We start from the raw sequence: 72089 nt of genomic DNA on the forward strand, positions 1-72089 counted from the left end.
AACCAATGCAGTACATGACTATCAATTCTGAAAAGACAGAGCATTAAAATTCCCAGGGTAATCACTGCAGAAACTCGGCAGGCCTGACAGAAATTTTTGAAAAGAGAAACAAAGTTAACATTTTGAGTTCTATATGTCTCACACTGGTCTCAAAACATTAACTCTGTTTCTCCATCCACAGAGGATGCCAGACCTGCTGAGTTTCTCAAGCATTTTCTCTCTCAGGTTTCCAAAATTCACAATATTTTGTCTTTATTATGAAAACTTTTATGCCTCTCTCTCTCACACTTCCTTTCATGTGAATATACCAGAAAATCTCTAGAAACAGCTAGCTGCCTCTCATTCACTTTCCTCTGGAAAATGCTTGTTGGAGGAGAAACAAGATTCCCTAGATGCACTGAAAAGATGAATTGTCAACAACTGAGTAAACCTCTCAACATTGGTTCTGAAACAAACCAGAGTCAACAGCAAATAACTGGAAGGAATTTCAAGAAACCAAAAGAAAAGTGCTATCAAACTGTGTTTCACTCATTTTTCCTTCTTTTTCAGTACTTGATGCCCATTTCATGTCTGTCTGTTTCAAGAAGGGATATTCTTCTATTATTTCAGGGGATGTCGGCATTGCTGACAGGATAAGCATTTATAGCACATCCCTAGTTGCCCTTGAGAAGGTGGTGCTGAGCTGCTTTCTTGAGCTGCTGTACACCATGTGGTGTAGATAGACCCATAATATCATCAGGGAGGGAGTTCCAGGATTTTTACCCAGCAACGGTGAAGGAATGAAGACACGTTTCCAAATCAGGATGAAGTCAGAAATCACACGGCAACAGGTTATAGTCCAACTTTGCCCATCCTAGTCCAACATCAGCGCCCCCACATCAAGTCAAGAGTAGTTTGGAGGGGAACTTGCAGAGTAGGGTGCTCCCATGTATCCGCTGCCCTTGTCCTTCTGGATGGAAGTGATCGTGGGTTTGGAAAGTATTATGAAGGGAGCCATGGTGATTTTCTGCAATGCAACACATAAGTGGCACATACTGCTGTTTCAGAGTGCGGTGGTGGAGGCAGGAAATGTTTGTGAATGTCACCCCAATAAAAACAGTCTTCTTCAGAAGGGGAATCATAGAAGACTTGAAACCTTAGCTCTTTTTCCCTCTCCACAGATACTCCCAGACTTGCTGAGTTTCCCCAGCACTTTCTGTGGCTGGGCCACGCGATAAGATCCGTCTTAAGTCAGACCTTTGAAGCATCAAATTGCCAAGCACCTGAATAAACTGGGCTTGTTCTCCTCTGAGCAGCGAAGAAGAGAAATTCAAGAAGGTGTACAAAATTAGAAACAATCTTTTTTTATTTATTCACAAGATGAGGGCATCGCTTGCTAGGCCAGCATTTATGGCCCATCAGTAATTGCCCAGAGGGCAGTTAAATGTCAACCACATTGCTGTGGGAGTCACATGTAGGTTAGGCAAGGATGGGAGTTTCCTTCCCTAAAGGACATTAGTGAAGCAGATGTTTTTTTTCCCAACAATCGAGTGGATTCACAGTCATCGTGAGGCTTTTAGTTCCACATTGTTATTGAAATGAAATTCCACCATCTGCCATGATGGGATTTGTACCCAGATCTCCAGAACATTACCTGGGTATCCAGTTTAACTGCCGACTGATAATACCACTAGGTTACTACTTCCCTGTTAATACAGTACATAAGGAGAACAGGTCTTCCATTGCTATGGATAGTGTCTCAGTCTCTGAGCTAGGAGTTCCTGGTTTGAGTCATGCTTTCAATGGCCAGGCAAGTATGGCCATAAAGCAGCCAAACTGCATCAACCTACAATCCTTCCAGTACAGTAAGAGCAAGAGTGTCCCATGCGTGAACTCATTTCATGCAGTGGCAGCACTCGACCTACATCCTCCAGCTTTGAGTGAGTGACCTGTCCCAGGAGAAACAGAAGCTAAAAGAAACAGCTACAAGTGTCTACCTACACTGTGACTCAAGTCAGGAGAACAAAATAAAGGGAATCAGTTTCCAGGGGCAGACAGTTTAATAACCAAGGGACACAGATTTCAAATGATTGGCAAAAGAACTAGAAGTGACATAAGGAAACACATTTTGTTTTACACGGTTTCTATTCTGAAAGGTTGTGCCAAATGAATCTTGGAAACAAATTCAATAGTAACAGCCAAAAGAGAATGGCGATGACAATCTGTATTCAGAGAGCAGCTTTAACATAGCAAAATGGCTGAAGGCATTTTACAGGAACACAGTTGAACAGAATTTAACACTGAATCATACATGAAGATACTTGGATACAGGTATGGTCCAAGAAAAAGGTTTCTGAAGTGTTTTAAAGCTGGGAAGACTGAGGCTCAGGTAGAGAATTCTAAATCTTAGGGGCCAAGCAACTAACAATATGAGCTGTAGTGGTGCAGAGAGTCAATACGGAACATCAGGAGACCAAGTTTGGAGGAGCACACATGGGAAAAGAAGGACAAAGGGCATGAAGGATTTGAAAACAAGGATGAAAATTTCCAAATCTGTATGTTGCTTAATCAGGGCACAATGAAAGTCACTGAGCAGAGTGGCAGTGTGAGTTAGGGAAGAGGTAGCAGAGGTTTGGGTGAGCTCACATTTATGGAGTGTGAAAGATGGGAGCTCAGCCAGGAGTGTGATGGAATCACCAGCCAAATAGCAAAATCGGAATGGAATGTGCGAATGTTTCTGTAGCTGATGAGCTCTGTCATGGTCAACAGCATGGTTGTGCAAATAGGACATCTTACAGAAGGCATGGATATTATCAGATATTTACCTCAAGCTCAGGTAGGACCCAAGAACACAAACAGCCTTGTTCAATGTCAGCCAAGTGCCAAGGGAAGGGATGAAGTTTAAAACTGGGGAACAAATCTTGTTTCAGTGACAGATAGCATTAGCCACCATCTCAGGAGTACATAAGAGATAGGACCGGAGTAAGCCATTCAGGTGGTCAATTATGGTCTGCTGTTCAATGATATTCTAGATGATCTACTTCTGCCTCATTTCCCTGCATGATCCCCACATCCTTTCATGTGTCCTCCGTGGAGAAATCCTCCATATGTCTTAAACATATGATTGATCCTCCACAGCTCTCTGGGTAGAGTATTCCAAAGATTCACACCCTTTGAATGAAAAACATCCTACTCATGTCAGCCCCAAATTGTCTGCCCCTTTTCCTGACAGTGTGCCCCAGGAGTTCTAGACTTCCGATCCAACAGAGTCATTACTCCTCCATCCACCCTGTTTATCCCTGTAAGAATTGTATAGGTTTGAATGAGGAGACTGGACAAAACCCGCGCAGAAGCAGAGAGAATGTGCAAACTCCACACAAACAGTCTCCCAAGGTTGGGATCAAACCCAAGCCCCTGACGCTCAGAGGCAGCAGTGCTAACCACTGAGCCACCGTGCCACCCACTCATTCTAATAAATTTTAAAATATATAAGCCCTGTCTATTTAATGTTCAGAAGCCCTCTAGCTCAGGAATCAGTCTTATGAACCACGTTTACACTCCCTCTATGGCAAGTATATCCTTTGTTAGATAAGGAGATCAAAACTGCACACAATACTCCATGTGTAATCTCATAAAGCCCTTATATAATTGTAGCAAGACACCGTGCTCCTATGCTCACATCATCTTGTAACAAATGCTAATACAGTATTCACCCAGTTTATTGCTTGCTTTATACGCCTGGTAATGTTCAGTGACTTATGAACAAGGACAAACAGGTCCCTTTGAAGTTTAACACTTGCCAACCTCTCAGTATTTGAGAAGTACTCTGAATTTCTATTTTACTTACCAACATCAATATCCATATGATGGGTAAATAATACAAAAGTGGAACCAGTCAGAAAGATCTGGAAAGGGTTAATTGAATCGATAATGTGACAATAGCTTCAGAACATGTGTGTTCGAGGCTATCTCCTGACCCTGTCTAACTCAAGGAGCTAAGAATAATAGAATGAGTTGTTATCCTCACCCTGCTCCCTCTTTCTCCAGTTATTCCTTGTACATTAAAAACACCATTGAGCATTCCTGTGAATTATGCGCCTGAGTTTTCTCCTGCACTGTCTTAGCTTTCCTAATTTCCTTTTTTTAAGTTTTCTTCTGCACATTTTATACTCCTGCAAGGGCTCTGCCATATTGAGTGCTCAGTATCTGCCATAAAGTTCCCTATTTTTCTTAATTCAAACCACAGTGTTCTCCAACCTCCGTCTTAAACCTTGCCTTTACTCTTGTTTTTCCCTCCCCGAATACCTGCCACTGCTCATACGCAGTTTTTATCTGCAAATAGCTGCTCCCCGTTCACTTAGGCTAAATCATATCTCATTTCAATATAATTAACTTCTCCTCAGTTTAAAACTTTCATTCCAAACCCATCATTATCCTTTTCCATAACTACCTGAAATCTAATTAAGTTATGATCATTATCTCTAAAAGGCTCCCCTGTCTAGTTTCAGAACTGCCATCTTCTCTCATGAAAACCAGAATTCCTTCACAGATGCTGTCACATCTGTTGAGCTTTCCCAGCAACTTTGTTTTTGTGCCATCTTCTTTTGTTGGGATTTCTACGTACTGACCACACAGCCAACAGGGTAATGCTTCTTTTAAGATGTTATGCCTAACCCCAGGGTATTATTTGATGATCTTTCCATCCAATGCAACTCTAAGCCTAACCTTAACTCTGACCTTAACGCTCAACCTAAGTGTAACCCTAATCCTAACCTTAAACCTAACTTTAACTCGAACTCTAACATTAACCTTAAACTTAAACTTAAAGCTAATCCTAACCTTAATCCTAATCTTAACCTTAATCCAAAACCTAACATTAACCTTAACATCAACCCTAACTTTAACCCTAACCTTAAACCTAACCCTAACCTTATCCCTAACTTCAACCCTTATCTTAACCCTAGATCTAACCCCAATCTTAACCATAACCCCAGCACTAACTTTAACCCTAATCCTAACCCTAACCCTAACCTTAACTCTAGCACAAGCCCTAATCTTAATTCTAAACCTAACCCCAACTTTCACCATAACATTAACAGTAAACATATCCTTAACCAGAACCTTAACCCTAAGCTTAACCCAAAGCTAGCCTTAACTCTAATGCTAGCCCTAACCCATACTGTGGCCCTAACCTTAACCCTAAAGTTAACTTTAACCCTAACCCAAAGCCTAACCCAAATCCTAACCCTAACTCTAATCCTAACCCTAAACCAAACTCTAGCCATAATCCTAATCATAATCCTAACTCTAATCCTAACCCTAAACCAAACTCTAGCCATAATCCTAATCATAATCCTAACACTAACCCTAACGCTGACCCTAACCCTAACCCTAATGCTGACCTTAATTCCAAGTAGCAGAGACGACATGCTTTGAAGATATATTATGCCAGCTGATGTTCCAGTGTGTTACTGAAGGGCTGCAGTATTGTTGAATTTTTCCACCTTTGATATTGAATATTACAGCTCGTCCTATCTACATGGACAGATTTCATTTTAATAATTCTCAGGACACGACTGACACTGATGCTACAGTCGCCTTCCAAAAGTGGGAGTACCATCTCCTCAAACTGCTACAGTGCCTTGTGGTGACCATGCTCCCCGAGTAATGGTAGGACGTTCCGGGACATTGACCAAACGATGATAAAGGCACAGTAATAAACAATCCCTACCACTAATTGCTCAGTGCCTGTGGCTAATATTGGAGTGAAAATGTATCTGTTAAATAAAAGCCTACTAATAAATTGGGTCCCATCTGTTTGAAGGAAAAGTACTCGAAATAGATTGTTTGAAAACCTGCAATGGAACATTTATATGCAATGGACTCACTGCAAGAGATCACAAGGCAGATAAACCACCAGAATAACAGGAATGAATCAGGACCAGCTGGAAATTAGCTTGGAGACTTGCACATACTACATTGCTGATACTGAGAGGAAACAAGTAAAGTTTGCTCAGACTGTAGAAACAGTAATACTTGTAAATGACACAATTTGGTCAGAGCTAGTAAGAACTGCAGACGCTGGATTCAGAGTTTCTCTGGCTCCAGCATCTATCCTTTGTTCTATCTCTGAGTGATTTATAACCCCACTGCAAAGCCTCTTCAAAGGATGCCCACCTTGAAGAAGTTTTGGAAAAGGGGTCCTGACCCAATACATAAAATTTCCTGTTCCTCTGATGCTGCCTGGCTTGCTGTGATTCTACAAACCGGTCGGATTCATCTTGAGAATAACAAGGTGTAGAGCTGGATGAACACAACAGGCCAAGCAGCATCTTAGGAGCAGGAAAGTCTGCTCCTCTGATGCTGCTTGGCCTGCTGTGTTCATCCAGCTCTACACCTTGTTATCTCAGATTCTCCAGCATCTGCAATTCCTACTATCTCGGATTCAACTTGAGCTTAATCAAGACTGCTTTCTGGTATGACCAGTACATTTTTCCTCGAGGATGTTAATCAGCAGTGGATTGCATGTCTGGGGATCTGTTATGATTAAACTATAGCCATAGAGCAGTGATTCCACATGGGGAATACAAAAATACAGAAACCCTCTCCACAAACCCCAGCCTCTTTGACAGAAACGTAACACTAGCTTCCAATTTCTCCTTGGAGAGAATCCTGGCTGGAGGGTCTCTGTGAATACACTATTAAACAACAAGTTGCAGAACACTGGCAATGGGAGAAACGCAGAGCAGAGGGAATGTTGCTTGTCTGTACTTGGTGTGGTCAGTACTTGTACATATTTTGAATATTGATGTGTTTGTATGCCAGGAATGGCAATTTGAACTTTGTGTGCTGTTTTCTACAGGACTCAGGAGAAGCCACTGCCTTTATCTAAAAATACTTTCTGATGAAGCTGTACTTTTCTCTGTTATGCGAGGCACATTTTTCTCCTGTGGAGTATGGGTGTTTTGTAAAAGAAACATTTACCAGGTATTTTGTTCTCAGGAATTGAGAGCAGGAACAAAATGTTCTCAGGAACAAAATGTTATTTATTTCACATTGAATTGAGCTACAAAGAACAAAAGAAAACTGGAAGCCACTTATAAATAAAGACCACTTTCAAATTCCGCTCATAGCGGTGGGTCAGCGGCAGATACAACATGGTCCAAAAGTTCCAATTGCACATGATTGGAACGAAAGGAAACAGGAAAAGCTCAGCCAGTGCCGATGCCTGGTAAGTTAGCCTAGATGATTCACAAGCCGTTCCTCTCATTCATTTAAATCGAATCGGTTTTGTTAAAACAAATGTGAACTTGCATATTTATTTTTCACAACCACTGAAGGTCTCAAAGCATATTACATCTAACTTCTTCTGTTGCAACGTATGAGGGGAAACTTTCCACAACAGGATTTAGTAGGAAGCAGAATAGTCACTAACACTGTTAAAATGTGAATTTCTTTATTCTCATTCTAGATTCCCACTGCTGGCATGTGTGAATGGTAAATGTAAGTGGACAAAGTGCCCAGTGCAATTTTAAATATATAATGTTTTAGAAAATGAATGCGATAACATGTTTCAAATGTTTGTTTCAAAATGTGTAAGCAAAATATTTTGGCAGAAGTTGAACATCCAACTTCACCACTAATGCTTTTATACAATGTGCTAACTTTTCAATTCATTTAATAAAACACTGTCATGCCTGATGAAATGATGTATCTGCCAATTGAAAACATTTCACTTCTTAGTGTAATCAGTTATGTGTGACAAACATTTTCTCTCCCAGTTAGGATATCATAAAGTTGGGTCACGTTCTCTCACTGAAATTTCAATATCAGAATCACATCAAATGGTGCTTTCAATGCTTTGAAGAATGGCAACTGCTTAACTGTGATCATTGATCAATTTGCGTTGTTCACGAGAAATGGTTGCATATCACTGGGAGCTGTTTGCTTTCTTTCCCATTTTACAGTTAATCCACCTCCTGGTTTTGGTTGGAAAGATTTATGTTCATTCAATCCTTCTGTTTGTATGCATGGAGATCATTAAGATGTGTGTGCATAGGATGTGCACAGTTGAGTGTAGCTGGAGACTTCACAGAAGTCAAGTGATCAGTCAACATGTAACTGTGGGAATAATGATACAGATCCAACTGCACCAATCACTGTTCTTCATGTGAAATATCTCAACTTTTCCGTTAGCTCTTGGTCTGTTGGTCCTGATGTTTTGATTGGCAACGCCCAGGTAATTTGTAGATTTGCTGAACTCATTGCTTTTATATGGGGTTCCATTGACATTTTTAACCACTGGAGAGGTTCTGAGCAAAGTCTGATCAAAGTTTGGGATGCCAGCACAATCCTTCCATGGTTTTATGCAAGGACTGTGAGAAACACTACATAGACCAGACCAGAAGAAAACTGACAATACGGATACACGAACACTGACCAGCCACCAAGAGACCCGACCAATTCTCACTTGTCTCAATACACACAGACAATGGGGGACACTAATTTGACTGGGACAACACATCCATAATCACACAAGCAAACAGAGACACACCAGAGAATTCCTGGAGGCCTGGCATTCCACCCGGAACTCCATCAACAAACACATTGTATTAGACCCTGTGTATAAGCCACTGAGAAACAGAACCAGAAGTGATACCAACCACTCCAGCAAACCGAGGCACACAAATAACAAGCATGGGGCAGAACACAGCTTCACAGAGGCGCATTGATGATGTTACCTACCAGGGCGACCAAATGTTTGCAAGCAAACCCACCGGTTCAGCGAGCAATTCTACAACCTCTTCCACATCCCAAGCTACAAATCTTCTCAAAGACCTTACTGTACTGTGTACTTCACCTAATGAAGGTACGTGTCCAAAAGCTTGGGATTTCACATAAACATGATGGACTACAACCTGATGTTGGGTGGCTTCTGACTTTGTCCACCCCAGTCCAACAACGGTACCTCCACAACAACGTATATAACACAAGGTTAGGTGTTGTCATAGTCGTGCACTGATTTTAAATATTGCCAAGAGTTTGTAACAGGTGAATGATTTTAGGTTCAAACACTCCATTACTTGCATCTTTCCTGTTTTGTGATTCCACTACATGGTTGCGATGCCTCATCATGTTGCTGATTTGGCGTTGGATGATTTTAGTGACTTTGGCTCCATAATCAGGTTCATATCATTAGGATGTGGTTCAGCTATCATTTCCACATTCCTGGGAAAGTGAATGGTGACCACGTAGGTTGTGAAAGATAGTCCCGCTTAGCTGATGCTCAACATGAACTGACACTCTTGTGTGTTGACTGTTAGACTGTCTGTTCGAGTTGATGGTTTATTATGTGAATAGTTGAGCACGCTTACAAGTCGGTTATGATTCATCATTACTTTAAACTCGCTTTGATATAAGTGGAAATAAAAGTGTAAGATAACCCAAAGTGATTGAGTGTTTACCAGTATTGTTGTTCTGTGAGTGGTAGTGCCCTGCTAGCCAATCAGACGATTTTACCTGTCTTGTCTTTCTGTATGAGAATTGCACCTAAGCCCCAGTTGGGTTTCTTTCTATGATTAAAAGGTAGTTTTCTCAGGGTCAAGAGAGTCATTTATGCAAATTCCCAATAACCATCTATTGTACAGTCTGTTTGCGAAAAGTTATTTGTTTGTGTCTGTTGGATCCTGGTGGAATGTGGATGTGGGTAGAGGATGGGGATGGGGTGAAGCTGGGGCTAGAGGATGGGGAGTGGAGCAAGGGTGTGGCTAGTGGGTGGCAGTGGCGTGGGGACATTGGGGTGTACAGATTACAAAGTGAGGTCCAGAATAAAGTAACCACAGTACATAATCAATTTGATGAAGGATCTAGGCCCGAAACGTCAGCTTTTGTGCTCCTGAGATGCTGCTTGGCCTGCTGTGTTCATCCAGCTCCACACTTTGTTATCTCATAATCAATTTGAACTGGCTCCAGATATCCTGTACATTTGTAACAGCTTCAGCTTTCAATTAATCAGCTGAAATTCCTTCATCATTGGGCATAGAAGCAAATAATTTGTTTCTGCAATCATTGATCAGACACATTTCCTTTTTCAAGGTGCAGTTCCATTCTCTAAGACATTGTATACCTGAGTGTATGTGCACCTCCAGAGGTTGCATATTGGCTCAGTGGTTAGCACTGCTTCCATATAGCACCAAGAACTTGGGTACATTTCCACCCCCAGGCAGCTGCTTGTGTAGAGTTAGCATATTCTACCACAGTTCAAAAATGTGCATGTTAAGTGGACTTGCCATGTGAAATTGCCCATTGTGTGCAGGCTAAGTGGGTTAGGCATGGTAAACACGGAGTTACAGGGATGGAGTGGGTCTGGATAGGATGCTCTTCAGAGGGTCAGTGGTCAAATGGCCCGCTTCCACATAGTTTGGTGACCCTGTCAATGCAGATTCCAATCTGGCTCCCCCTCTTGGGTTTCTTAATGGCTTATTAAGAGTGAGATCCAAGGAATGGGCTCATCTGCAGCTTTTTCAACAATGTCAAGGTCAGGTAGATGCTAACATTCCTTCCCTCTCTCCTTTCTCCAATGAAATGGTATTTATTCCCTTTGTTAGGCAAAAAGACATCTGAGGGTCCATATACAGCTTTCTGCAACAACCTTTCCATTATCTGATAACAGTGAAGTGGACAGTGTATAATTCGGGAATATTGTTGGTCAATATGTGTGATTACAATCTCATGCAGATCTGTTTCTATGTGGAAACTGTGAAGCGCGTTGCATTCCCTGGATATGGTATATAATAGAGCATTCATCCTGGTATATTTTGTGACAATATAACTGAAAAGAATACACATGACTGTTTCACAAGCTATCACAGAATGTGTCAAATAGCAGTCAAACCAGCAAGATGATCAATTTGCCTGACTGACTGCTATTCAGAACAAAAGCAATTCACTGCAGATTTTGCCAGTATCAGAAAATAACTATTTATTATGACATTCTTAATATTAACAGATAGTAGAGAAAAGAAGATAGTTAGGTGGATTAGCCATTGAAAATGCGAAGTTACAGGAATAGGTTAAGGGGGTGGATCTGGATGGGATGCTATTTGGAGGGTCGGTGTGGACTTGATGCGTCGAATGGCCTGCTTCCACACTGTATGGGTTTTATGATTCTAATGCAATTTAAACTATATTCCTTTAAAAATCCCAAATGTTCACACACACACTCACACACACACAAACACAAACACTTCACACACACACACATACTTTCACACACACATCCACACACACACACTCACACAGACACACACTCACACACTCACACAAACACAAACACTTCACACACACACACATACTTTCCCACACACATTCACACACAAACACACACGCACACAGGCTCGCATACAGTCACACGCTCACACACTTACACACACACTCACACACACACACTTCACACATTCAAATATACACTCTCACACCACACACTCAAACACACACTCACACACACATACACTTACTCACTGACACACACACTCACTCTACACACGCACACACAAAACCGCACACACAAAACCACACCCACATAACCAAATGCACACGCAGAATTTGTTCTTTTAAGTATTGTTGGTTTTTCTGTATTTTTCGCCCACACAGAAAACACAAAAAAACAAGAGAGAAATAAAGGGATGGAGAGATGCTTTCACTTCACAAGCACTGAATGTCTCTGCTGCCCTTGCATTTAGAGTTTTAAAAACTGCAAATGCACAGTAGATTTGGTGTGGAAGCAATGCAGCAAAATTGACCTATCAATAATCAAGGATAGTGCTTTTTCAAAAAAAACTTCCCTGAAATGATCCATGTTTATTTCTTTCTTTGGAAAATGATGTTGGTCAAGATAACAGTATGCATACATCATGCAGCCTTTCACTTGTTAATACAAAGCTGGAGTGTCTTAATGTGCCCAACAATTAGCCAATAGCCGAGTGCTGTCCTTAAATTTCCAACTAAAAGTTTCTATTGAAAGTAAGCAAAGACTACATCAGAAAGCAATGTTTCCAACTTTTCACCCTCTCTTTCACGGTTGTGGAAGAGGAGGATTCAGAAAGCAGCAAACTGCTGCCCGTACTTTTAGAATAAAGCCCTTTATTCTCCTTCTAGACTCCCTCTGCTGGTATATGTGCATGCGAGCTGTAAGTGGACAAAGTGGTGATCTTTCTTTAACACATTATAATCGCCTTATTACTCTCTCCCCAGATAACAAAGATGAGGACCTAAGGAGTAACACCCTCATCCCCAAAGGTTGTGGATTCAAGCCCCACCAGGAGATTCAAGTATAAAATTCTGGCTGATACCACAGGAGTGCTACGCTGTTATCTTTCAAATGAAATGTTAAACTTAACTTCAAACGAGTGAGTATCTTAAAATGAAGAGGTGAGTTCTCTACTGCCCTATACTAATTCTTCAACTAACACACACACAAACACTTCACACACTCACACACATACTCTCACACACACATTCACACATAAACACACTCACACACTCACACTCACACACACACACACACACACACACACACACTTCACACACTCGAATACACACTCTCACACCACACACTGTACCTGACATTTTAAATCATTACAGTTTGTGGGATCCTGCACCATGTTCCACACGTATAAAGTACATCATTCACTTTCAAGTCTATTGGGAGACTTGGGGTGGTGTGTGACGCTCTACAGTGATTTCCATTAATGTCCATAAAAGGCCAGTGGGCTGCTCTGTTTTATCTCAGAATTGTGGATGTTCATTTTCAGACTTTACAACAGTCTAGAGCTTTCATGGTCTTGTGAACTTATTGCCTTCCAGGATTCAACATTTCTCCTTTAGCCTTTGAATGGCCATCAAGCCTTACAGACTCCAAATGTAAACCAGCACCCCCCCTGTATCAATCCACATTGTTGTCAGGTACAGTCTAAGACCTCAGGCATTAATTGGCATCACATTGATGAAAGGGAGAGTGTTGAAAGTGACTGTAGCATCAGAGATGAAAGCAAAGTCAGTCCAGGTGACCCAGAGCATGTTGAGAAAGTTGAAATGGTATGTTTTATTGTGTAAGACAGTCAGCCTGAAAGGATTAGCTCAGAATTATTAGAATGTCTCTGCCCACTGATATATAAATGACTACCTCTGGATAGATTAGTCTTCCTGCTTCAGTCTGCAGTTAGACTCTATGTTCTGTCATCATATAGTTTAATCCAGCTAAAATCGCATTGGAAACAGCCATATGGATTAATTAATGAATATATCTACTCCTACTCCTCTGTAAGTACCTTACTAGTACACAACAAACTACTTCCTGCTGCTCAAGCCTCTTCAACCTGGTCATCCATCATCCCGCTGTGTAAGTAAATCCTAGATTGGAACTAGAAGAAGAATTGGTGACAGTTTACTAACCAAAATCTCTAACATCTTCAAAAGTAAACTTTTAGCAAAGCTCTTTCTTGTAACAAGGTCCAATTGTGAGCATCGCTTACAATAGTTTTGACACGGCTTCAAAGTTACAAGGAGATATTTACTCAGTGCTGTCTGAGAGGGAATTCCAGGATTTTGTAGAAGTGTGATGTAGGTCGTTGGGTCTGGTTAGCTCAGTTGGCTGTGAAGCTGGTTTGTGATGCAGGGTAACACCAACTGCATGGGTTCAATTCCTGCATTAACTGGTGTTACAACAAAGGTCCTGCCTTCTGCATCTCACCCGTTGCCTGAAGCAGGGTGGTCCTCAGATTAAGCTCAGCATCATTAGCCCACCTCTAATGAGAGAGCAGCCCTATGTGGGGAGAAGCTCAGTCAGCTACAGAGCTGATTAGCGATGCCAGCAGAGTGGGTTCAATTCCTGCACTAGCTGAGGTTAACTCTCCCCTCAGCTGAGGCCTGGTGACCCTCAGGTTAAACCACCACCACCACCGGCCATCTCTATCTCATGAGAACTTGATCTTATGGTCAGATAGGACTGTGGTGTCTTTACCCGCTGTAGGAACTTGCACAGCCCTGTCTAAGAGGGAGTTCCAGAATTTTGACCCATCAACACTGATGGACCACTTTGTCAGTTCCCCTCTGCGATTTTTTTTTTCTTTTACTTTCGTTAGTAAGCAATGCTAGAACTTGGTGTGAAATATATTGGAATTCCTCATGGCCATCATTTCGACCTCTGAATCAACTATCTCCTTCCACTACATTTCCACAGCTTAATCATAGAATCATTAGAATATAGAGGAGGTCCTTTGGCCCATTGAGACTGCATCAGCTAAACTGCCCTAAATCTACATTAGACCCATTCGCCAGCTTTTCTCCCATAGCCTGAAATGTTTTGACATTTCAAGTCCACATACATTTTAAAGATTATGATGTTTTACACCCAACCACCCTCCAAGACAATGCATTCCAGATCATCGCCACCGTCCAAGTGAAATTATTAGTCTCTTTCTATCCACCCAGTCGATACGCCTCATAATCTTATACACCTCTGTAGTTGCCACGTCAACCATCTCAGCTCCAAAGAAAACAACTTATCCAACCTCTCTTCAGAGCTAAAGTGCTCCATCCCAGTCAACATGCTGGTGAATCTCCTCTGCACCCCCTCCATTATCATCACATCCATCTGATAGTGCAGTTACCAGTATTCCAGCTGGTGCCTAACCAAAGTCCTGCCAATCTAATTGGATTTACATCTGATTAATGTGCATATTCTCACCGTGCAATGTTCACCCTTGGATATAGACAGTGAGATCGGAACGCATCTGTCCTTGTCACACTCAGAGATGGCTGAACTAAACAGCCATATTTGAGCTCGCCTCAATGCCCCAAACAATTTGAAGTCATTTCATAATGAATGACATTCCAGACAGCATCTCAGGAGCTCAACCAGTTGTGTGTTCAGCTCTTTTACCATTGTGCATTTTAATTAATGAGCCTCATTATCTGCAAGAATTTCACATACTTGCAGATGACAGATGAAGTAATACCTTGCCCTTATCCTGTTGTTCAATATCATGACCTACTTTAGCGCAGGACTCAAAGTTGGCAATTTATCTGTATAGTCAAGTAGCAATTAAAGCCTGCTGCTCATCACATGCTTGTTCGTGCTGATTTGGTAACTTTGTGATTTATGCCAGAACGGTAAGGGTTAATATTAGAAGGCAGGGTAATTATTTTCAGTAACAGTTAGATTGATGAACAAAGTAATGAGTGATTGACAGAATTGTGTGATAACCAGCCAAAGAAGCAGGCCTGGCCAAGAGGAGTGAGTTTGTTTTAGGATTTCAGAGTGGAACTGTCAGCAAAAGGAGGTGGAGGTGATTTCTCACTTTTTTTTTCGGTACTTTTTCACACAACGAGTTGTTAGGTATGGAAGACACTGCCTGGAAATGAGACAAGGGTGACTCAGTTGAGGCTTTCGAGAAGGTATTGGATAATTAGATTAGATTCCCTACAGTGTGGAAACAGGCCCTTCAGCCCAACAATGGCACACCATCACTTGGAGCCTCCCACCCAGACCCATCCCCCTATAACCCACACACTCCTGAACACTACAGGCAATTTAGCATGTCCAATCCACCTAGCCTTCACATCTTTGGACTGTGGGAGGAAACCAGAGCACCCGTAGGAAACCACCGCAGACACAGGGAGAATGTGCAAACTCCACACAGACAGTCACCCGAGGCTGGAATCGAGCCTGGGTCCCTGGCACTGTGAAGCAGCAGAACCAACCACTGAGCCATCAGATAGAAATGGTATACTGTGATATGGGACAATGCTAGGAGCGTGGCAACAGGAGGTAGGACCAGCGTTGGCACAATGAGCCAAATAGTCTTATCTGTGTGGCAATAGTCCTGTCATTTACTGACTAACCAGGAGAGTGGTGCTGAAGGGAAGGATTTGCAGTACTGGGTAGTTGCAAGCCTACAAGGAAATGTTTTATGAAAATATCTATTTCATGATTGAGACCCATTTTGTAACTAAAAGACAGTTTGCAAAGAATCTGTTGTGTGGGATGTAACTGTAGAATGTCACCAAATCAACAAAGACCAATTCATAGAATCAAAACATCATAGAATCCCTGCATTGTGTCACACATTCTAGAATGTACCACTAACATCACAAAATATAGCAGTGCGTAATTGTAAATATCTATCTGTTTGATGACTCTCTGTTTACCGCTTTAGTTATTGTTTTTGCTTTTGTTATCTGTGTGCATTAAAATTGTAAGGACTGCGGATGCTGTAAATCAGAAACAAAAGCAGAAATTTTGAAGTTCACACAATTTAGTCACGATGTAGTCTCCTGTATATTGGGAAAACAAAGCGTAGACTGGGTGACCACTTTGTGAACACCTATGTTCTGCCTGCACCATGGGCACTGAGCTTCCAGTTGCCTGCCCCTTCAACACACACGTCTTGTTCCCTGGCCGACATCTTTATTTCAGACTAGCTGCAGTGCAAGCTGGAAGAACAGCACCTCTTTTTCTGCTTATGAACTCTACAGCCTCTGGACTCAACATCAAGTTCAACAACTTTAGGGCTCAAGCTCTCCTATGTCCTTACCTTACTCCGACCCCCACACACCAGGCTTTGTTATCACACAGCATGCCATTACAGACAACCCATTGTCAGCCACTAATAGTCCCCTTTAATAGCTATTCACCCTCCTAGCCAGATTGCTATCTACTCTTTTCTCCCTTTGGACTCTATCCCCACCTATTGTTTACTCCTTACACCCTCCCCTCACCCTATCTTCTGCATTTAAACCAACATTTTCCGACCTACCATCAGTTCTGAGGAAGGGCCATTCAACCTGAAACGTTAACTTTGATTTCTCACCACAGATGCTGCTAGACCTGCTGAGGTTCTCCAGCCATTTCTGTTTTTGTTCTCCTGTCGAATACTGAGCGAACGTAATTTAACAACATGCTAATGAAGACAATCATAGAGGAAGGATATGTAATGGTCTATGGTTGGGGATTAAAATAAGATAGTTTGAGGGAAATTGGGACCCTTCATTCTGCAGTTCAGCGTAGCAACTGTCGAGAGATTCTCCCACAGATTTCACCTCATCACACTTACTGTCTTTTACATTTCTTATGGTAAACTCTGTAATTGATGAGTCTACAATTGGAATTCTGACTGCCAGCACACAAATATAACCTTTTTTTTAATCCCAATTAGTATGCTCCCTCTATTGATTTGTGCAGGGGTTAAAGAGCATTCAGCAGGGCTATTGGGAAGGTGGGAGAGATGTGAAAGGCACCGTTACCTTGGCAGTCCTGGTGAGATTGTTAGAGAAGGTTGGTGCTGTTAAGTGCGTTTACTTGGGATTTATTCCTCAAATCAATGGGAGTCATAGATTTTGAATATCAAGCAACACATACTTCAAAATACACTTCAAAACAACACCACAAACAAAGTCTTCCAGTTTAGTCAGGGGTCTCAACCACTTCACAGTTACTAAATTGTCAGATTGAACATTATGTATCAGATCCAACCCACTTTTTACTCCTTCTACAAAATGATCGACGCCATTCTGCATTTTATAATGCATCTTCATAAAGACAGAATTTTAATCAACCTGATCAGTAATGTTTAACAGATTAGAACTCATGTATAATGTCCTCATTTTGATCAATAGATTCACTCTTGTCACATATAATTGCCATTCCACTAAATGAGATATGCAATTATAAGCCTGTCTGTGATTCAAACCACATCATTCCAGTGTGGTTGGTGATCTCTCCCCCTGCAAAATGAATGGTTTTTGCAAAAATTGTCAGCAACTTCTTTGAAACACATTGCCAGGACAAAATTCCACATAACAGACATGCAGCTGGGCACTGCTTTCGTATCAGTTTCAGTCCAAAAGTTCAATGGTAACTGCGTTTAAATTGACCAATACTTTCCAGTCTGACAGACAAAAAATAATGGGTTAATATTCAAATAGAAAGATAAATCAATAGCAGTATAATACCAGGAGACTTCAGAACAGTCTGACTAGCCTGATACAAGCACATTAGATTTGCACTGCAGCCAGGTCCTAAGGAAATGCCAATGACATTGCAGTTTTGTGCCATCTCTCTCATTATCTGTTGCCTCATTACTCTTTACCCATCAGAAGTAGAGGAGGATGCCCGCTGACCTATTCAATCCACATCCCTGTCAGTGCAAAATCACATTGGACATCACAGTGTCGACCATCTTGCTGGTCACTGACATCAAAGTTAAAAGAAAACAAATCCTCATTAAAGTGCTTCTGTATGAATGACTCCCACCTGTCCTGCTGATTTGCCTCTATCCTAAGCAACAAAGGTGTCTTGTGGTGGTGCTTTGCTAAATTAGTGCCAACTAAACTCAACCATGCAAATAACAAAGTGTGGAGCTGGATGAACACAGCAGGCCAAGTAGCATCTTCGGACCACAAAAGCTCATGTTTCCGGGCTAAGACCCTTCATCAGAAATGGGGGAGGGGAAAGGGGTTCTGAAATAAGTAGGGAGGGGGGGAGGTGGATGGAAGATGGATAAAGGAGAAGGTAGGTGGAGATGAGACAGACAAGTTAAAGGGGCGGAGATGGAGCTGGTAGAGGAGAGTATAGGTGGGGAGGTAGGGAGGGGATACATCAGTCCGGGGTGACCAGCCAGGTTAAAGGGTCAAAATGAGGCTAGTAGGTAGGAAATGGAGGTGTGGCTTGAGGTGGGAGGAGGGGATAGGTGAGAGAAAGAACAGGTTAGGGAGGGGGGGACAAGGTGGGCTGGTTTTGGGATGCAGTGGGGGGAGGGGATGTTTTGAAGCTTATGAAATCCACTTTGATACCATTGGGCTGCAGCATTCCCAAGCAGAATATGAGTTGCTGTTCCTGCAACCTTTGGGTGGCATCATTATGGCACTGCAGGAGGCCCAGGGTGGACATGTCATCTAAAGAATGGAAGGGGGAGTGGAAATGGTTTGCAACTGGGAGGTGCAGTTGTTTATTGCAAACTGAGCATAGGCGTTCTGCAAAGTGGTCCCCAAGCCTCCGCTTGGTTTCCCCAATGTAGAGGAAGCCACAACGGGCACGGCGGATGCAGTATACCACATTGGCAGATGTGCAGGTGAACATCTGCTTGATGTGGAAAGTCTTCTTGGGGCCTGGGATGGGGGTGGGGGAGGAGGTGTGGAGGCAGGTGTAGCATTTCCTGCGGTTGCAGGGGAAGGTGCCGGGTGTGGTGGGGTTGGAGGGCAGTGTGGAGCGAACAAGGGAGTCACGGAGAGAGTGGTCTCTCCGGAAAGCAGACAGAGGAGGGGATGGAAAAATGTCTTGGGTGGTGGGGTCGGATTGTAGATGGCGGAAGTGTCGGAGGATGATGCGTTGTATCCGGAGGTTGGTGGGGTGGCATTTGAGGACTAGGGGGATTCTAAATTTGTGGTTATTGCAAGAGTGGGATGTGAGGGATGAGTTGCGGGAAATGCGGGAGACACGGTCGAGGGCATTCTCAACCACTGTGGGGGGATATTTGCGGTCCTTGAAGAACGAGGACATCTGGGATGTACGGGAGTGGAATGCCTCATCCTGGGAGCAGTTGTGGCGGAGGAGAAGGAATTGGGAATAGGGGATGGAATTTTTGCAGGAAGATGGGTGGGACGAGGTGTATTCTAGGTGGCTGTGGGAGTCGGTGGGCTTGAAATGGATATCAGTTTGCAGGCGGTTGCCCGGGATGGAGATAGAGAGATCCAGGAAGGTGAGGGATACGTTGGAGATGGTCCAGGTGAACGTGAGGTTGGGGCGGAAGGTGTTGGTGAAATGGATGAACTGTTCGAGCTCCTCTTGGGAGCACGAGGCGGCGCCGATGCTGTCATGTGGATTTCCCAAACTTCAAAATCTCCCCTCCCCCCACTGCATCTCAAAACTAGCCCAGCTCATCCCCGCCTCCCTAACCTGTTCTTCCTCTCACCTATCCCCTCCTCCCACCTCAAGCCACACCTCCATTTCCTACCTATTAACCTCATCCCGCCCCCTTGACCCGTCCGTCCTCCCCGGACTGATCTATCCCCTCCCCAACTCCCCACCTATACTCACCTCTATCGGCTCCATCCCTGCCCCTTTAACTTGTCTGTCTCCTCCCCACCTATCTTCTCCTTGATCCATCTTCAATCTGCCTCCCCCTCTCTCCCTATTTATTTCAGAATCCTCTCCCCATCCCCGTTTTCTGATGACGGGTTTAGGCCTGAAACGTCAGCTTTTGGGCTCCTAAGATGCTGCTTGGCTTGTTGTGTTCATCCAGCTCCACACTTCGTTATCTCGGATTCTCCAGCATCTGCAGTTCCCATTATCTCTCTCAACCATGCAAATAATTCCTTCAGGCATAGCCCCAAGCGCCCCCCACTTGAGTTCCACAGGAACCTTGCCCCAGGAGGACTTTTGATGCTGTACAATTTAACTTATAGAGCAGCTGCTGTTAGCTGTGGATTTTCCACTGAACTGTTTTGATACAGGGAGTCAGATCTTGTCTTGTGCTAATGTTGACCACAGCTGGAGACATGCCAGTGATTTGCGAGATGTGATTTTATGAAGCTTTTGATGACCGCGTTGATAATTTTATGGCCGTAATTTACCATATCTGTTCTTAAATAAATGATCTTTTAAGTAATATGAGATACATCAGGTACTTTATATCTCCAGGGCAAGCTCAGCATTAATTACTACCATCTATCAGTCGGCAATGTCATTTGACTAGTTGTTGTCTGAGAACTTGCATCTGCTCATTTTCTATTGGGGCTGTTCTGGGATGGTAATTCAATTTCACTAGTAAGTAATGCACATCGGATCCATCATCCAAACTCATGTTTTTTTGCATATTGTTATTGATCCCTTTTTGTCTTCAGATCAACCTTCACTCACAGCTAACAGCTCCTTGAACCTTATAGAAAGTGTTGTTCACAGGACACCTTATTGCTTGTGAGGGTCCTTCTTTAATTTCACATTTACCACCCTCAGTTGTATGCCTGACCCTTTGGCTTAGTGTTGTCTGCACTTATTGTCCTTGCACTTCACCAGAGCAAGTGTGATGTATAAACGGTGAAGGAACTTTCATTTAAAAATAAAAATATTGTCCTGCAAGATGTTGCTACAAAAGGCTGGTATTTAGTGCCCTTTGAAGTGATTTGAAAACTGCATTGTACATTTTGCCTACTTGAGGCTGTCATACACTCATGTGCCAGCAGTGGGTCTTTGCTCAGAAAAAAGTAATAATGGATCCATATTTAACAGCTTGTATAAATATAATGGTAAATCTCACTGGCTGACTCAGGAAATGTTTCTTTTCCTGGGACTTCACACCCATCACAGGTTGCCTTGAGAAGTTGAAGGTTTGAGTCAACAGTTTTTCTTAATATGCTGGTATCAGTTTGATGCATCTAGGCTTGCTAGTCTACTAGGCAGTTTAGTCACCAGTGTTGGTGTGGATCTCAGACTGGGCAAAGACACTCATTTGCTTTCTTCAAGGGCCAATTTTACGATAATTTGGCAGATTCCTGATCACTTTTTACTGATACTTGTCTCTTTTAATTTCCATATTTTTTTAAAAAACTGTAATATTTATCAGAACTGAATGAAAGATCATTGGCCTTAAATTCAGACTCCGTTCAGCTCTCTGCAAAGATGCTGCTAGAACTGATGAGACTGAGTTTCCCCAATTTTACTTCAGATTTGCAGCAGCTGCGTCATTTTCCCGAAAACCTCTTGGCCGTACAGCTTTGTTCACAGGCTGTGAACAAGCCTGCACTTTCAATCTAAGAGCGTAACATTTCTTTACCTGAATTTAATCTTCTGCCTCTGGTACACTTGTCACTGGACTGTACACAATGATGTTAGCAGAATTCCCAGCCCATTCCAGGGCTTATGAAAGGATCAATACTCTAGCAAACAGAATTTAATGGCTGAGCGATTAAATAGGCTGTTTTTGAAGGTGTAAATGAAAGAAATATGTAACTATCTAAAGCTGTAGTATTCGTACATTTTTAACTGAACAGAAATGGCTAACATGGAGTGTTTATGGATGATTCACGTCACCCACAGCTTCTTATTTACCCACCACCTCCACTGAATTAATTTATTAAAAATCTTGTTCTTGCTGACTTTGAATTCCGATATATTATAAAATAATGGTTTGCTCAATGTTTTCTGTGTTGATGCATAAATGGATGTTAACGTTTCACTCTCAAGATTTCCAGCTGCATTCAAATCCACACATCACCTGTCGGGGATCTGAGGAAGATTGTGTTCTCATTCCGAATTTTTGAAAATGCCAAAGTAAAATTAACTTCAATCTCTCCAAAGACCGCTGTGATATGGGAAAATATTACTGTAGTCGTGTGTTATTTGACACATGAACTACATTATTGAACAAGATTCCCCATGGGGCTTTCTTCTGCCAGGATCATGCTCTGCGTTTTATCAGAGTGACTCAAATAGCTGTGTTTAATTTTTTTAATGGTATGAATATTGAGTTTGTGATGGGAGCTTAATCTATTTTGGGTGACAAGGTAGCTCAGTGGTTAGCACAGCTGCCTCACAGTGCTAGGGGTATAGGTTCAATTCCAGCCTTGGTGACTTGGTTAATTTGGGATACCTAGTCGGCATGGACAAATTTTCAGCAGCGACATCATTTTCCTTAAACCTTCTTGGCCATACAGCTTTGGTCAGAGGCTATAGACAAGCCTGCACTTTAAATCTAAGAGCGTAACATTTCTTTACCTGAATTTAATCTTCCGCCTCTGGCACATTTGTCACTGGACTGCAAACGATGGTGTTAGCAGGATTCCCGTCCATACCAGGGATTATGAAAGGTTTAACAAACTGAAGGGTCTGTTTCTATGACTGCCTGCGTGGAGTTTGCACATTCTCCGTGTGTCTATGTGAGTTTCTTCTGGATTCTCTGATTTTCTCCCACAGCCCAAAAATACGCAGGCGAGGTAGATTAGCCTTGGGAAAAGCGGGGTTATGGGGATAGAGGTGGAATGCTGCTCTCCCGAGGGTTGGTGCAGGCTGATGGGCCAAATGGTCTCTCTCTGTGCTGTCGTGATTCCAAGAGTATTAGAAGAATTGAAAATTGAGCATTATTTCTTTAAGGCAGCCACTGTTAATATCAGTCTATCTCAGGGTTAGCCTGGGTCGGGGAAAGAGTAAAGCTGTTTCTCACCTTCCTGTTAAACGCACGTTGCTCTTGTACAGTGTATGTTTTGGCTCAGTTAGAAGGAATTGTCTCTCTGAAACAGCAGATTGTGGGTTCAAATTGAGCTCCAGATATTTGAACACATAAAGTCTCTTCTCAGCATCAGCTGTCTTAACTCCTTCACTGCCCCTAAATCCTCAGACTGCATGTCTAATGTTCAGTACACAATCAGTAGAACTTAGCTCGAATTAATGATTACAAAGACCAAAGGCATCGTGTTGGCCACCTTGCAAAAAGGCTACTCCTTAGTCAAGGACTCCTCCATCTCCCTGAGCACCGCAGATCGAACCAGGCTGTTTACAACATCAGATGCTATGATAAGATTCCAAGCGGATATCTATCCTATTAGACTGGCTTTTTCTACCACTATTATATTTGCCAATTCTGCACCTGTCTCAGCATCTGCTGCCAAGCTTTCCTGCATGCACTATTCTCATGCATTGTCTTCACACCTTCTCTCCGTTCTGAATTTAAAATCATCCAAAACTGTCTTGCTGTGTGTTTCAGCCGCACAGAGTCTCACTCTTCTGTTATCCTTGACCCACATTAGCCCCAGTCAAGCAACACCTTGATTTTAAAATTTTCTTCCTTCCTTTCAGATCCTTTTTTGACCTGAGCCCTTCTTGCTGCAATTCTCCCCAGCCCTGAATATATATGTATGTGTGCTCCTCCAAAGCTGACCTCCTCAGCATCGCAGATTTTAATCAGACTGAAATTGCTGACCACATCTTCAGTCTCCCAGGCCGTAAGCATTAGGATCCCCTCAGTAAACCTTTCTGCCTCTGCCGACCTCTCTCCATCTCTCCCTATGTCTCTGCACCTCACTCCATCTTTCCCGACCTCTCCCAACTCTCGCACCTCTCCCTGCCTCTCTTTACTTCTTTCCAGCTGTCCCAACCACTCTCCACATCTTCCCACCTCTCTTTGCTTTCCCTATATCTCCTCACATCTCACCATCTCTCTGCCTTTCCCCATCTCTCTGCCTCTCACCATCTCTCTGTCTCCCCACATCTTTCTGCATCTCCCCATCTCTCTGTCTCTTCCCATCTCTGTCCATCTCTCCCCATCTGTCCCCACCTTTCCCCATCTCTCTGACACTCTCCACCTCTCCCTGGCTCTCCTTGCTTCATGCCATCTGTCCCACCCACTTTCCACATCTTCCCACCTCCATCTGCTGTCCCCATCTCTCCCACCTCTCCCCATCTCTCTGCATCTCCCCATCTCTCTGTCTCTCCCTGTCTGTCTGTCTCTTCCCATCTCTCTGCATTTCCCCATCTGTCTCACCTCTCTCCATCTCTCCCTGTCACTTCCTGCCTCTCCCTGTCCTTCTCCATCTTGCTCCACCTATCTCCATCTCTCCCCTATTCTTTCCACCTCTCTTCCTCTCCCTTACCTCTCTCCATCTCTCCCCAACCCTCTCCATCTTCCTCCAGTCCTCCCCATTTCCCCCCCTTCTCTCCCTCTCCCCAATCTCTCTCCATATCTTTCTGCCTGTCCCCAACTCTCTCTGCCTCTGTCTGCCTCCTTCCCTGCCTCAAGATTGTCCTTTTTGACCAAGCTGATCACTAATAGCCCTTTGTGTGACTTAATGAGAATTTTTACTTGCTGACACTCCTATGAAGTGCCTTGTGATTGGCTTTGAAGAGTCAGTGAACAGGACTGCTAGCCTCAAACCTGAATCTTATTAATGTGGCTTGCCCAGTTCTGCTTCTGGTCAATGACAGCCCCCAGGATTTTGATAGTGGAGAATTCAGTGACAGAAGTGCTATGGTTTGAAGTGAATCTCCATATCCTTACATAGAAATGTTGGCCTTTTTAGTGACAGGACTCACTGTCATTGATACCGTTAAAGCACTCACTGATGCTAGTCTATCTTGCATTGCTCTCAGCATTTTTATCAATATGTGCTCATTGTTAAATATCATCCCTTTCCTTCTGCCCCATCACAGACAGGTAATGTAGTTACATTAAAAGCATTTTGATTGATGCAGCTCAATCAAGAAGACCTCTATTTCAAGCCTGCTGCTGGGGTCTTGATTGGAATGGGGTCAACTGAACTTTCTGTCAACCAGAGAAGAATTAACCAAAAGTCATTATCTGCACATTCAGAGGTGGGGAAGGTCTGGAAGATCCACTAATAAAAATTGGCTGGGCTTCCAAATGCCCAACTGAGTGCAACAGGCAGGCCACTTGTCAAATGTTTGAATTCTAGTTTTCTATCACTATCTGTTGCTCTGCACCCAAATACCAGCATCAATGACACTTGGAGTATGACAGAAAAGGTGTCCTGTCCTCCCTCAAATGACACATACCACAGTGGAGCGATTTAATGCATTTCTTCAAGTGTGGCAAGCAAATTCTTTTCAGACTTTTCCTTCCTTTGGAAGAGCCCTTTCTGAATTAATTATGCGCTTGTAATAACTTCAGTCTCAGAGCTAATAAAGTCACCTTAACCTCGAGAACAATGTGAGCACCCGTCAGAAATCTGCTGGGATTCTTTTAGGAGTTATCGAATTAATGGATGAAGGATAGCCAAAGCATACAATTTACTCCGGTGTTCATCAAATATTTGAGGCTTTCACAGAAGATTAAAGCTCATGGAATTAATGACAAATTAAGCAGCTGAGTTTGATAGGTAATTAGGAAAGATTCTCTCTCTGGTTGAACTAGTGGTGTCAACAAAGGGTAGCTTCAGATCCTGTGATAGACATACTGTTGCTAGAAGAACAGGAAATAATTTAATGCAACATTACTGCCGATGTCAAGTCTCATGGCTTGGAGATGTGTGAATGGGGAACCTGCATCATTAAAAATGGATTAAACAGATGGGCTAAGGAAAACCATAATGATATTGAATGTTGGTTATCTTATGGACCAGGCCAGACCCCCTCAATATATTTTAAGAATGTAACCTAAACTGTAACTTTTTTTCTAATTAAAAAAAACAAATGTAACATGCTGTGTTCCAGATGCAATTCGATTGGACAAACTACTCGACATGAAGCCAAGTACATTTTATTTAAACGCTATTGACGACACAAGAAAGAAGAACTAAGAATAATTTAACTCTGTGGGAAAACTGAACACAATTATAGATACAGTAACTATTGCAAATTAACTGTCCCAATACAGTCATATCCCATGAACACACCCCTCATCAAAAAGACAAATTCAGAGAAATAGATTTGTCTCACAGCTAACCCAGCAGCAGGCAGAGAGCCCAGCTTCTAGCTTAATTGGAGAGAAGTGACGAGGATGGTGAGGACTTCAATTGACAAAAGGAATGTCACATTGATCTCAACACCAATGGAGGAAAGGTGCCTGTCATCTCTCCTCCTATTCTCAGAATATGAGTAACAGCACCATGGTTACAATTCACTTTCGTCCTTCAAAGCACTCATGTACAAACTAAATAGATTTCTGGACAAGAGGGTATTCAGGGCCTAGCAGGTAGGCTAGCATCACCCAGGTAAAAGTGGGTGCCAGACCGTTCGTGGGCCAACTGGCTTTTGGCAGCAATTTACCAATTCTCTCTGTTGCTGATGTGCTGATTGTTAGATGCATTTAATTACCTTCATAGCTTGCCTCAACTTCATTATCTGCTGGGCAAATGCCTGTATTCTTGAACGATTTGTAACCATGAACAGATTAACACAGGCCAGTCTTTTAAATTGACTCAGATTTGTGGTCTAACAGCCAAATACAAAATGAGCCAGCCTTGAATGAGAATAGACAAACTCCACTGAGGGGAGGAGCCTGTACTTAAAAAAAGACCTGGTTGAACATCTGGTTGCTACCAACAAGTGCCAGTCACCTTTTGACCTTCACCCTTTGGCCTTATACTTGCTGACTTGCATTGGCTGCAGCACTACCTTGATTTGACAATTCACACGCTTCGATTCAAATGACCTTGCTCCTTCCTACCTCCGTATATTTACTCTGTCCTCTTGCACTCTCTGATTTCAACCTCTTCACCATTGATGGATGTGCCTTCAGCTGTTTAAACCATAAATTCTGGAATTTCTTGCCTAAAGCTCTCTAAATTCAAACTGGCCTCATCTAAACTAATATCTTCTTACATGGCTCAGAGTCCTTTTTTAATAATGACATCCTTGTGAAGTGCCTAGGAGTTTTTTTTTACTATGTGAAAGATGCTAAAGAAATGCAAATTGTTATTGTTGGCAGCTGCTGTTAAAGTAAGCGGTAAGAATTCGGGGTCATTCAAAACTAGATAATCTCTGAACTGCTGGAGCCTGAGTCAACGTAGCTTCAGCAACATGTCATCTCTTAGCATGCCTTTTGAAGAGTTTGGATAAATAAAATCTGTACGTGTTCATTCACAAGAGTATGGGCATTAAATTTCTACAGTATTCATGACTGTGCCATTGGCATCTTAGACAGCAAGCTAAGAATGACTTTGATTCAACAATCACCCGCAGAATGTGACCAGGTTGAATGATACAGGCTTATTCAGGTGGGGATGAATTCTGTGGAACTAGGTGGGTACTTCCTCCTCTCAACACCTTAAATAAAAGAGTGTTCAAAAAGGAACTGTTCCTAGATATTTGATCAGGGTACTTCTCCCCTGCTTTTTTAGGATGTACGTTTGGAAAAGGAATGGCATTTTAGCACAATTGAATACATGTGAGAGCTGTTTGTTTTTTTTATTTCTCTTTCCGTCCTTCTCACTTCACAAAATACACACTGATATATTCATTCACACAAACTTACAGACATGTGCACCCATTATAGGAACATCCAGATGCATTCCCTATCCTGTCTGAACATCACACACATAGACACACTCTCAGAAAGACAAAACAACAACACTCAGGCACACACAGGTTGAAGCACACACACACATATAGATGCAGACATATGGACACACACACAGATAGATACATATTCACACACAGATACACATATACACACAGGCACTTCTACATAGATACACACATAGAGATGTATCCACACATGGATGTATTCACACAGGAACAGACAAACTCAGACATACATACTGTGTATTTGTACAGATGTGTCTGTATATGCGTGCATGTGTACACACACAACACATATACAGACACATCTGCACAAATACACACAAAGACAGAAGCACATCCAGACGCACAGACACACATAGATGTATACACACACAGACATGCCCACAAACAGATGCACACACCAACACACACATACATAGATCCACATAATCATACACCCACACACAGAGACACACCCACACAAAAATACTCATCTACAGATACACACAAACACAACTAAACACACACTTTCCTCTGTTCATGCCTATCCTGGTCTTTACATTCATTAATGTGTTTCTGCACATGTGTACCCCCACCCCTCCCCCAATATATTGCTTTGTCATTTTCTTTTTTGGTGTCTGTCATTCTCAATTGTTCAATGTCACATTCAATTGGTCTATGCCATTATTTCCCTGTGTTATAGATTCAGATGTTAACTCTCCCTCTTACTGTCTATTTCTTCTTACGCAAACACTGGCCCAGCTCTTCTTACAGGGAAACAATCATTGTGCGTTGGGACCATGCAGTGAGTACTTGGTAATTACTCAGAAAGTGAAAATCTTCAAAAATGTCCCAAGTGTTGCATCTGATTCAAAGACTTCACACAGTTCTGACTGACTCACCTGGAGACTTATCCAGGAAAGATCAGTGTGTTAAAACTTGCTCTAACTCCTGATAAAAATGACTCATACTCCCAAACTCACCAATGATTCTCAGCATTAAATATGTGATCCCTCATCCCAGACTCAACCCTAAGCCCCAGACCCAAACCCTAATTCCCTCCTGACCTCTAAAAATATCTGACATAATCATAAGAGGCACTGATGGGCTGAGTAGCAAAGATATATTCCCTAGGGTGGGGGTGTTCAAAACTAGGGGACATATTTTTAAGGTGAGAGGAGAAAGATTTAAAAAGGACATGAAGTGTAACTTTTTGCACACAGACTGCAGCAGTGGGTGGGTGCAGGCACACTTATATTTAAAAGACATTTGGGTAAGTACATAAATGGAAAACATTCAGAGAGATATGGGCCAGGAGCAGGCAGGTGGGACTGTGGTGGGCATGAATTGGTTGGACTGCAGGGTCCTGCTTCTAAGCAGTATAACTCTAATGACTCTATAAACCAAGAAGACTCCACAGACCCAACACATAATCTCTAGCCCCCACTATCCCTGCCCATCCTGTGGACCTGAAAACCCCACCTTGCTTTGACCAGAATCTCTGTTACTAACCACAATGTACCCAACACCGCCCCCCCAACACCTTCCAACTACCTTTCTACCTTGATCCTCAAGCTACATTTAGTGCCCATCTACAGAAATACCACTTCATTACTCCACTCATGTTAGCTGTATCTGCCCCTCTTCCCCAGCTGCACGTCTCCCCTACCTGCACCTCGCACCCACCTGGAAATCTATTCCTGTCACCCAACTGGAGCATTACTGGGCCATCTGCCACCGTCTTCGCTCACCTATTAAACAAACTAACCTTCTCTCAAAGTGGCTTCACGCCATTTAAACCACAGAATATAGCAGCTACTGCAGTAAGGGGCAAGTGTGGTTTCAACACCGACCCATTTCTGTCCTGCCTGTGTGCGTTGCTGGACAGGGCCGGACTCCTTCAACCAGAAATATAGACCATAGGACATAAAACCGTACAGCACAGGGAATGGGTTCTTCAGCCCATGACATTGTGCTGAACATGACACCAAATGAAACTAATCCCTTCAGCCTGCCATTGGTCCATACCCCTCCATTCCTACCCTATTCATGTGCTGATCTAAAAGTCCCTTAAATGCCCTTATCTTACCTGCCTCCACCACCACCCCTGGCAGTGCATTCCACACTCCTACTGCTCTCTGTTTAAAGGATTTGCCCCTCACATCTCCTTTGAAGCTTCCCCCACTAGCCTGAAATGCATGCCCCCCAGTATTAGACATTTTAACTCTGGCAGAAAGGTTCTGACCGTCAACCCTATTGATGAATCTCATCATTTTATCGACTTCAACAAGTCTCCCCTCAGCCTCTGCTGCTCAAGAGAAAACAACCCAAGTTTTTTCCAGCCCCTCCTTATAGCTCATACCGTCTAACCCAGGCAGCATCCTGGTAAACCTCTTCTGCACCCTCTCCAAACACCCAACATCCTTCCTGTAATGTGGTGATCAGAATTGAATGCAATTCTCTAAATGTGGCCTAAGCAAAGCCTTATAAAGCTGCAATGTGACATCCTGATGCTCGTACTCATTCCCTGACAATAAAGGCAAGCATGCCAAAAGCATCCTTTACCACCCAGTCTACTTGTGTAGATACTTTCAGGGAGCAATGGACTTGAACCCCAAGATCCCTCTGTACATCATTGCTGTTCAGGGTCCTGCCATTAACTGTATACATTTGATCTCCCAAACTGCAGCACTTCATGCTTAAATAACGAAGTGTGGAGCTGGATGAACACAGCAGGCCAAGCAGCATTTTAAGTGCATAAAAGCTGACGTTTCGGGCCTAGACCCTTCATCAGAAAAGGGTTCGTTCTGATGAAGGGTCTAGACCCGAAATGTCAGCTTTTGTGCTTCTAAGATGCTGCTTGGCCTGCTGTGTTCGTCCAGCTCCACATTTTGTTATATCAGATTCTCCAGCATCTGCAGTTCCCATTATCTCAGAGCACTTTGCCCTTACCCAGATTAAACTCCATCTGCAATTTCTCCACCCCCGATCTATATCCACTGCATCCTTTGAAAGTCTTCTACACTATCCAAAACTCCACCAATCTTAGTATCAACTGCAAACTTACTAACCCACCCATCTACCTTTTAATCTGAGATAATAAAATGTGAGGCTGTTGGAGGGTCCAGGCCCGAAACGTCAGCTTTTGTGCTCCTGAGATGCTGCTTGGCCTGCTGTGTTCATCCAGCCTCACATTTTATTATCTTGGAATCTCCAGCATCTGCAGTTCCCATTATCTCTGATACCTTTTAATCTGAGTCATTCATATACATATATATACATATAAACAGCAGAGGTCCCAGTACGGATCCATGCAGAACATTACTAGTCATAGACCCCCGGCCTGGAAAACACCATTCCACTACTAACCTCTGCCTTCTATGTGTAAGCCAATTCTGAATACACATGGCTAAGTCACAAAGGATCCGATGCAGCTTAATCTTCTGGATGAGCCTACCATGGGGGACCTTGTTGAAAGCCTGACTAAAATCCATGTAGACAGCATCTACTGCTATACCATCATCGATCTCCTTCATCACCTCCTTGAAAAAGTCCATCAAGTTAGTAAGACATGACCTGCCCCACACAAAACCATGCTGACTGTCCCTAATTTGCCAATATCTTTCCAAATGTGCATGAATCCCATCCCCTAAGAATTCTTTCCAACAGCCTCCTAACCACCGATGTGAAACTTACTGGTCCGTAATTTCTCAGATTATCCCTATTTCCCTTCTTGAACAGAGGGGCAACATTAGCTACTCATCAGTCCTCCAGGAACCTCCACTTCTTTCTTGATCTCAAAATGCCCTAGCATATTAGTATGCTCCACACAAATCTCACTAACCTCCATATCCTTCTCCTGGGTGAATACCGATGCAAAGTGCTCATTCAGGATCTCACCTACCTTCTCTGCCTCCAAGCACAAGTTCCCTCCTTTATCTTTGAGTAGTCCTATCTTCTCCCTTGTTACCCTCTTGTTTTTAATGTATCTATAGAATGATTTGGGATTCTCTTTAACCCTACTTACCAAAGTCATTTCATGGCCCCTTCTTGATCTCTTAATTCCCTGCTTGAGTTCTTTCCTGCTTTCGTTATATCCCTCAGAGGCCGTGTCCGATTTTAGCTTCCTAAATGTTACATATGCTTCTTTTCTCCTTTTGACTAAATTCACAACCTTCTTCATTATCCAAGAGTTCCTTACATTGCCACCCTTAGCGTTCCTCCTTGGAACATGCCAGTCTTGAACTCTCCGCAGATTTTTAAACTGCTACCACATTTCAAATGTGGACTAGCTTGATAACAGCTCCTTCCAATTAACATTTCCTAACTTCTGCCTAATACTGATGTAATTTTTCCTCCCCTAATTTAGTAACTTCCCTCAAGGTCCTGACTTATCCTTGTTGATTGTTATCTTAAATTGCCAGGAGCTGTGATCACAGTTACCGAAATGCTCTCCCTCTGAAATGTCAGTAACCTGGCTAGGTTCATTAACCAGTACAAGGCCCAGTATGGCCTCCCCTCTCGTTGAGCTATCCACACTGTTTCAAGAAATCCTCTTGAATGCACGTAACAATTTCTGCTCTGTTTGAGCCTCTTGGTCTAAGGGAGTTCCAATCAATGTTGGGAAAGTCAAAGTCACCCACTACGACAACTCTGTTTTTATTACCTTTCCATAATCTGCCTACATATTTGTTCCTCAATTTCCTGGTGGCTGTTGGGGGAGCATAGAGCATAATTCTATCAGAGCGATAACACCTATCTCATTTTTGAGCCCGACCCTTATTGCCTCAGTGGATGAACCCTCCAGTATGTCTTCTCTGTGTGCAGATGCAACATGCTCCTTGATTAGTAATGCAACTCCTCCACCTTTTTTAAATTCCTGTCTGTTTTGTGTAAAACAATGAATCCGTAGAACATTGAGCAGCCAGTCCTGATCATCTATCAACCAAATCTCTATAATGGCCCCAACATCATAGTCCCAAGTACTGATCCAAGCTCTAAGAGTATCTGCCTTATCTTTAATACTCCTTGCGTTAAAATAAACACACTTCAGCTCATTAGCGCCATTTCGTTCATTTACATGTCTCTGCCTGTCCTTTCTCTCTGATTTACTGGCCCTGACATCTACCTTCCCCTCAATCCCTCCACTTGCTGACCTGCTGCACTGGTTCCCAGTACCCTGTCACTCTAATTTAAATCCTCCTGAGTAGCGCTCATGAACATCCCTGCGAGTGTGTCAGTTCCCCTTTAGTTTGAGGCCAACCCTTTCCTCCTTTACCCCTGACCCAGAAGGGGTCCCGATGATCTAAGAACCAGAAACTCTGCCCCATGCACCAGCTTCTTAGCCAAGCTTTGATCTTTCTATTCCTTGCCTCACTAGCATTAGCACATGGGAACATTCCTGATCCAGATAATTAGCTCCTTGAAACTCCTTGAAAGCTGAGTCAGCAAACTTTTATTGGCTTTAGCCTAGGAATTTCACCCCAGGTCGGAAGATTTGAATCAATTAATTTGATTCCCATATTTTAGCAATTGCAAAATATGCCTGTCTTTGTATCCAATAGCCTCTTACTCTTTATATGGGCCATGATTCGTTCCCTCAATTCTCGTGTCCAACTTTGTAGCTCATGTGTTGTCTCGTTGTCTGTGTCTCCCTCTATCTCTATCAGCCTGGTACAATAAGCTCTCAGATTTTCAGGAAATATATGATATTAGTGTCAGCCCATTCACAGGAGAAAAGATTACAACAATGAGGTTTGCAGGCTCTGTCATGGTGCAGGAGCACAGATTTATTGGAACCATGACCTGCCTTGGCAACTTGCCCAGTTCTTCTTAGTAAGAAAAGGCAGCCAAATAAAGTGATTTCATTCCCACCGAGTGACTGTTTGCTCATACATTCAGGGATTTATGTGGTGGTGATGATTATTACTGTGTGTCAATTATGGTTTGCCTTGCCCCATTAGTCAAAAGGTGTGGGTCAAAGTTCCACTCTTGTGACTGGAACATGTCAGCTGGCATTGTGGATCAGTGCTGAGAGTGTAGTGCTGTGTCAGTGGGGCTTTCTGTCAGAGCACTGGGTACAATATACTTGGATTTTCAGAAGGCCTTTGACAAGGTGCTACCCATTAGACTACTTAAGCGAACCAAAACCAATCATGCTAGAGGTAGTATATCAGCATGAATAGAGGATTGGCTAACTAAGAGAAGACAGCAAAGTTGGGATAAGGGAGTCATTTTTGGGATGGAGACCTGTAACTAGTGGAGTGCAACAGGGATCCGTGCTGGGGCCATAATTATTTATAATGCATGTTAAGAACTTGGATGAGGAAAGTGATTCTAGTGTGGCCAAGTTTGTGGATGACAGAAAAATAGATTGGAAGGCAAAGGGCTAGGATAACACAAAGAATATTCATACAGATACAATAGGAACTGCAGATGCTGGAGAATCCGAGATAACAAGGTGTAGAGCTGGATGAACACAGCAGGCCAAACAGCATCAGAGGAACAGGAAGGCTGACGTTTTAGGCCTAGACACGAATTATTTCACACAGATACAGACAGGTTAAGCGAATGGGGAAAAACTTGGCAGTTGGAAAATGAGGGAATCTGCACTTTGGCAAGAAAAATAGAGGAGTTGAATATTATTTAAATAGAGAAGGACTGTAGAAAGCTATAGAATGGAGAAATTTGGGAGTCTTTAAGCATAAAAGAATAGGTGATAGCCTTGTGCTGTTATCACTGGATTATTAGTCCAGAGACACAGGTAGTGTTCCGGGGACCTGCGTTCAAAGCCCACCATGGCAGATAGTGGAATTTGAATTCGGTTTTTTTTAACATCTGGAATTAAGAGTGTAATGATGATCATGAAAGTATTGTTGATTGATGGAGAAACCCACCTGGGTGACAAATGCCCTTTAGGGAAGGAAAGTGCCATCTTTACCTGCTCTGGCCCACACATGACTCTAGACCCATAACAATATGGTTGACTTTTGGCAATTAGGGGATGGGCAATTAATGTTGGCCCAGGCACTGACACCAACATCCCAAAATGGGTATTTTAAAAGTTAGTGCCCAAGTTCCGTGGTAATATGAAAGGCAAATAGAATATTGGACTTTATTTCAAAGCAAATGGAGTATAAAAGTAAGGACATTTTGCTAAAACTATACAAGGCACTTGCCAGACTGCAGTTAAAATACTGTCAACTGTTCTGGGCCTCTTATCGAAGGAAAATTACACTGTGATTGGAGGCAGCCCAGAGGTGGATCATTTGGCTGATAGTAGGTATGGAGATATGAGGAGAGGTTGTCTAGGTTTGGCCTGTACTCAGTGCAATTTAGAAGCCTGAGAGATGACTTTATTGAAGCACACAAGACTCTTAAGGAGCTTGGCAAGGTCGATGTGGCGGAGGTTCTTTCCATTGTCAAAGAGTCTAGGACCAGAGCACATGATCTCAGAGTGATGAGTCATGTCTCATTTACGACAGAGATGAGAAGGAATTCCTTCTTGCTGAGATTTATAAATTGGTGGAATTTTTATTGCAGAGGGCTGTGAAGGTTGGACTATTAACAATATTCATAGCTGAGGCAGGCAGATATGTAGTCAATAAAGGAAACAATGGTTATCAGCAAAAGGTGGGAGAGTGAGGTTGTAGATTATCAGGTGAGCCATGATCTCATTGAAAGGGAGAGCAGACTTGATGGGCTGAATGGCCTACTTCTGCATCAAGTCTTATAGAGACATCAAACCCAGACTCTGGCTGTCCTCTAGATGGACTTTAAAGATCCTGTGACACTACTTAAAGAAGAGCGCATTCGTTCCCCTGATACCCTTGGCCAATATTAAAAAATCACCATAGATCTTCAGACAGCACCTTCTGAGCTCATGACCACTTCCGTCCAGAAGGACAAGGGCAGCAGATACATGGGAATGCCACCATCAGCAAGTTCCCCTATGAGCCACTCACTGTCCTGACTTGGAAATGTATCACCATTCCTTCAATGTTGCTGGGTCAAAACCCTGGAATTCCCTCCCTAATAACAATGAGGGACAACCCACATCAGGTGGACTGTAGCGGTTCAAGAAGGCAGCTCAAGGGGCAACTGGGATGGGCAATAAATGCTGGCTAGCCAGTGATGCCCATGTCCAGGAGTGAATTTAAAAAGCCCTCGACAACACTAAAACAGATGGCAGTGACAATAAATACCAGAAACACTCAGCAGATCAGGCCAGATCAGCACAGAGAAACAGAATTGACATTTCATGTTTCATCAGGAAGAGGAAGGGAGATGGATAAAGAATTGTAACAAAGTTCTGTGATGGAGTGGAAAAGATTATGTCACAAAAGGGATGGTTGCAAAAGGCAAAAAGTGCATTGGAATGGGACGACTGAAGGAAGAAAGAGTGATTCCAGAGCAGTGTCAGGTGGGCATTGAAGAATTATTTTAATCAGTCTAATAGCTACAACATTGAATAGATCTTCTGATAGGAAGACAGTCGTTGTAATAGCAGAGATTAGGTTTTTGTGTCAGGAAAGCCACAGGAAATGCCTGGGAAGTTGAAACTTTTGATGGGGAATTACCCAGAATCTGAAGACTTCTGAAATGGTCCCCAACTCCAGGTTAGAGTCAGAAACTTCAGAGGACTCTGACTGATTTACACAAACAGACAGGGGAATTTCAAAGATTGAAACCTGCTCTAAGTCCTGGGCAGCAATTAAACTGACTCCTCTCTTTGACCAGCCACAGACAGTCAAAATACCTCCAACTGGCATGCCTCCTGCACTAGCCATCCCAACTATTCAACAATCTGATATACAACCTGAAACCTGATATACTGCCCTCCACACCCAGTATACAACCCCTAAACTCGGCCTGCTACCCTCACACTGACCATTCTCTCACCTGGCGCCTGAACATCACCCTCCATCTACCCTGTCCCTACCCCTGCATTTCCCTCACACACTTCTCTCAGGATCAGTCAGCGGCTTCAGGACCTTCACTCCTGAACTATGACAGGTATTGTCTGGAAATGGGAATGTGGTTTCAATATCGATCCACTCTGCTGCTAGCCCTGTGAAATCCTGCATTGCACTGGATTGCTTCTCTCAATATGTGTTGGTCTGGGCCATTAGCCACTCATATACATTAGAGGAGTCTGTGGGACATCCTTATGCATAAATAAGCTGCATTTCAAAAATGCCTGTAAAGGTCTTCAGGATGTTCTGAGATTGCAAGCAGCACTACACAAATTCAGAGATAGTAGGAACTGCCGATGCTAGAGAATCTGAGATAACCTGGTGTGAAGCAGCATCAGAGTAGCAGGAATGTTGACGTTTCGGGTCTGAAGAAGGGTCTTTACCCGAAACGTCAACTTTCCTGCTCTTCTGATGCTGCTTGGCCTGCTGTGTTCATCCACCATGTTACTACATAAATGCAAGTGCTTTTGTTTCTCAGCTTAGAACATGAAGTCAATTTATAAACTGCTCAGAGTCAGGAAGTTTTAAATTATTTAGCAAAGTTGCATGTATGCTGAGCGATGGACGGAAGTCCACTCCTCAAATAAGCCAGTCCCTGACCTAGAGATACTGTGGGCAGGAGTCAGAGATTGTGTGAATATCTCATCACTTTCTCAGAAAAGCAGCACTGTTAGTGCGCTCTCATGATCAATATTCATCCCTCAATCAACTGGTTTTTGCTTAGAATAATAGATTACCCATCATGAGTTCCAGATTAGTATATAATTTTGTGGTTTATGTAAAGAGTATCAGATACCTTTACAGGGGCCAGAGTCAAGGGGTCAAGTAATATAGAGAAGTTATGTGCTGTTTAACTGAAGGTTTATATTGATTGACTTAGATTTTACTGTCACGTGTACTCAAGTACAGGAGTGCAAAATGTATAATGTCACCACACAAGGCATCATCTTAGGTAACACAGTGTGGAGCTGGAGGAACAAGCCAGGCAATGTCACAGGAGCAGGAAAGTTGATGTTTCGGATCGGAACCCTTTCTACCAAGGCACAGAAACTTAAGAACATGGTTTAAAGAAAGAATAAAGTTAAAAGTTAAACTTTGCAATAACTATAATACAGCAAAAAACATACTAAATAAAACTCCGAAAGTCTGCAACATTTAACTTGTAAGCTTAAGTGGACAATAAAGAAATAAAGCTGAAAGTTTAAACATGATCATCTTTCTTAAGTGTTTTGCTACAGTGGGACGGCACTTCGAGGAGTCCAGGAATCCATACTGAGACCACACCAGGCTGCCATGCTGGGCCGAGAGACCACAATTCCAGGCCGAGAGACCACAATTCCAGGCCGAGAGACCACAATTCCGAGCCGATAGAGCACAATTCCAAACCAAGGGAAGACAATGCCAGGTTGAGAGGCCACAATTCCAAGCCGAACGACCATGATGTCGGGCCAACAGACCACCACACTGGACTACTGAAAGATCACCACAGCAGGCTGTGCATCCACCATGTTGTTTAGGGCAATTTATGCTTTTTGTGATCCCAGGTAAAATTTGTCGAAAGAAAGTCAAGCTGGCTGGCAAAACTGATTGGGTCCCTGGGCATTGGTAACATCTCTGGTCCTAATATATTCTCCTGATCATCTTAATGCAGATTGGACAAACAATGCAATTTGATATTAAAGATTGAATAGTGCTGTGCTGATTCTGGGCTGACTTTAACGCAAAAGGCTGAAGCAGTGGAGCGAGGAGTAATGTTTTCGAAGCTGCCATACAAACAGATTAGCTGGTATGGTGCAGCCTCAAGGGAGCAGAGGAGACTGAGTAGTTCAGAACATTATTGAGAGAGGTTGCAGTGCAAATAGACTACAGTTCACTGCAATACTCACTACCTATAGTGGTTAATGATGCCCAAAGAAACTACAGTGTGTCAATCAACTTGCTGATAATGGCAGTTTTGTCAATACCCATCAGAAATCACTGCCTGGACAGTGAAAATGCTTGGATGTTTTCAAAAACAGACATAAGTGGAAATTTCTAAGAGATATTTACATTGCTTTGAGATTGTCCAAAGGGATTTGTTCACTGACTGTTTACCCACCTGTTATTACCTGATTCTGTTTGTGTAGAAGGATTTCGAGGTCAGCCTGCAAACTAACATCAAACAATAAGCAGACAACTACCAGAGCTCCTGACGAACACACATGAAAAGATTCATTTGCTTCACTGGCCACTCACCCATTCTATTACTTCTTCTACATATTGAAGGAAGAAAGTTTTCCCTTTGATGGAGCATCGAGGGCTGGGGGCACAGGTTTGAGGTGAGGGGCAGGAGGTTTTAAGGTGTTGTGAGGAAAAGTTTTTTCACCAGAAGGTGGTGGGATTCTGGAACTCACTGCATGTAAGGTTAAGGATGTTAGAAGCAGAAACTTTCTTGATCTTTAAGTAGTATTTAGATGCGCACTTGTGATGCACATGGAAGACTGTCATCCAAGTTTCGGAAAATTGAATTAGAATAGTAAGGTGGCTGTTTTTGACCAGTGCAGATGTGAACGGCCAAAGGGACTTTTAGTGTGTGCTGTAGATCTCTATGACCCTATGATTTCTGAGCTTGCTACAGGCTCCTGCTCCTCCTGCTGTTGTCCTCACCTTCTGATGTAGACAGCCGCAGCAAGCGACATGCCAGCAGCAACAGAGCCCATCACTCTCGGCGGGGAGAGGACTTCAATGGGGAACAGGTAGCAAATCAGCTTTGACCAGCATCTGCCCCTAAGGACCTCTGTTGCATAACAAATGGGTGTTGAAATAATTGTCAATTCAATGTGACAATGCTTACTAAGTGGCCTCTTCATATATTAACATCGAGTGAAGACGGACTGTGACCGTTGGTACATTGAACTGACACTGTCTCCACCCACCCTGAGCATTGTTCCAGCCATTTCTACACCTAGTGAGGGGCAAGTGAGGGCTGAGAACACAGCCCATGGTTGACACTGTCTGCATTAGGATCTGCTGAGTGGTTAGATACCCCACTCTGAAGCTTCCATGACCCCTACTATCTCACACTGCTCCAACAACCCACTTCAATCCATCATCGCCATGTGGAGACACACCACATTGTACTTCGCCTACAGCTATCCTCCCTGCCCTGCCGATTCCTGGCATTACACCTGGTAGATATCCACCTTGCTCTTTTATGTGCCCTGTATGGAGGTCATGATGCTGGCCACTATCAATAATGCCCCTCCCATAGCCTGCCATACCCTCTGATGCTGTTTGACAAAGCCTCAACTCCCCTTGAGGTTCCTCCTGCCACCATTCTTAACTCTACCACTTAAAAGGGATTTCCTGCTACCCCAAAAGGATTCCCTTACACCCTTCTGAACGATGGATGACTAGACCCCCAAATCTGTATCCACCCCAGACTTCTGACTGACCTTGATAACCACCCCTATATGTTACTGGCTGACCCTCTTACACTGACAGTAACTGACCATGTATGATTCTCCTGACTTCTGCTGGAGCAGACCCTGCAGGAATGACCACTGCACACTCCCCAGACTGCACTGGGACACATCCCCTGTCTGTGCCAGTCCTAAATAAACAACTGACCTGTGGACCGCGTGTAGACCATCCCTGTGGCTGACAATACTTGGACCCTTGACCCACAACACTTTGACTGACCTGTAGATTAAGCTTCACCACTTTCCCACATGGCCATTTGGTTGAATACCCAGGCTTTGCTAGCGGGCAGCTGGCACATGTTGTCGGTGTTAGATTGATGTGTCAGTGTGCTATACAGCAAAACCCTTCACCAGCCTCACAAACATATCACTCACTGACGAGCAGCCTGTCTGTGTGTAGGAGCTAAGGAAGGCGTCGAGATAGCAGTAATGATAGCCTTTGGCTCTGGCAGAACCACAAACATGTCAACAGGAATGGCACAGCGAGGGGAAAGGCAGGGCAGATGTGCTCTGAGCTGTGCACTAGGTAAATGAGCACAAAGAAATCAAACTCTGAGATGCCAAGATAATGAAATGTGAGGCTGGATGAACACAGCAGGCCCAGCAGCATCTCAGGAGCACAAAAGCTAACGTTTCGGGCCTAGACCCTTCATCAGAGAGCTCTCTGATGAAGGGCCTAGGCCCGAAATGTCAGCTTTTGTGCTCCTGAGATGCTGCTGGGCCTGCTGTGTTCATCCAGCCTCACATTTCATTATCTTAGATTCTCCAGCATCTGCAGTTCCCATTATCTCTGATACAAACTCTGAGATGCCATCTGGTCTGATCCTTGAGCAGGGAGCCTGCCCTTGCTGCAGCCTTTCATTTGCCAGTGCACCCTACCATGCAAGTTTGTGTTTACTGCCGGTAGATTTCAGTGGTGCCATGCTGGTCATGAAAGGCTGGCAAATGCCCATATCCACGATTGAGGGACATATGCAGCTGTGGACTGTATCCTCGGCTTTAGCTTAATTGTAAACAACATGGAGGTCATCCAGAGCAAGAGGGAGCTGGATTTTCTATGCATAGGCTCTGGTTTCCTTGTCAAGTTTTCCCAACTTTGAGCTTATTTGGTGAGCTTGGTAGGTTAGGAGAGTAAACATTAATCAGACAAGTTGTAGTGATAACAAAGCATTTAACAACCAAGAATTCATTGTTGGCAACGCGCAGCTATCTAGATGGAAATCTCATCTCACCACCTGTGAGAAACATAAAAATACAATGTCCCTCCTATTTTGAAATTCCTGCCAAAAGGGGTGGGGGAGAACAGAAGCATTTTTGGAGGTTGGGTTAAGAATGGCAACAGGAGGAACCTCAAGGGGAATTGGGGCTTTGTCAAACAGAACAGAAGGTAATGACAGGCAATGGGAGGTGCATTATTGACAGTGACTCCTGGCTCAAGCTGGGCCTCGCCGGAGTTTCCATCCATTTTGCCATGCCCCATGGCACTCGAGCCCAATGTGACTCCGCGCTGTGTGTCTCGGAAAGTTAAAGCCAGTTTTCGTGGTGCGCAAAAGCTGGCCGAAGAGAGTGTCTCATCAATCCTGACGTTTTGGGATGTATTTCCTTTTCTTTACTCTGTCATGGAACGCGGACATCACCGGCAAGGTAAGAATTTCTTCCCCATCCCTTGGTGTGCTGGACCATTTGGGTGTCAACCACCTTGCTGTGGGTTTGAGATCATATTTACCAGACCACACTAGATGTTAATTTCCATGGTCACCATCAGTGATAGCGATCATCTGTAATTCTGAGAATTGTTTCATAGTCCACATTTTTATTAATTGAATTTAAATTCCAACAACAGCGGTGGTAGTATTCGAACACGTGATTGCATTACTCAGGATTACTCGTCTGGAGATATTACTATGACACCATCTGCGAGCTAATATTGGCTTTTAAATCTCAGTGATTGTACTTGTATAATTGTACTTCCACTGGTGGAAAAAAGTTAACAGTGAGCTATAAGTTGCAATAAATAACAACTCAGAATAAATTTGTTCAATATTGAATCATAGGTGCATTTATTGCTTGCATTACAAAGTTTTTATTGTTGGTTTCACAGAGCTTGTCATGTAGTGTCAGATGTTCTAAACTCCTCGACGGTTTCTGGAAATGCCTGTGCATCTTTATAATTCTGTGTTGACCAGAAAAAACGGAATCTGTGGGACCTATTCAAAGTTATCCCAGACTGGGACATCATTTTCCATTATCTATTATCAACAGTGTGAGGTTTCTATAAGAACCATAACTAAATTAGGCAGTTCTTCAATTCATTGAAGGTGAATTGCTTTTGATAAAATTCTAGATGAGAACAGGGAGTGTTGAAGAGCAGCTTGGCTCAACCCAACTCTGGAAAGTACCTTTATAACCAGCTGTAAAGCACAATGTTTCCTCTCACCTTCCTTTTAGTTTCTAAGTCAGGCTTGAATCGTCAGTAGAATTTCAGAGGTCGCTAAGGTGGAGCTGCGATCTCAGATGGGGATTCTCTCTGGGGTAAAAGCAAGAGATTGGCACTGATTAATGACGCTCATTTAATGAGCCAATGGAAATGTGATTGGTGAATGGCATTCTTCTGTGCCATCATGATTCCGCGATTCTGTGACATAAGTCATGTCCAATCATATAAATAGCACAAGACCCAACTTCCGTTTCCAGCCCCACACAAAACATGAGGGGACTAAAGAAACCATAACAGCTGCCTGCACTACAACCGATTTATGCTCCACTTGGAAATCAGCTGCCTGCTTTTATGAGCAGAAGATAATTATCACATTCATCAACTGAAAGCATTACAGGAAATTCAATTCTCGCAGCAATCTCGAATCTTCTTCAGCCTAGCATAAGTTAATACATTTTCGTTAAATCCTCAAATGCGTGTGAGACGCAATTTACATAAGCTCCTCTCATCCAGATTGTGAATGGATTCAACAAATTATTTTCAACAGAGTATTCTTTAAAATGTCAAAGGAATGAAAAGCTTGCATTAATAATAGCACCTTCCCAACCTTTCGACATCCAAGCACTTCGCAGTTGTTAGTAGATTTCTCAATGATTGCCATCTCAACAAAGTCTGAAGAACTCCACTGATTCACACTTGAGTACTTTTTACAAAAAAAACTTTAATTCATTAACTGACTGTTAACAGCTTGCTATTTTATGTTAAATAGATTTAGAATTAACAAGGTGTGGAGCTGGACGAACACAGCAGGCCAAGCAACATCTTAGGAGCAGAAAGGCTGGCGTTTTGGGCCTAGACCCTTCTTTAGAAAATGAAGAAGGGTCTAGGGTTTCTGAAGAAGAGTCTAAACCTGAAATGTCAGCTTTCTTGCTCCTCTGATGCTGCTTGGCCTGCTGCATCCATCCACCTCCATGCCGTGTTACCTCGAATTCTCCAGCATCTGCAGTTCCCATTATCTCTGAGGCAGTATATTTAATTGGGGGAGAGGCAACAGATTTCTCAATGGTCGTTTGAAATTTGGTGTTAAATTTTCAAAACCTTTCAGGCAGATAGAGTTCCCAGTTTCCATTGTCAGAAAACTGTTTGCATTCATTCCCATGTCCTGAACATTCATTAACCACACCAGCTATTGGACTCAAACCCTCATACGCAATAGGCCAAATGGCCTGCTTCCATACTATAGGGATTCTATTCTATGGTGGAGGAAAAGTGAGAAGGGTGAAGGCAGAGTGTGAAATACTAAAAGTGAAATTAACTACAATTGTTTTTAACTGTGTTTTCCAAAATAATGACTCTCAGCCACTTAGCAGCACATAAGGGAGAATCCAGAGATCTGTATTCTCATGTTAGTGCCCAGCGTAAACACTGAGCCGCACTAAACACAGAGTGATGAAACGGAGTGATCACACAGTAGATAGCGTTATGTGCAAATTCGAGGTAAATCAGGTCTTAAAGCTGGAAACAGCAACTTTCTAACCATCACCAATTCTATACTAAGCTTTGACATGAAGGCTGGAAAAATGGAGGGGTATTATGCATTGAACGAGACAGTACAATTCAGAGGCCAATTGTTAAGAACAAATAATGATGAAGCCTTTATAGAGGTTGCACATTGCAAGGTTGTAGGGCTGCTTTACAGGAGATAACGCAGCCTAACAAGAGTTGGCCATGTGTGGAAAGCAGTACAAAGAGAAAGGATGCAATTATCTTGCCCGTGGCAGTAGCAGGAAAGGGGGTGGGGAACCAGTCATGGATGTCATGGTGGCTGTAAGGCAGGTATCCCCCAGCACATGAACAGTCTGATAAGGTACAAAGGTTTGATTTTCTATGTCAAGGCCTCAGATGGAAAGCTTCCAGCCAATATCGGATTATTCTTCACAGTTCAGTATTTCCGCGTCCCGTGTTTGACCAGGCTAACCTAGCAGCTCCATTGGCTTTGATAGGAATCAGAAGAAGGAGGAGTAAAGACCAATATCAGCAGAATCAGAGACAAGGGGCTCAGGGGCTACAGCCATGCAACAGAAAGCAACATGGGAAACAGGCATCCAGGGTGCTCAGCTTCATCAGACAGTGCACTGGAAGGGTAGATATGCTACTCCTTGCAGATGAATGAGAGGCAGAGCTGTAGATGTCTTTGCATCCCTAAGGAAGCCAGCACATATTTATAGCACCTCCTGCAGACTGATCCACAGCTTCTTGGCACAGTGGCTCAGTGGTTAGCACTGCTGCCTCACAGCACCAGGAACTTGGGTTCGATTCCACCCAGGGCGACTGTCGGTGTGGAGTTTGTTCTCCCTGAGGAGGTTGCTGGGAATGGAGGGTTTGAGTTACAGGGAGAGGATGGACAGACTGGGCATTTTTCACTGAAGCATAGGAAGTTAAAGTGTGACTTTATAGAGGTTTAAAGATCATGAGGAGTATAGATAAGGCAAATGGCAGATGCCTTTTCCCCAGGGCACAGGACTTTGAGACTAGGGGGCATGTTTTTAAGGTGACAGGAGAAAGATTTGAAAAAGACATGAGGGGAAATTTTTTACACAGAGTGTGGTTCACATTTGGAATGAACTTTCAGTGAAAGTGATGGATGTGAGTACAGATACAATTTTTAAAAGACATTTAGATAAATACATGAATAAGAAATGTTTGGAGGGATATGGACCGAGCACAGGCAGGTGGTACTAGTTTAGTTTAGGATTATTGTCAGCATGGACAGGTTGGGCCAAAGGGTCTGTTTCATCATTTTGACTTGGAAATATATCACAGCTCTTTCGTTGAATCAAAATCCTGGAATTCGCCCCCTAAAGGCATTGCAGATAAAATGGGTTGCAGTGGTTCAAGAAGGCAGCTCACCTCCACTAGCTCCAGGGCAACTAGGGACAGACATTAAATGCGAACCCAGCCAGCATTGCCCACATTCCATAAGCGAATTTAATAAAAAGCTGTTGTGATGCTTACATTCTGCATGACTGTCAGTTCCTTCAAATATTCACCCTGCATCTTATCTCCAGGCCAGATTCATGGGGCATCCCAGAAGGTTCAGCTAGCAACTCCAGGAGTGGTCTTTATATCTAGAGGGCTGGCGTACAAGTATGCAAAAGTTATGCTGCAGCTATAGAAAACCCTTGTTAGACCCCACTTGGAGCACTGTGAGCATATATGGGCTTTACAGAAGGGTATATGGCCTTGGAGGGAGTACAACATCTTACAATAACGAAACCTGGACATCAGAGGTTAAGCTATGAGGAGAGATTATATAAATTAGGCCTGTACTCTCCAGAATTTAGAAGCTTAAGGGGTGATCAGATCGAAGTCTTCAAGGTATTAATAGGAAAAGATACAATAAAGACAAACTATTTCTATTGGATGGTGATTCTAGAACAAGGAGCGTTGTCTGAGAATGAGGGCCAGCGTGTTCAGGATAGATGTTAGGAAGCGCTTTGACAAACAAAGGGTGGGAGATTTTTGGAACTCTCTTCCACAAACAGCAGATGCTGGATCACTTGTTAATGTTAAATCTGAGACTGAGAAATTGTTGTTCAGCGAAAGCATTAAGGGATATGGGCCAAAGGCCGGGACATGGAGTTAGGCCACAGTTCAGCCATGTTCCAATGTTCCAATGCATGAAACCTTCAGGCTGATGTTCAACGTCTGCAATGCTCTCGAAGCATCTGCCAGGGGTATCACTGTTGGCCAATTGGTCATCTAATGATGCACTTCCATTATCTGGATCACTCAGGAGGAGCTCTCCAGTACTCGCCAAAGAGGGTTGTTGGAATAGAATTTGTTTCCTGCCCTCATACAACCTCATTCAACAATACAGTGAGAACTTGGAAGAGGCAGAAATGGATCAGCCACCTGCCTCCCAAGCCCAGGAAGAAGAGAGGTCTGACAGAGACATTGAGGGGTCTATAACTGATGATGACAATGTCGGGGAGGCTAGGGTAGTAGTGAGATGAGGCTGACAGGGCTGATAGTGGCTAGATTTGAGGGCAAGTCACTTCACAAGAGCTATTGTGGACACTTAGTATTAAAAGCCCATTGTACCACGGAAATATTCCAGACCTCAAGGAATTACAACCGTGAAACTCTGTTTGTCTCTATTTGCCATCGATTTTCAAAGACGTTGTTCCTTTTGCATCAATAAACTCAGTTAATCTTCCCGGTTGGATCATCAGTACAGATTTCAGTAGGTTTACATGAGCCTACAGTTGTATCTTACACAGATTTCAGTGTGTAAGGGGTATTAAGTTATCCCAGAGATGTAGATAGGCTGTACTCTGCTGGATTCTGTCCAAACCTCAACCATCTTTCTTACATTTCCACTTTGCAGAGGTTACATTCTGAAGACTACAGTAATTGAGTGCCTGAGTGCCTTACACAAGTGATTGACTCAGATAATCATTGGCCCTCCAGGTACACGACAGCACAGACATCCAAAGTCAAAAGTTTGGGCAGATTTATTGAGAACAATGCTATATTTATTTCAGTGTAGCACTGTACAGATTGTTAACATCCATAGAACATAGAACATAGAATACTACAGCACAGAACAGGCCCTTCGGCCCTCAATGTTGCGCCGACCTGTGAAACCAAACTGAAGCCCATCTAACCTACACTATTCCATTATTATCCATATTATCCATATTATCTACTCATTGACTTCAGCAAGTTTTTTTCTTCCCTTTACATTCTACATCTTGGTACCAACTTGGCAGCTGCACCTGGGCTTGAGGAAGTCAACCAACTGCTTTACCATTGCACCTCAGATGAATTTGATTTGATTTGATTTGACTGAATTTACTTATTGTCACGTTGATCTTGCTACAAAACACGGTGAAATGTGTTGTATAGTGCCACCACATTTTGGCACCATCTTAAAACTCATAAAAACAAACTAAAATTTAGAAAATGCAGAAAAATGTAGGAATAAAGGAAGGGTCCAAATTTTCGTCATAACTGGCCCACCATGTGCCGTGTGCCTGGTGGCTAGGCACGAATCCCCTTCATGGTGCTGCTACCACTGGAATGCCAGTTGCCACTCTTCGGCACCGTCTTGCCTCCAACAATGCCATCGCCACTACAAGTCCTTGCTGGGCCTCGCCCATGCAGATGCCACCGATGCCATTGGATGCTGGCCCAAACTCGACTCCGCTGCTGCCACGAGTCTGTTTTGGGCCCACCTCACCATTGCACCCACTACTGATGCTGCCAGGTACTGGGCCCAAACTCACCTCCAACACTGCCGCCAGTCTGCACCGGGTCTACTCACTACCAATACCATTCGCCACGACAAATCTCTTCAACAAGGGGTGAGTAAAATAGAAGAAAAAAAAGAGATGTTAAAAAAAGGGAAAGAAACAAAAAGAAAAACAGAAGGAGCAGACAAAAAGGCTTACTCCTCTGCCATTTTAAGAGGCGTCCTTTTCTGGGCCTGGACCTAGACATTCCTTCCAAGAGATGTTTCCATCTCATGCACATCAATTTGATTTTATGAATGATGAATGATTTATTGTCACATTTATTTTACAGTGATAAAATACAATGAACATAGAACACAGAACATAGAACAGTATAGGCCCTTTGGCCCACAATGTTGTGCCTATCTTTTACCCTAATCCTAAGGTCTGTCTAACTTCCACCCCTACCTTGTACTATCATCCATAAGCCTATCTAATAGCTGCTTAAATGCCCGTAATGAAGCCAACTCCACTACCCGCCCTCACAATGCATCCCACGCCCTGACCACCCTCTGAGTAAAGAACCTACCTCTGACGTCTCTCCTGTATCTACCTCCACTCACTTTAAAACTACGCCCCCTCATATTAGCTACCTCCACCCTAGGAAAAATTCTCTGGCTGTCCACTCTATCTATACCTCTGATCATTTTGTACACCTCTATCAAGTCACCACCCATCCTTTGTCATTCGAAAGAGCAAAGCCCTAGCTCTCTCAACCTTTCCCAGTAAGACCTTCCCTCCATTCCGGCCAACATCCTGGTAAGTCTCCTCTGCACCTTTTCCAACACTTCCACATCTCTCCTGTAATGAGGTGACCAGAGTTAGACACAATACTCCAGATGTGGCCGAACCAGGCTTTTGTATAGCTGGAGCATGACTTCACGGCTCTTGAACTCAATCCGCCTGAAAGCTAACACACCATACACCTTCTTAACAATTCTATCCACCTGGGTGGCAGCTTTCAGTGAGCTGTGGACCTGAACCCTGAGATCCTTCTGCTCCTCCACACTGCCAAGAATCTATCCATTAGCCCTGTATTCTGCTTTCAAGCTTGTCCTTCCAAAATGAATCACCTCACACTTTTCAGGGTTAAACTCCATCTACCGCTTTTCAGCCCAGCTCTACATGATAGATGTGATAGATTTAAGACAGATGTCAGAGGCAGGTTCTTTACTCAGAGAGTGGTAAGGGCATGGAATGCCCTGCCTGCCAATGTAGTTAACTCAGCCACATTAGGGGCATGTAATCAGTCTTCGGATAAGCATATGGATAATGATGGGATAGTGTAGGGGGAGGGGCTTAGATTAGTTCACAGGTGGGTGCAACATCGAGGGCCGAAGGGCCTGTTCTGCACTGTATTGTTCTATGTTCTATGTTCTACGTACATCCTGTCAATGTTCCTTTGTAACCGAGGACAGCCCTCTGCACTGTCTACAACTCGATGCACCTTCGTATCATCCTCGAACTTACTAACCCATCCTTCCACAGACCTTCATCCAAATCATTTTCAAAAATCACAAATAGAAGAGGACCGAGGACAGATTCTTGTTGGATGCCATGCGTAACTGAGCAGCGTATTGAATATTTTCCATCCACTACCACCCTTTGTATTCTAAGGGTCACCAATTCAGAATCCAATCCGTCACATTTCACCCTATCCGATGCCTCCTTACCTTCTGCATGAGCCTAACACGGGGAACCTTATCAAATGCCTTACTTAAATCCATGTATACCACATCCACTGCTCTACCTTCATCCACGCGTTTGGTCACCACTTCAAAGAATTCAATGAGGTTTGTGAGGCATGATCTGCCCCTCACAAATCCGTGCCGACTATCGCAAATCAAACTGTGCCCTTTCAAGTGATCATAAATCCTATCTCTCAGAGCCCTTTCCAATAATTTGCCAACCACTAATGTAAGACTAGCTGGCCTGTAATTTGTGGGGGTTTCCCTATTCCCTTTTTTGAACAAGGGAATGACGTTTGCCTCTCTCCAATCACGCGGCACTATGCCTGTGGACGGTACGGATGAAAAGATCATCGCCAAAGGTCCTGCGATCTTTTCCCTCACTTCCCATAGAATCCTTGGATAAATCCCATCAGCACAGGGGACATATCTATCTTCAACTTCCTCAAAATTCCTTGTACATCTTCCTTGCTAATATCGACCTTCTCTAGCCTACTAGCCTGCTTCACACTGTCCTCCTCTACAACTAGGTCCCTCTCAGTTGTGAATACCGAGGAAAATTATTCATTAAGGACCTCTCCTATCTCTTTAGGCTCCGCGCACAAATTCCCTTTACAATCCTTGATCGGCCCTACCCTTTTTCTGGTCATTCTCTTCTTCCTCATATACGTGTAAAAAGCCTTGCGATTTTCCTTGATCCTATCCAAGGTTTTCTCATGCCCCTTTCTCGCTCTCCTAAGCCCTTTCTTCAGCTCCTTCCTGGATAACTTGTATCCCTCTAGAGCCTTTTCCGATCCTTGTTTCCTAAACCTTACATAAGCCTCATTCTTGCTCTTAACCAGTCGTTCGACCTGTCTTAAGAACCAGGGCTCCCTCACTCGACCGCATTTTCCCTGCCTGCTAGGAACAAACATATCGAGCACACGCAGTATGAATTTCTTAAACAATCTTCACATTTCTGTAGTGCTCTTCCCTGACAGCAGCTGTTCCCATTTTATGTTACTCATCTCCTGCCTAGCAGAATTATAATTACCCTTCCCCCAATTATAAAACTTACCCTGCTGTATGTACCTATCCTTTTCCATGACTATTGTAAAAGTAACAGAGTTATGATCGCTACTGCCGAAATGCTCTCCTAGCTGCAGGTGTAACACTTGGCCCGGTTCATTGCCAAGCGCCAAATCCAAAGCAACCACTCGTCATATTGGTCTATCTACAAACTGTGTCAGGAATCCTTCCTGAACGCACTGGGCAAAATCTGTTCCATCTAAAGTATTACAACGAAAATGTTTCCAATGCACATTTGGAAAGTTGAAGTCACCTGTGACTACAACCCTGTGACTTCTGCACCTTTCCAGTGTCTGCTTCCCAATCCGCAGCTCTACTGCTCTGCAACTATTAAAGGGTTTGTTAAAAAAAACCCAACAAAGTGACCGCTCCTTCCTTGTTCCTGACCTCAACCCAAACTGACTCCGTAGACATATCATTCTCGAGCTGCCTTTCAGTAGCTGCTGTACTAGCCCTGACGAGCAATGCCACTCCCCCACCTCTTTTACCACCCTCCCTATTTCTGTTAAAGCATCTAAATCCCAGAACTTCCAACAACCATTCCTGTCCCTGAGTTGCCCAAGTTTCTGTAATGGTCACAACATCATAGTTCCAAGTACCGACCCATACTCTAAGTTCATCCGCTTTGTTTCTGATACTTCTAGCATTGAAGTATACACACCTCAAACCATCTCGATGTCGGCAATTACGCTCCATCAATCGCATTTCTTTATCAACCACCTCACTCCCTGTTGCGTCTGCTGGAAGGCTGAATACCTCATCCTCTGAATTACAAACCCGGTTCCCCACCCCCTGCCAATCTAGTTTAAACCATCCCGTACAGCTCGAGCAAACCTCCTTCCTAGGATATTTGTGCCCTTCTGGTTCAAGTGCAACCCGTCCTTACTGTACAGGTCCCACCTTCCCCAGAATGTGCTCCAATTATCCACATAATGGAAGCCCTCCCTCCTACACCAGCCCTATAGCCACATGTTTAGCTGCACTCTCTCCCTATTTCTTACCTCGTTATCACGTGACAGTGGTAGTAATCCAGAGATAACTACCCTGTTTGTCCTGGACTTCAGCTTCCAACCTAACTCCCTGTACTCGTTTTTCACATTCTCAGTTCTTTTTCTACCTCTGTCATTGGTACCAATATGTACTATGACTGTTGGTTGCTCACCCTCCTGCTTAAGGATCTTGAAGACCCGATCCGAGACATCGCGGACCCTGGCACCCAGAGGCAACATACCATCCTTTTATCTCATTCATGTCCACAGAACCACCTGTCTGTGCCTCTTACTAACGAATCCCCCACTACAATTACTCTCCTATTCTCCCCCCTTCCCTTCTGTGCCTCAGAGCCAGGCTCAGTGCCAAAGACCAGTCCGCTATGGCCTTCCCCTGTAAGGTCATCCCCCACTCCCAGGAGTATCCAAAGCGGTATACTTATTATAGAGGGGAACGGCCACAGGGGATCCCTGCACTATCTGCCTATTCCCTTTCCCCTTCCGGACAGTCACCCAGCTACCTTTCCCCTGTACCTTGGGTATGGCCATCTCCCTATAACTCCTCTCTATCATCCCCTCAGCATCCCGAATGATCCAGAGTTTATCCAGCTCCAGCTCCAGCTCCCTAACGCGGTTTGTGAGGAGCTGGAGTTGGGTGCACTTCCTGCAGGTGAAGTCAGAGGGGACACCAGCAGTGACCCTTACCTCCCAACTGCCCTAGCTTCCATTCCTCCTACTCTAGATTTCCAGAAGAATTTAAAAAGAAGCCTTACCTTACCGAACCTCCGCACAGTCTCTCTTTTTGGTAAGAGGAGGAGGACGGATGGGAGACACTACACACATAGTGTTTCAGGTTTAGCCAATGCCTGAGTATATCAGTGCCTTCCTCGCTTGCGTTTTCTCCACACACACCCACTGCTGAAAACAAGAGGTCTGCTGCAGCCACAAGATAAGTTTTTACACTGGAGGAAAAAAACCCTTACCTTCCCGTGAAATACAGCGGAAAGCTTTTATTTGTCACCATAATCCGACATTATTTGTATAGTTTAAGAATAAGAGAGAAATTAAAAGATGCAGTTTAAAGAGAAGTCCGTCTAGGTTCGGGTTCTGACCTGGCTCAGATCACCACCGCCTCGCCACTGCCTCACCAGACCCAGCTAACGTTGAAGTCGCCAATCCTCAGTCCCCATCTTTCTCTGCGGAGCCAATTCACCTTCACCACCATCCACACAGGGCACACACGCCAATGTCAGAGGACATCATTGTGGTCAGTGTTGCCATGGTGACCTACCACTTCACCGCCACCAGCGCCATACACAGCCAATGATGAAGTCACCAATCCTCAGGCTCCATCTTTCACCAACTTTTCTCACTAGAGCTCCATGCTGCCTCGCTCAGGTCAAATGTTGCTTTGACGACGAGGTTAACGATTATCTCCTGACTTCAGTTCCTCTGTTCTTGCGAGGGCCAATGCTGCCTAGGGGCAGAGTGACACTGTCAGAATCCAAACTGAGCATCAGTGAGCAGGGTGTTGGTGAAGATATTTCACTTGATTGTCCTGCCAACAAGAACTTCCATCAATGTGTCATTGATATCAGGGATATAACTAAAATTCTTCCCCAAACAAATGTGGAGCAGCAATTAAATGTAAAATGTGGCAATCCTATCAGCAAACATAAAAGGAAGTCCTGATTGATGGAGGCTGAAAAATGACACCTCCCGTGCTGCCATGATACAACGAAGGAAAGGATTGAGAATTACTCAATGTGTTTCATGATCTCAGCAATTCCAAAGAGAAATATTTGTGAAGAATAGACATTATGATAATGTAGGAAAAACAGCAGCCAATTTGCACACAGCAAGATCCCACAAACAGTAATGTGATAATGATCAGATAATCTGTTTTTAATGATTCCTGGTTCAGGTTTAAATATCAGCCAGGGCTCTAATTATAGCAATTACAGCAACACAGGGATGATTAACACACACAGTGATTCAATTAGGTACATTTCTACAGCTGTAAATAAAGTCACAAACAAGTGATTGGGCAAAGTTTGAAGGCATGTGGAGCAGGAATCCGAGTGAAAACATGCTGTAATTTTCAGTTTCAGACAGTAGGAGCCATTTTACAGTGTCAAAATCTTAAAGAATTAGATCATCACACAGCACAATATCTACAATACAAGAGATATTTAACACCCAGCAATCAAGATATCAAATGTTTAAAACATCCACAATGTGAAAATTATCAGCAGCAAATTCATCTTGTAAAAGATGTATCATTAATTTAACAGATTGCACACAGGGACTCTGACTCGATCTTCCAGTTCTGGGCACATTGCACCGCATCTGAGCCTTCCCTGACCCTGCAGTGCTGGTGGATGTATTTCGATTGATTGGACTACCAGATATGAAGCAAAACACATTTTATCTATACACTACAGTTAGAATAAAAGATAGAGGAAATTGAGATGACTTAACCCCATTTGAACATTTAACAGAATAATAGATTAGTAATGACTACTAATTAACATTATAGTAACATTTCATAAACACGCCCTTGGCAAAAGGCAAGTTCAGAATATTAGATTGTCTCACATACATTTCTCCAGTCCAGGAGAAAAAACATCAAGAGACAACTCTGAGGGACAGAGTAGCAGGGAGAGATGTACTGCGTCTTCCAACCTGCTTTAAGGCCCCAGTAACTGAAAAACTAACATTAAAAATCCTAGCTTTGTGGAATCTTGTCCCAACCATTCAGGCTGCTTCTGTAGTTCCAACGTTTAAAAAAAATCCTGCAAGGCCTCACCAGCTGTTTATCTTATGAGATTTCAACAGAGAGCTGGGTGCCTCTGTCTTAAAATCTCTTTAAAAAACACCTGTTAAAGCCATATTATTGTCACACAATGCATCAAGATTTCTGCATCCCCTGACATGTTTCCCATCTCTTATATTGAGACAAGAAGGTTGTCACCAATGTGTTTAACTCCAGCATTGTGCAGTATGTGAAATGGCAGAGGAAGTTTTGGGTGCGGTCAATAGTGACCTGAATGTAACTTACATTAAAAGCTTCCTCAGAGTATTCCTCAGTTCTGAGGAAGGGTCACCGGACCAGAAATGTTAATTTTGCTTTTTCCTTCACGGATGCTACCAGACCTGCTGAGCTTTTCCAGCAACTTTGCTTTGTTCCTGATTTACAGCATCCACAGTTCTTTGGTTTCGACATTGAAAGCTACCCTGATTTTCAGAAGCCTTATTATTTTGTACAGCTTTTTATTCAAATGTAGTCACATATCATCAAATGCAGAGCCTGCACTGAGACAGTACAACTCGCAGTGTCTCAAAATGTAAGTTTGCAAAAAGAAATTGCTTTAATAATGTGAGAGGCTTGACTTTTCAGGTCGGGACCCTGCTCCTCTGATGCTGCTTGGCCTGCTGTGTTCATTCAGTTTCACACCTTGTTATCTCAGATTCTCCAGCATCTGCAGTTCCTACTATCTCTGCTTTAATAATGTTCCTTGACGAATTGAAGAGCAGTCGAAAATACTGCAGAAGATGTGTTTGTCAGCTAAAATCAGCTTTCTGTTCCCATGTATGACTCAGAGAAAGAGTATCATTGAGAGAACATTCCTGATCTATGCAACTGGCAGAAGATCATTATTTGGGCCTGGGGTCATGAGCAGGGCCTAAATCCAAAAAGATGCTCGTGTGGATTGAGAGAAAAACAGTGGTTTGGGTCATTATTCACGTACATTTCAAAAATCTATTCAAACTTGCAGTGATTGAGTTGCAGAATCACAGAATAGTTAAGGTATTGATTCAGATCATTTGACCCATCATATCTGTGCCTGCTCTCTGAGTGAGCATCTCATTTGGTGTCATTCCCCTATCTCTTCCTAAAACCTTGTAAGTTCTTCCTCTTCAAATAACCATTCAATTCCTTTTTGAATGCCTCATTATACCTACCCTCACCAACAATGCATCCCGCACGCCAATCATTCACTTCATGAAAAGGTTTCTTGTGTCATAGAGTCATAGAGACATAGAGGTGTACAGCATGGAAACAGACCCTTTGATCCAACTCATCCATGATGACCAGATATCCTAACTTAACTTAATTCCATACGCCAGCATTTGACCCATATTCCCCTAAACCCTTCCTCCTCATGTAGCAATCCAGATGTCTTTTAAATGTTGTAATTACATCAGCATCCACCACTTTCTTTAGCAACTCATTCCATACACTCACCACCCTCTGCGTGAAAAGGTTGTAATTTAGATGCCTGTTAAATCTTTCCCCTCTCACCTTAAACCTATGCCCTCTAGTTTTGGGCTCACCTACCCTGGAAAACAGATCTTGGCTATTCACCATATGCATGCCCCTCATGATTTGATAAACTTTCATAAGGTCATCCCTCAACCTCTGACACTCTGTAGATAGTAGCCCCAGATTACTCAGCCTCTCCTTATAGCTTAAACCCTTCAATGCCACCAACATCTTTGTACATGTTTTCAAGGTTAACAACATCTTTTCTGCTGCAGGGAGACCAGAACTGAACACAATAGAGGTTCCCTGAGGTTGGTCAATCTCTCTCCCACTGCAACTTTCTTGTAATCTCTTCTCCATCTTCGGTCCGCCTCCCCCTCTCTCCCTATTTATTCCAGAACCCTCACCCCATCCCCTTCTCTGATGAAGGGTCTAGGCCCGAAACATCAGCTTTTGTGTTCCTGAGATGCTGCTGGGCCTGCTGTGTTCATCCAGCCTCACATTTTATTATGTCGGATTCTCCAGCATCTGCCGTTCCCATTATCACTAATACAATTTTCACCCCGAATATCACGGCCTTATTTGTCAATGATTTTAAATGCATTCTCTCTCAATCTCAATCCTTTCACAAGGGGGAGCAATTTCTCCCTATTTACCAGGCTAAGACCCTTTATGGTTTTGAACAGCTCAATCAAACCTTTCGTCAATCTTCTCATCTGAGGAGAATAGTCCTAACTTCACCAATCAATGTCATGACTGAACTTCTTTATTGCCTGCTTGGATCAGAGCATAGTTTTGGAAGAACCCTCTTACCCTGCAATTCAAACCAATGCAGAGAAGGTAGTAAACCATCAGCCAATCATGCTCCCTCTTCAGGCCTTCAGAAAGAAAGCCAACCAACATTTCTAATTCCAGGTAGATAAGCCAAGGCCACAGCACTGGGTGTTGTTAACTCCTGTGGCAAAAGTTCATTGTCTACATTCAATGATAATATGTTGAACAGCTGGACCCAGTTGCATGCTGACTGTCCCTGAAATTCCTTCTGGGATCAGAAAGCTGCTTCTTTACAAACAGACATTGCTATTGACCCTGTATGGAGCTGGAGGAACACAGCAGGTCAGGCAGCTTCAGAGGAGCAGGAAAGCTGATGTTTCAGGACTCTTCTTCAGAAAATTCTGAGTTGCTATTAACCCCGATTTGTTCTGCCCTCATGAGCTTACCATAGCTGCAGTGATTGGCTTTTACTTTCAGTAGGATATTCATAGTAAGATAATAAAGTGTGAAGCTGGATGAACACAGCGGGCCAAGCAACATCTCAGGAGCACAAAAGCTGACGATTCGGGCCTAACGTCAGCTTTTGTGCTCCTGAGATGCTGCTTGGCCTGCTGTGTTCATCCAGCTTCACACTTTATTACCTTGGATTCTCCAGCATCTGCAGTTCCCATTATCACGGATATTCATAGTGCTGAGTTAATACCTACATTAGCTCCCATAACACAAGGATGAGGTGCCAGTAATATAAGACTGAAAGACACAATAGACTTTTACTACAGCTCCTGGTATCTACATGTAGATTAAAATTACAGGTACTGTTGGGTCTGGGCTAGTGCAGAGAAATTTGGTGACAAACCATGGGCCACTTCCTTCAGAGCGCCATGCTACAAGTGGTCTCTGTAAGATGGTTATGGAAAACCTTATGGAATCAAGAAACTAGGCAAGGTGCAGTGCTGATATCATTAGTGTGTCTTTCACACAGACCTTGTATGCTCACTGCGAGACATGACACCACAGCGGGTGGGATCTTGCATGGAGAGTGTGTGCCCTGTTGAACAGAAACCACTAGCAGATGGAGGGCAAACAATGGAGTCTTTATGAACAAATCACTCTTCAGCTCCTCTTCTATCTGTCAAAAATTATATCGCTCAACAAACTCACAAGCTCCAAAAGGACTGTATGATATGAATTGCATGTTGGGTAGGTTCTGAAAAAATGGAACTTGACATCTTTCACAAGTGGCACTGCATTTGTAACTAATGTCAATGCTTTGATGTGCACAGCTCAACCATGAAAGAGAGCAAATTATATTAAATGTGCTGATCCTACTTTGTCATCTTGGAGACTGGACTTTAAAACCAGCGGAGCATTTCATCATTTCAATTGTTATTCAGATAAGTTATGAGTTAAGCATGAAGTGTAAAAGGCAGGGACATCTCAAATTACAAGATCAATAAAAGAAACTTTAAATCTCTTGCTGGAGATTGATGGTGAACTATGTTGCCATGTTGTCAGTATGATTTGTAAAGTTTTTAATGTAAGTTTCTATCTCCTGATGGAGCCATATTGTTGGGTCATTACATCACCAATCCCTTGAGAGTACATTGTTTCCTGGCCAAGACTGAGCCTCTAAACACTTGAATGGGTTTGGCTTCAACATTGTCAACTGAGCCATATTTCTGGGTCTTGAGGATTACTTGCAGAATGAAACAGGAAAATAATAACCCTGACAGAAATTTGCTTCAGTGAAGGAAGGGAATTAATACAGCTGGGTTTAAAAGCTCGAGATTGACAGAAATCAGAAATCACAGACAATATCACTGCAAAATGAAGAGCCAAGCTTTACAAAGAATGGGAATGATGCAAGATCTGGGCCACTTTAAATATGAATTTATAACAGTTTGGAAGGGAAGGTAATATCTGGGGGTTGTTGTATTACACAGGAGATTGTAATGATCTAAGAGACAATTCCCAAAGAAATTCCAATTACAGGGCAACAGAAATGGTAGAGTGTACTCTGGTGCTGAATTTCTAGGGCTAATGCTTCTTAAGGCACAATATTTATGAAGATGGGCACAGAGAGATTGTATTGGATACAACTGCTTGAAACAGGGACAATTTTGAAATTCAAGTCTTAAGCTCCTGGGTTTTGTTTTTAAAAAAGTATTCCTGGTGATTCCTGTCAAACCCGGTTTGCTCTGTTTTTGTTGATGCCACCCTGAGAGGGCAGCATGCTGGCTCAGTGGTTAGCACTGCACCATCAGAGACCCAGGTTTGATTCCATCCTCAGGCGACTGTCTGTGTGGAGTTTGCACACTTTCCTTGTGCCTGCATGGGTTTCCTCTGGGTGCTCCGGTTTCCTCTCTCAGTCCAAATTTCGAGCAGGTTAGGTGGATCGGACATGGGAAATGCAAGGTTACGGTACAGGGTTCTGGAGTTAGTATGAGTGGAATGGTCTTCAGCAGGTCAGTGTGGACTTGATGGGCTGAATAGCCTGCTTCCACATTGTAGGGATTCTCTGGTTAACTGTTCAGTCCTCATGGGTGAGGCTGTCACAAGGATTAGGATTAGAGGTTTTGATCCTGTGCTGCTCCCTTGTCTATGAGTGGGTTTGGACTGACTTTCTGTGTGATGCATCTCAGTCTCTCCCTCACCCAAGATTGACTCATGCCCAACTCTCAGAAAACTCCTCTGTTTCCAGAATATTGGATATCATACTGATCCCTGAAATGCAGCTTTCTCACACAGAAATTGTGAATCCTTTTAAAAGAATGTTGAACCAGAACATTGGCACTAAACTACAACTGGTACATACTGTCTGAAGGCAAGATCTAGGCAACGAATTGATTGGAGTTTTGTGTGAGCATGAAGAATTGGTAATGTCTGTGAGATGAAAGATGTTATGAACTAAGATGAGCAGATGGTAATAAATAAAGCCTTGCAAAGGTGATTGTTTGGACTGAGGGAGCATATTGTAAATTGGATTGTAACTTTTCTGAGCAATCAGCAAGCAAAGATCCTTCACAGTCCAATGGAATTGGTGCTATTCGGCTTCCTGGTCACCAGTTCTGGAGGACGTGCTGTGAATAATGGCAAGGACAATTCACTGTCCAATGTCACGACCTTCTCTCATTCTAGTTTGAGAGTCAGTTTGAGCACCCATTTTCTGCTCCACCCAAGGCAAATTTCAACCCCATTATAATTCACCAATGTTGATGGGAATGACAATCCACTGTGCTCTCTCTCACTGTTTTCGCATTGAATATGTTCAATGTTTGCTTTCTGATGATTTGTTCGTCTAATGTAGACTGCTGGGGCTAGCAAAACTGGCCAGGAAATTCCTAGCCAGGGAGCAGTTGAGAACCCAGCACTTCTGCTTCTGAGATTTTGGTTCTCTCCCACCTCCTGTAACAAGGAAGATCACTAATCGAGTTTACCAAACATAAAGCAGCCCTCGCTCAGATATGGCTGTTCTTAGAGAAACAGTTGGTCAAGGGAAGCCAAAAGGGAGCTTTATTCTGTATCTAACTCTGTGCTGACCCTCTCCAATGAGTGTTGATGGGGACAGTGTTGAAAGATCTTTAATTTCAATTTAAAGGAGTAGAATAAGCTTTACTGTATATCTATGCTGTCGCTATCGTAGGAGTAATTAATGGGGACAGTGTTAAGGCAGCTTTCCTCGCAGTTTTAAAGTGTAACAGCAGCTGTACTCTGTATCTAACTCTGTGCTGTCCATGTCCGAGGCGTGTTCGTCAGAACAGTGTTGAAATGCTTTATATTCGATTTAAAAGAGTAGAGTAGACTTTACTCTGTACCTGACTCTATTCTGCACCTGCCCTGAGAGTGTTTGATGGGGAGTTGAAGGTGTTTCAGGTTTGTGACATCTGCCAGTAGTTGTGTAACAGTCACAGTGATATGGACTATAGATAAACAATTTTCATCATTTGCCTTTATTACCTGAGACATTCATGGACAAAAATTGTTTTTTTAATTGACACTATTGACCTAAAACGGCTGCATGGTCACCTGACAAAGCCAGACACCCAACTTGAATGCGCAATATACTGGACTGGAATTGTGGAGATAATGAGTTGAGGGATGGGGTAACTGATGGGATTGTGTGAGGAAACAACAGCACCAAATAGAAATCCGCACAGACATGGGAAGAATGTGCAAACTCCATTGTCCAAGACACTGTGCTGCTCCAATGTGAGGAACTGTGGTTGGGAATGTGGGGGTTTGAGGTACAGGATAATGAGCAGAGATAATATATGGGATATGGGGCCAATGAGTGAGGATGTGGTGGTATATAGGTTGGGATGTGGGTGCATGGGTGGAGATTTTGTTGCAATGAATAGGGATGTTTGGGTGCATAGATAGGAATATGGCATAATGAGGCGGAAAAAGGAAGCAATGAGTGGGTAATAATTTGTGTTGTGGGGTTATAATGAGTGGGGAATTATGGGTAATGATGTGTGTTGTGGGGTCGTATGAGTGGGGAATTATGGGCAACGATTTGTGTTGTGGGGACATGTGTGTGGAGAATTATGGGTAATGATTTGTGTTGTGGGGGAATATGAGTGGGGAATTGTGGGTAATGCTCTGTGTTGTGGGGATATTTGAGTGGGGAATCATGGGTAACGCTCTGTGTTGTGGGGATATTTGAGTGAGGAATTATGGGCAATGATTTGTGTTGTGGGGTACATGAGTGGGGATTTGGGGGTAATGATTTGTGTTGTGGGGGTACATGAGTGGGGATTTGGGGGTAATGATTTGTGTTGTGTGGGGTATATGAGTGGGGATTTGGGGGTAATGATTTGTGTTGCGGGGGTATATGAGTGGGGATTTGGGGGTAATGATTTGTGTTGTGTGGGGTATATGATTGGGGATTTGGGGGTAATGATTTGTGTTGCGGGGGTATATGAGTGGGGATTTGGGGGTAATGATTTGTGTTGCGGGGGTAAAAGAGTGGGGATTTGGGGGTAATGATTTGTGTTGTGTGGGGTATATGAGTGGGGATTTGGGGGTAATGATTTGTGTTGCGGGGGTATATGAGTGGGGATTTGGGGTTATTGGTTTGTGTTGTGGGGTATATGAGTGGGGATTTGGGGGTAATGATTTGTGTTGTGGGTGTATATGAGTGGGGATTTGGGGTTAATGATTTGTGTTGTGGGGGTATATGAGTGGGGATTTGGGGGTAATGATTTGTGTTGCGGGGGTATATGAGTGGGGATTTGGGGGTAATGATTTGTGTTGTGGGGGTATATGAGTGGGGATTTGGGGTTAATGATTTGTGTTGTGGGTGTATATGAGTGGGGATTTGGGGGTAATGATTTGTGTTGTGGAGGTATATGAGTGGGGAATTGGGGGTAATGATTTGTGTTGTGGGTATATATGAGTGGGGAATTATGGGTAATGATTTGTGTTGTGGGGGTATATGAGTGGGGATTTGGGGGTAATGATTTGTGTTGTGTGGGGTATATGAGTGGGGAATTATGGGTAATGATTTGTGTTGTGGGGGTATATGAGTGGGGATTTGGGGTTAATGATTTGTTTTGTATGGGGTATATGAGTGGGGATTTGGGGGTAATGATTAGTGTTGTGGGGGTATATGAGTGGGGAATTATGGGTAATGATTTGTGTTGTGGGGACATATGGGCAGCTTGGATTCTGTTTTAAGGACAGCAATTAGTGACCTTGGCTGCCTCTCGTCACCGAGGACCCTTCCAATTGGTTTTACAATTACCTCGCTGCGTGTTCATCTTTCAAGTTACTGAGCAGATGCTCCATTTGCTGTTTAACCAAATGCTTTCCATTAAATTATTGATGCCACACCATTACAATGCAATAGCTCATTACTCTCCATCTCCAAAATGATCACATTACATCTTGTGCTTGGATCACTCCATTCATCTTCAGAGATCTGCCTGCTGAGCTTAAACTTTTCCAGCTTTGTAGATCAGCAGGGAGTCCCTTTCTCCTTCTCAGACTGTCATCCATTCTCCAATTCAAAGTTCAGTAATGCATCATAGAACATAATCTTTTTTATGCTTCCTGCCAAGGCTTAATCAGGTATAACAAAGTGTTTAATAATCAAAGCGATCCTTCACACAGAACATTTCATGCAATGAATGCTTTCTCCAAAAAGATAAATGATAGCAATTCAGTGATTGACCACGGAAGGATTAGGTTTTTATTGTTGGAGTGGACTTGAGCTGGAGAGCTTGTTACTGCCAATCGATACAGAGGCTTTCAGTGCTGAACTATTACTGTTATCCCTATCCCCACAGCCTTCTGCGATCTCTTTGTCAGTCTATGCTGCATATCATATGCCTTTGAGTTTCATTTCTTTGCCATTCTTTGCTGTATATTCAGCTGCCTAAGCCTGAAGCTTTCAAGTTCCATTTCCCTGTCTCTGAGACTCAATATCTCTCTTTCAATGAGATGTTGTCCTTCTCAAGGACAACTAAGGATGGGCAGTAAAAGCTGTCCAGCCAGCAAAGCCCACGTCCAACAAAATGAATAAATAAAAAAGGTCTTTAGAACCTAACTCTTTGATCAAGATTGTGTTCACTTGCCCAGGTAAATCAAAATAGAAAATGCTGGAAATAATCAGAAAGTCAGGTATCTTTTTTCTGCTTTTCAACTAGCATTGAGTTGCATGGCTCAGTGTCAATGACACATAAAGTGACCAGAAAACATTAAGATATAGGTGAAGAATTAGGCCATTCAGCCCATCGAATCCTCTCTGCCATATTAGTATGAATGTTATGCTTCTCAACCCCATTCTCCTGCCTTGTCCCCATAATCTTTGATCCCTCTACTAATCAAAAACCTATCTATCTCTGCCTTAAAGACACTCGATGACTTGACCTCCGCAACCTTTTGCAGCAATGAGTTCCACAGATTCACCATCCTCAGACTGAAGAAACTCCTTCTCATCTCAGTTCTAAAGGCTCGTCCCTTCACTCCGAGGCTGTTCGCTCGGATCCTAGTCTCTCCTATTAGTGGATACACCTTCTCCAAGCCCCGTCTATCCACGCCCCTCAGTATTCTGTCAGTTTCAATCACCTGACAAGACCTGAGGAGCAGTTGAGAACATAGAAAGTTTCATCACAATAAAAAGGCTATAATAAAAGCAGAGATAACAAGGTGTGGAGCTGGATGAACGCATCAGGCCAAGCAGCATCTTAGGAGCAGGAAAGCTGATGTTTCGGGCCTAGAGTCTTCATCATTTTCTGATTAAGGGTCTCGGCCTGAAATGTCAGCTTTCCTGCTCCTAAGATGCTGCTTGGCCTGCTATGTTCATCCAGCTCTACACCTTGTTATCTCAGATTCTCCAGCATCTGCAGTTCCTATTATCTATAATACAAGCAAGTTGTTGTTGAGTTAAGGTGAGCTTATTGAGGTGGGCACTGTACCGGGAAAGTCAGTCAAGAACTACAACAGACCTCATCTCATTTCATCTCATTCTCTAGAGGTGAAAAGCAAACATGTCCTAGAACCCTCTTTGGCAGGGGCACATTTACAATGGTGAACAGAAAGGACCAATTATTAATGCAATATGCAATTCATCTTCAATTACTCACTATGCTTTCAAGGTCTCTTGGTGTCTGTAATGAGCATCTTGCCAAATTATTTAGTACTTGCCCTTTGTCAAACCTGTCTGAATCATATTTTCATTGACTGAGTGTGTATCGTGGATGTGGCTTCTATAATGGTAGGTAATCCGTCTCCCTGGGATCCCACTCAAATAATAAACATGGTGTCCCTTATGGCTCTATTCCTGTCAGAGAGCACACACACATTCTGCATAAAGTTACTGTATTCAAGGACAAGCACTGGCAGTGAAGGTGAGCAGTCTGCTGTAAAAATATTGAATGTCATTAAATTCCTTTGGAGAAGACTTCTGAAGATTAGTTCTTGAGACATAAAAGAAAGAAAGAATTTACAATTGTGCAGTACCTTTCGACAGGCCATCCTGAAGTATTGTATAACCCACAAAGTGCTTTTGAAATGTTGTAATGTCAACAAAGTCTGTAGCCAATTTGCTCACAGAAAAATCCTGCTAACAGCAATGCCCAGACAGTCTGCATTTGATGACGGTAAGATATTTGATCTGAAATAATGTTCAGGGATCTTTTACATCAAACTGAATGGGTGTTCAGGGTCTTGTTTTAAACATCTCATCCCAAAACTACCCTTCCAACAGTCCAGTTTGATTGCCTGTCATTACTACTGCCTGCATGAACTACACTCGGTACTGATCTTGATGTTTCCTTCAAGTACCTGAGTGGGACTTGAACCCACGGCCTTCTCACCCAAAAGTAAATGTTGAAGTGTTGGATGGGGCACCAAAGAAGTGGTTAGGTAATCTTAGGTGCTGTCAAGTGTTGTTAGAGCTGCACTCATCCAGACAAGTGGGAAATGTTCCATCTCACTCCTGACCTGTGCCTTGTAATGGTTGGCACCCTTTGGGGAATCAGGAGGTGAGCTACTATCAGAATTCAGAGCTTCAGACCTCCTGTAGCCATTCTATTAACACGGAAGGCCCAGTTCAGTTTCTGGTCAATGGTAACACCCAGAGGTTGCTGGTGTAGAATTCCATGATGGCAATCTTGTTGAGTGTCAAGGGATGATGATGGGGTTCTCTTGATGGAGGTGGTCATTGCTGAAGCTTGTGTGAGTGCTAACATTGGTTATCACTTATCAGCCTAGCTGTTTTCTAGATCTTGCCACGCAGAAGTGCAGAATATTTTAGAATCTGAGGAATCGCAAATGGTGTTGAACATTGAGCAATCATCAACAAACTTTCTCACTTCTGACCTTATAGTGGAGGGAAGGTCATTGATGAAGGTTTCAGCCTAGGACACTACCCCAAGAAACTCCTGCAGAGATGCCCTGGACCTGAGATGACTGAACTTCAACCATCACAACCAGGTTCCCATGTGCGAGGTATCACTCCACTGGCTGAGAAGTTACCCCAGTTCCCATTAATTCCAGTTCAGATAGGGGTCCTTGAAGACTTGTCCAATGTTGACCTGATGTTGAGGGCAATTCCTCTCACCTTATGTTAGTGGGATGGCAGCAGGAGAGCAAGAGAAATAGTGCATGATAAGGAATCGTGGCCTATAAAAATTAATTACCTGAGGATAAATCAAAACAATACACATGGATGGATGTGAAGAAATGAGACTACATGGGCAGCGACTTTGCATTGTAGAAAGTAGAAACATCACTAGCAGATAATGGTTTATAAAGTTCTTAAACCAGCAACATGCTGAGATGAGTGAATGGACATAGGCTATTTGCAAAGTAGCACAATGTGATGTGTATTCTCCAAATATAAATGCATTATTTTCAATGTCTGTATTGCGAAAACTGCTGGAGCCCAGACTGGCACAGGTGCCTGTAGATAAGCTGCTTGCAAATCGTGGTTGAATAATGAGGCGTCAAAATCTTCAGCTGTCAAAACATGAGATCAAAACTATTGTTCATATTGCACTTTGTGTTTTGAAGTTAAGTAGGCTGGGATTGTGGCCAAATTTCTGAATTGACAGTCATGGTCAGCTCTAAAGAGTTTATTGTGATTCTCCAGTGTTGCGGAATTGATCAATATTGATGTTAATATTGTTACCTTCAATGTCAGTTCCTTCATCAGTCCCATTTCTATTTGGCTATGTCAGAATTGCAGGCTAACATTCCTATTCCACCAGCCAGGAATAGAGTCTGCTGAATTCCAGAAGACAAGTCTGATCAACACAAGCTCATTAGTGATGCCTATCCTGCTTGACAACCTGGCTCCTAGCGTGGAGCTCCATCGGTGAGAATCCAGATTCCCAATTCATTCATAAACAAGCAGCTGCTCAAGAGAAGAGCTGCTGGATACAACAATATTAGACTGTAGATGAGAAATACTCCTACAAATCTATATGATATAGCCTCCGTGTCCGAAAGGAAAACATTAAAAGCAAAAGCATCCTGAAGGTGATAGCAGGCTCTCAGCCCCTCTTAAAATTCACCTCATGCAGAATCATAGCTGTCAGATGTGAAGCTTCATGTTTGATTCTAGATCACTGTCTTTATGATTCCTTGGAAATAGCTGTGAATGAGTAATGGGGTTTTATAATGATTCCCTTAGTTTTATCAGATGCATTTTCTAAACTTGAGGTCGGTGCTGACATTCATATTAATCATGGAAAAAAGCTGCAATCTCCAGTGAATTGGAAAGAGCTGAAATACTGTGCACTTTAGCTCAGCATCAATATATTATGAACATATTACATAACAAACTCACCTGAACTCCTGATAAAGTCCTCCACTCTTCTAATGTGGTTTAGTTGGCTCCTCCTGAAAGCAAGGAAAGAACTCATGTTTATGTAGTATCTTTCATGGTGTCTGCACACACCATGGCCACTCACAGCCAGCGAATGAAGTGTGAGCTCTATCATAATGGGACCGATTCATGCACAGCAAGCTCTGGCCATCAACCATGTGTTACCTGACAAATTAAACCATATCGTATAATGTTATTTGAGGAATGTAAAGTGGCCAAGGCACTAAGTTCAAAAACAGAAATTGCTGGAGAAACTCAACAGGTCCTGCAGCATCTGAGGAGGGAGAAGCAGAGTTAGTGTTTTGGGCCCAGAGACTCCTCTTCAGAACTGATTGTAGCTTGGATGCTGAGGATGGGGTGGGAGCGGGTAGATGAGTGAATGGTAGCTAGAAATGGAGCCAGAGAAATAGAAAAGTACATAGCAGACAAAGGACTGGGTAAAGTTTAGCCTGGGGGCACAAAGAGCTGCTAATGGGGACCAGGAGTTTGTACATTCTCCACATGTCTGTGTGGGTTTCCTCCAGGCGCTCCGATTTCCTCCTACAGCCCAAAGATGGGCCGATTAGGTGGATTGGCCATGCTAAATTGCCCATAGTGTTCAGGGATGTGTAGATTAGGTGGGTTATAGGGGGATGGGTCTGGCTGCGATGCTCTGAGGGTTAGTGTGGATTTTCTGGGCCAAAGGGCAAGATTCCACACTGTAGGGATTCTATGATGATCCTATTAGAGGCTGACAATGGGTTTTGTGCGGTATCAGCCCATGTGATGACAAGGCTTGGTGCGTGAATGTTGTGGTAAGGACATGGAAAAAGGTGCTCAGGCCCTAAAGTCATTGACCTCAATATTGATCCAGAAGGCTGGAGAGTTCCCAGGCAGGAAACAGAATACTGTTCTTCCAGGTTGCACTGAGCTTCACTGGAACATTGCAACAAGCCTGAGGCAGAGATGTTGCCCAGGGAATCAGATAGTGTGAAGTAGCAGGCAACTAGAAGCTCAGGGTCTTTTCTGCGAACAGAACAAAGGAGATCTGCAATACGATCACCCAGTCTGTGCTGCATCTCCCCAATGTGGAGGAGGTCACCAGAGGTAATTCCTCTGCTCTTCTTCAGAATCCACTATACCCCTGTAGTCCACGCATATCTAGGTGGTGAAGTGATGTCATGGACAGATTCAGTGTAGTCAGTCTTTGAACACAACGGGGAGTAGGGCCATAGGGCATCCCAGTTGGTGAGGACACAGTCTGAACTTCAAATGTAGACAAAAGCTTTGTCATTCTCAGAGCTGGCTCAGCAGCAACGCAATTAATTTGCCCATTACAGTTTCAACTGTCATTCACGTGGGCATTTTTGTACTTGCATTCAACCTTCGTTAGGAAAATCCACGAAACACCAGGGAGGAGCTGGCAAAAGACCAACATGGAAATGGCGTGATCACATGATTAATGATATCACCGTGCTCAGAACATGAGCACATTTGAAAAAGATTGATGGCAAAACAGTGTAACACAATTTCGAGAGAAATAAATCAGCCTTTGAATAATCACACTTGGCAAAATAGCCCCTGAGTTTTTATCTTTAAATTCTGTTTGCAAATTAAGACCATTTGGCCCCTCAAACCTGCTCCACCATTCAATAAGAACACAGCTGATTTGACATTGCTCACATCCACTTTCCTGCTATTTCCCTATAACCCTTGATTCCCTGACTGATCAAGAATCTCAAGAGCTCTGTCCCCACAGCTCTCTGTGTCAAGGACTTCCAAAGACACACAACGCCCTGAGAGAAGAAATTCCTCCTCATCTCCGTCTTAAATTGTCACCCGTTTCTTTTGAGACTGCCCACTGGTCTCAGATTCACCCATAAGGGGAAACATCATCTCAGCATTTACCCTGTCAAGTCTAGTAACTGATTACTATCTTCTGCTGAAGACCTCAGCACAGAGATTTAAAGGGGTGAGAGGGAATGATTTCTTGCAACGGATGTGATCTCAGAATGCCATTGGAACCTCTGGCATCCCCAAACCTCAGTGAGGGGTTAGATCCTCAGTTCTATCTGTCCTCTGAAAAGTTGCATTCCCTTAACATTGCATATCTCTGGAGTGAGACCTAAACCCACAACCTTTGGACTCACTTACAGTGCAACAAGATAGTCCAATAGCTGACACTTTCGCACCAAGTTTGTCAATTTGATGATTGCCAACATTGGCACTCTGCAAAGGATTTGAGCTTATAACACATTTCTTTGCACAGTTTTTGATGGAGATGTGTTTTGGTGTCCAAGGTCTTAGAGCAGGCTGTAATCCTTCAGCCTTTATGCTTTAGCAGAACAGATAAAGAAAATCAGAATGATTTAACCAACCCTACGCCAGCAAAGTGTAAGATAGTGATATATGATGATGGCATGGTGTCCTCAGTTACACTCTAGACTTAGAAAAGAAAGAAGTGTTTGTATTAAAGAGACATGTATTACCAGATAAGAGTATGGGAAATAAAAGGAACTTCACAGAAACTTACAACAGACTACAGGTACTCTTAAAATTAAAAAAAGCCTCTGTTACCCAAAGAAATATCCAAATGGGCTCCAAACAAGGAGAGACGTTGTTAATAAAGAAATGCAGTCAATGGAGCATAATTGTGGGCACCGAGCTGGTTTGAGATGTGTATACTTCAATGCTAAAAGTATCCGAAATAAAGCGGATGAACTTCGAGTATGGGTCGGTACTTGGAACTACGATGTTGTGACCATTACAGAAACTTGGGCAACTCAGGGACAGGAATGGTTGTTGGAAGTTCTGAGATTTCGATGCTTTAAAAGAAATAGTGAGAGTGGAAAAGAGGTGGGGGAGTGGCATTGCTAGTGAGGGCTAGTACAGCAGCTACTGAAAGGCAGTTTGAGAATAATATGTTTAAAGAGTCAGTTTGGGTTGAAGTCCAGAACAGGAAAGGAGCAGTCACTTTGTTGAGGTTTTTTACAGGCCTGCTAATAGTTGCAGAGAAGTGGAGAAGCAGATTGGGAGGCAGATACTGGAAAGGTGCAGAAGTCACAGGGTTGTAGTCACAGGTGACTTCAACTTTCCAAATATTCATTGGAAACATTTTAGTTGTAATAGTTTAGATGGAGAGGATTTTGTCCAGTGCATTCAAAAAGGATTCCTGACACGCTTTGTAGATAGACCAACACAAGGAGAGGCCACTTTGGATTTGGTGCTTGGCAATGAACTGGGCCAAGTGTTAGACCTGTTGGTAGGAGAGCATTTTGGCGGTAGCGATCATAACTCTGTCACTTTTACAATCGTCATGGAGAAGGATAGGTATATACAGCAGGGTAATGTTGAGAATTGGGGGAAGGGTAATTATAATTCTGTTAGGCAAGAACTGGCTAATATAAAATGGGAACAGATGTCAGAAGAGCACCACAGAATGTGAAGATTCTTTTAAGAAATACATACTGTGTGTGCTTGATATGTTTGCTCCTAGCAGGCAGGGAAAATGCAGTCGAGTGAGGGAGCCTTAGTTCTCGAGAGAGGTCGAATGACCGGTTAAGAGCAAGCATGAGGCTTATATAAGGTTTAGGAAACAAGGATCAGAAAAGGCTCTAGAGGGATACAAGTTATCCAGGAAGGAGCTGAAGAAAAGGCTTAGGAGAGCGAGAAGGGGGCATGAGAAAACCTTGGCAGATAGGATCAAGGAAAACCCCACGGCTTTTTACGCATACATGAGGAATAACAGAGTGGCCAGAAAAAGGGGAGGGCCAATCAAGAGATTCCAAATTGATCAGTGTTGCCCCAAACACCTATTTTTATACTCAGCTTCTACATCTGTAGCAGTGAGAATGAGAGGAGTGAAGGAATGGAAAGGATAGGGAGGCATGGATAAGCTGTTTAAAGGGAGATTTAAAAAAACGAGCGAGCATGAATGTTGAGGCAACAAGAAGACAGCAAGGCCAATAACAGGGATGATAACAGGCCAATAACACGCCAGGAGAGAGCAGGGATGATAATGTTGGATAAGAGGATGGGGTGAGGTGAACCCATTTGGATACTGTGGAATAAGCAAAGACAAGAAAAGCAAGGAAGCCAAAGATAAAATCAGAGCAACACAAGAGGGAAAATAGCAGACAATATTCTCTTTCACAGAAGGCTGTGGAGGCCGAGTCACTGAGTATGTTCAAAAAATAGATAAATGTTTCAATACTAAAGATATCAAAAAGTGTCAGGAGACAGCTGGATAATGACATTGAGATAGAAGGTCAGCCATGAGCGTATTGATTGGTGGAGCTGGCTAGAAGGGACAAAGGAACTCCTCCTGCCTCTCATTTCTTTGTTCAATATATCTCAGCGATCCATAAATAAATTCACTGACTTCAAGGGCAAGAATTAGAACTGAACACTGTTCAAAAGAGACCAAAGTATAACAGAAAGCAGCAGCACAGGAGGGAAAGGATTCATTATATTAGAAACTTGTAAAAGAACGTAAGACAATAATCAAACAGAAGCAAACGGTATATCGATCAGATGTAGGAAATGTCGTCTGAGATCCTCGACTCCAATGAAAAGTAGGTACAACCTGACAAGGGATCCCTGGAAACAAACACAGGGAGTGTTGGAGAAACTCAGCAGGTCTGGCAGCATCTGTGGAAATCCAGTATAAGATTACAAGATATTGAAGCAGAATTACTCGATTTGACGCATCCAATCATGACTGATTCAAACCTCATTCTCCTGCCTTCTCCCATAACCTTTGATCTCATTACTAACCAAGACCTATCTATCTCCCTCTGAAATATGCTCACTAACTTGGCCTCCATATCC

General features: G+C 43.2%; 1 long non-coding RNA gene across 1 annotated transcript; it reads left to right on the forward strand.

The window, feature by feature from the left end:
• Nucleotides 1-7097: 7097 nt before the first annotated feature.
• LOC125465064 (uncharacterized) lies at nt 7098-41000 on the forward strand. Its single transcript, XR_007250165.2, has 3 exons — nt 7098-7210; nt 12232-12408; nt 38189-41000. It is a non-coding gene; the product is annotated as an uncharacterized LOC125465064 (long non-coding RNA).
• Nucleotides 41001-72089: the final 31089 nt, after the last annotated feature.

This window comes from Stegostoma tigrinum, chromosome 24, assembly GCF_030684315.1.
Source record: "Stegostoma tigrinum isolate sSteTig4 chromosome 24, sSteTig4.hap1, whole genome shotgun sequence".
Taxonomy (NCBI): domain Eukaryota; kingdom Metazoa; phylum Chordata; class Chondrichthyes; order Orectolobiformes; family Stegostomatidae; genus Stegostoma; species Stegostoma tigrinum.